This window comes from Saccostrea echinata, unplaced genomic scaffold, assembly GCF_033153115.1.
Source record: "Saccostrea echinata isolate AGI-Se365-2 ecotype Australia unplaced genomic scaffold, CSIRO_AGI_Sech_v1 ptg000029l, whole genome shotgun sequence".
Classification (NCBI taxonomy): domain Eukaryota; kingdom Metazoa; phylum Mollusca; class Bivalvia; order Ostreida; family Ostreidae; genus Saccostrea; species Saccostrea echinata.
Genome location: NW_026889778.1, coordinates 9,066,753 through 9,138,841, shown reverse-complemented (window position 1 = coordinate 9,138,841; position 72,089 = coordinate 9,066,753). Strand labels below are relative to the sequence as shown.

General features: G+C 35.0%; 5 protein-coding genes, 1 long non-coding RNA gene and 1 pseudogene across 6 annotated transcripts in view; 3 read left to right on the top strand and 4 right to left on the bottom strand.

Moving 5' to 3' along the window:
- The window catches only part of LOC133195550 (uncharacterized), an 18,353-nt gene extending 6,806 nt beyond the window's left edge, over positions 1–11,547 (top strand). Inside the window, exons 2-8 of the long non-coding RNA XR_009722218.1 lie at positions 1,234–1,342; positions 2,818–2,883; positions 3,274–3,365; positions 4,311–4,364; positions 6,135–6,236; positions 7,418–7,590; positions 11,445–11,547. This is a non-coding gene — a long non-coding RNA (uncharacterized LOC133195550). The remainder of the gene's footprint in view (positions 1–1,233; positions 1,343–2,817; positions 2,884–3,273; positions 3,366–4,310; positions 4,365–6,134; positions 6,237–7,417; positions 7,591–11,444) is intronic.
- Positions 11,548–31,133: 19,586 nt separating this feature from the next.
- Positions 31,134–33,753, top strand: LOC133194937 (putative nuclease HARBI1; annotated as a pseudogene).
- Positions 33,754–34,160: 407 nt separating this feature from the next.
- Positions 34,161–35,984, bottom strand: LOC133194936 (uncharacterized). Its single transcript, XM_061330834.1, has 5 exons — positions 35,731–35,984; positions 35,406–35,470; positions 35,060–35,206; positions 34,501–34,632; positions 34,161–34,408 (listed from the first exon to the last, which is right to left on the bottom strand). Exons 1-5 carry the CDS (start codon positions 35,982–35,984, stop codon positions 34,161–34,163), a joined length of 846 nt encoding a protein of 281 aa, XP_061186818.1.
- A 433-nt stretch (positions 35,985–36,417) lies between these two features.
- On the top strand, positions 36,418–38,404 carry LOC133194935 (putative nuclease HARBI1). The gene is made up of 6 exons (XM_061330833.1): positions 36,418–36,784; positions 37,008–37,047; positions 37,551–37,567; positions 37,807–37,904; positions 38,089–38,200; positions 38,343–38,404. The coding sequence occupies exons 1-6, from the start codon at positions 36,418–36,420 to the stop codon at positions 38,402–38,404; spliced, it is 696 nt and encodes a 231-aa protein (XP_061186817.1).
- A 9,865-nt stretch (positions 38,405–48,269) lies between these two features.
- Positions 48,270–51,721, bottom strand: LOC133194458 (uncharacterized). The gene is made up of 4 exons (XM_061330414.1): positions 51,520–51,721; positions 51,239–51,340; positions 50,997–51,105; positions 48,270–48,472 (listed from the first exon to the last, which is right to left on the bottom strand). The coding sequence occupies exons 1-4, from the start codon at positions 51,719–51,721 to the stop codon at positions 48,400–48,402; spliced, it is 486 nt and encodes a 161-aa protein (XP_061186398.1). The 3' UTR covers positions 48,270–48,399.
- Positions 51,722–57,813: 6,092 nt separating this feature from the next.
- Positions 57,814–59,058, bottom strand: LOC133194934 (uncharacterized). Its single transcript, XM_061330832.1, has one exon. It carries the CDS (start codon positions 59,056–59,058, stop codon positions 57,814–57,816), a length of 1,245 nt encoding a protein of 414 aa, XP_061186816.1.
- A 216-nt stretch (positions 59,059–59,274) lies between these two features.
- Positions 59,275–59,805, bottom strand: LOC133194933 (baculoviral IAP repeat-containing protein 3-like). Its single transcript, XM_061330831.1, has one exon. It carries the CDS (start codon positions 59,803–59,805, stop codon positions 59,275–59,277), a length of 531 nt encoding a protein of 176 aa, XP_061186815.1.
- Between the last annotated feature and the right edge of the window lie 12,284 nt (positions 59,806–72,089).

Here is a 72,089-nt window from a genome sequence, read left to right as displayed (position 1 = left end):
TTTTGTCTGAAAGTGCAGTTGTTTTATTGAAGCTGTGAGTGGATTATTACATTTTCAACAGTGAAATACTGTGATTTATTTACTGAATAAAAGTTATATTCTCTCACACTGTGAATGGATACCAAAGTGATATTCTGTCACAGTGTGAAAGGATATCAAAGTAAGTAAAAAATAATTTCTGGCCTGTCATAAGATAGAGATATCAACTAAACCGTCTTGACTACAACTGCCAATTTCTCCCCAAATATATTGCTAATATCCGTTGTACAATGTTTTCAATCTCACTAAGCTATGACGTCTCAACCGCTCAACTATGATGTCAAAGCCTATGACACTGTGACACTGTGTTAACAAAAGACAGAGGAACAGGGAAAATCATAGAAAATCTAATAAACAGAAAATTCAATGTTGCGTAGTTGGATATGTAATTTATTTCACTCATGAGACAGGATTTTTTATATTTTCACTAGTGCTTCGCACTCGTGAAAATATCAAGAAATCCTGTCCCACTCGTGAAATAGATTACATATCCAACTACAAAACATTAAATATTCTTTATGTATACTATAATTACTAACAATTGGAAGTAAGAATAAATGATTTTGTGGCATGTAAATCATATATATTGTCAACTTTGCACTTTGGTTCTATTTTTAGATCGTACATTCGATTTCACACATAATTTGTATCTGTCATAAAATGCACAGAAGCATATGATGCAATCGACCAAGTTTTGAAGCAGATTATACTGAAATAATATAAAATAATAACTTTCATTTTATAAATTAAATGCGTCCATTGGGATGCACATTTATTGAAATAATGCGTCCTGAGGAAAATTCATGCGTAATTTATGCAGGACGCACACCAAAATTAGACACTGGGTAATGTAGAATCAAATTTGTTCAAATCATGACCCCTCCCCCCCCCCCAGGAGTACAGAGGGGCCATAAAAGGGGATGATAGTTATATAAAGGAATGGATATAAAGGATATGTGAATAAAAATTTCTTCTTAAGAACAGCAGAGCCAATGTAAGTCATATTAATTCAAAAGCATCCTTAGGTGGTGTAGATTCAAGTTCGTTCAAATTAACCCCCCCCCCCCCCCCCAGCCATAGTGCTCAGGTGAGCGATATGGCCCATGGGCCTCTTGTTTAAGAACTGTCAAAAATAATATATTCCCCAGTGATCTAGAAGATTCTCCACTAATTTTTTTCTCTCATTCATTTCAGGATTCTCCTTCATTTCCCTCTGCAATTTGCCGATGGCAATCTGAACCCGAGCTAGTGAAGTTTCATAGCTTCCTCTAAAGTCTTTATCATGGGGATTGCCTTTATGCAGGTTTCTATATTTTTGATATTCTGTGACTAGTTCACTATTACCAAGCAGGGCTCTCAAAATGTCTGTGGTTGATCTCTTTTGATCTAAATTTAAAAAGAATAAATTGTTGCATGAAAATCATTTTTTTAAATCTTTCATTTAGTGACAAAACTTGTGCTGTATGCATATTAAAAAGTTATACATACTGTTTTAATTATATATAAAAATCATATTTTAAAAAAATCTATTTTTTAGAGAGAAAATTTTTGTGATGCATGTGTATTGTAACTGACTTGATAAATTTTCACTTTTGATTTCAGCAAACAATCTTTTTTTGCAGCCTTTAGGATACACTTCTGAAAAAAGGAAAGTTACACAATTGATTCTAATTTTGTAACTTGTTTATTGTTGCCCTTTTTTACTCCGCAAAGTTATATTGATTATTGTATGCAGGGATATTTTTGCCCCCATTTTATTTTTGCCCCTTTTGCCCTAGTCATAAGTAGGTAAATTTAAGATTGGATGAATTCCAAGAAAAAAAACATAATTTCTTAAACAAAACTGTGACTGCCTTGGCAAAATTAAAATGGGACAAAATTGTTTGCAAGTGTGAAAGGGCAAAAATAACACGGGGTGAAAATAACATTGTATACAGTATTTATATTACCTGGGTTATTTATTTGTAATCTTTTCCTTTGAAAACTTCCCACCTCTGATGTAAATTTGGGTACATTCTGTAATGGTAAAGGTTAAAGGTCTGTACAAGTTTAGCTTTTTTCAAAAGCTTGCCTTCTTGAGCAACAACCTTAAACAGTAAACTGACATTCTTCTATCAGGCCATATTATTTTTGAGTAGTAAATCATGAAAAAACACTTAACACTTTTTAATACTTGCTATAAAGAATTAAAGTGTTTCATTTATTGCAATTTTCTTTTGTTTGTTTTGTCCATTTTTTAAGATTGAAAATCTAAAAAAAATGTTGATTCATATGCAAATTCAATCACCAGAAAATTATCTCCATTGCCTTGACGGGTTTTCTTACCATTTGTAAACTGGGTCCGGGTCCGTAGAATTGGGAAAATTGACACAAAATAAGTTCAAATTAGGAAAATTTTAAAAAGGATCAATTTCGTTTTTTCCCGAATAAATAAAAATGAAAGGGGCAAAAAGTGTCTGTATTACAATAGAGCGAACAACTATAAACAGATTATAAAGACACTAAAAAATTATTGGATGATAAGAAATTGCACAAAAAATTTTTAAAGTTTATTCCTATAATTTCATGACTGATGTTAAAAAAAAAATGAGTGGACATAATATTTTTAATTGGATAATGAAATATTTAGGATTTATATAATACTTCCGGTTAGCATAATTGTCAATACCAGTATTGAAAAAAAATATTGCAATATATTATCGTAGGGATTAATTTTGCAATATACTGATATATTGTTGATATCGCTCACCCCTAATTTTTAAACCTTGGCTTTTTCAGAGAGAAACTTTAAACTTCATGCAGTCATACTCAAGATTCAATAATGGGATGATTTAGTAACTGTAGGTAAGCATATAAGATTAGGACCTGCTAACGCAGGGTCTGATTCTGGTTGGTCGCTGAAACTCTGCAGAATTGTATTCTTGGGCAAGTTATTTGGTTCATCCTCCATCCAAGGGGTTAAATGGGTACATGACACATAAGACAAGCTGGCTATATGTGGTTAAATGGGTACATGACACATAAGACAAGCTGGCTATATGTGGATGTAAAAGCATTAGTGCCATATATGTAGGCAGCTCTGATTGTAAACCCCAGATGTGAGAATAAACCCTACCTTTACCTTTTGTACACTCAATTATATATTGAAAATTGTAACCAATATGGCTATATTTTTTTTTTTTAGAAATATATGGCTCAAAGCAGCAGTACATAATTTTACCATTGATTTTGCAGGTGACAGATTTGGTATTGCAAGATTTGGATTGTTGGCAACATCCATGTTCTCCTCATCTTGTCTGACTTCAGCTGATTCACTTCTTGTGCAGGTTTCCTGATTCTTTGAAAGTTGAAGCTTTAATTTTGAGAGAAAGCATATTTGAAAACAAAGTTTTATTATCATTGTTTTTATTATTATCATGATAATTGTTAAATCCTTGATTTCAAGATTTCAACAATATTCTGAAATGTTATGTTTGAAATTTAGTTGTATTTTCTAGAGCATACCTATTATTACTCCAGTTTTCTAAGTATCCCTATGTCTGTCTGTCTGTTATGGGATTTTTACCCGATTCATAATGTGACAGTGAGCAGCAGATGCAAATAAACTTTGCAAATGACACATATTTTATGTCATTTGTTTTATGGCCTTAAACTTATATCAAAATTTGGTTTTAGTCCAATCATGAAAAAGGCAAATTCATTTTTTTTTAGAATAAATAAATAAATGCCCAGGGGTATAGGGTGGGGGCAACAATAGGACATAACATTTTATGTTGGAAAATAAAGAGGGGAAAATAATTTTTAAAAATCCAATGAACTACCAAAAATCAATATTTTACAAGTATTTGCAAGTTTTGTACTTTCATTTTTTTAATTATGGGCCCTGGGTAAGGATTGGGCTGAAATCATTGATCAAATTTCAATTGCATGCATACAGGAAATAATACAGCAACATCATGTTGGTCATATTTATATTGTAGCACTCAATGTTTTGTGGATTCGGATTTGGTAAATTCATGAACCCCTTAAAGTATAGGACTCAAAATTATAAAATCAAAACTTTTTATGGAAATAGGGAGAAAGGGGGTAGGGGAATTGAAAAATTCTGCACAGCCAAGGTTTTTCAGGAGAGCATTGTGACCCATGGGTCTCTTGTCTGTATATATGTATATATTTAGTAGATACTTTATATTTATAAAGCTGTATAAATCTATGTTGTAATCCATGTAATTAATGTTACTGTGTTATTGAGGATATTTTTGTTTTGACAGCTTCTGCGTGCTGATATGTTCCTTCCTAGTTTCCAACTTCATCAAGGACCAATGGTACTAGTACATTGCAATTAAATCGGCATTCTTTTCTTGATAATTTTTAGCTCAACTTATTAGAGAACAGAATTGTGCATTGGTTAGGTGTCTGTATCCTGTCTTCTCACCTGTTATCTGTCTGTCTAGCGTAAACAATTTTCCTAGATGCTACACTTTCTACAGTTTTTGCCTGATATTAATTAAACTTGCTCCACATATACACTTTACTAAGATAATTAAATGGCATTATAGCAGATTTGATCTTATACCAACTGCATGTCATATCCAAATGAAACTTTAAAAATGATACCTTATTTCTTTATTTCGTTTTAGATTTGTGTTCATATATAATTAAAGTTTATCTTTAATTGACTTTAATACTGTAAATCACTTTTTATTCACAAGAACTTTATTTTCGTGTAATTACGTGAGATAATTTGATTCTCATGTATATTAGTATTCCTATTATTTTATAGGGCAAAAACCACAATTCGTGAAAATTTTGTATCACTAATAAAGAGTTAACTACTATCTCGGAAAAATAAGATGTCACGAAAATTAAGTTATCTCAGTAACAATCAGACAGAAATATAGATATATATGCAATTTGTTAGAATTTTAAATTGTTATCAGGTTGATAATTGAAAACAACATCTAAAACAATATGAGTTAAAATAAATCAATTTAGAAGGAATAAAAAAATAAAATGCTGAAAAAAACCTCTTTATTAATACACTGCTATGGAAATGCACCTAATATACAATGTCACAGTCTATAACTTCCATATTTTAGTCCCATGTTGTGCTTTGACAAATTTATTATAAAAATTTCTGTGTAGTTTTCAAATGCTGCCTAACCTAGTTCAATATGCCTATATCAAGGATGATTCACTACTAGGTATATGATAGAATCTGATCACATGACCTTCATGTCATCAAATATTGAATATCAATCTCCTTAGTATAGTCATATAAGGATACACATTGGCTTGCATAAATATCAAATCTTCCCATAAACTCTTTTATGTAAGTGTTACTTTTCCCTTTCTTTCAAGAACAAACCAGTAGAGTTGCTGTCACATCAAAGGATTTTGATAAAATAATAAAAAATTATGTGTGTCTCACTTTTAGACTTGTGATAATGAAATATGGAAAAGTGAGATGCATCTCTTAAATGAAATAATTATTTAAAATGAAAAAAATAAGGCGAAATAAAAAAATATGTTTGTTTACGGTTACCCAACTGACCCAATATTTAATCGCCGACCCAAATTTTTTTTTGTCGTAAAAATCCAGAAATCACTCGCCGGCCAGTTTAACTTTTACATGCATCTTAATCGGTCAAGCATTTGAAATCAAAATCCAAAGTAATAGAAACAAATTGGTGTGTTTATATTAACATGTCCGTGTCTATCGCCCATATGACAAGCCCAAACAAAAGTAAAGCACCAAGCAATGGTAAAACTCATGTGAATTCGTGTATAAAAAAAAATTCAATAAAATAAAAAAAGAAATCCTACCTACTGACCCAATTTTATTTCAGCATGTAGCCGTAAACAAACATTCATTTATTACTTCTAATATTGAGCATGAAGAATTGAAAGTCCAACATGTATGAGGCACTTTTGTATAATTATTTGGGCCGAGGATAGCAGCCTGGATAGCTCAGTTGGCAGAGCACCTGACAAGTGATGCAGGGGTCCCAGGTTTGATTCCCGGTCCAGCAGTATATTTTCCTCTGTCTATTACAAATGTTTATCTTTTCTTAGCAAGTAGAATTTTATTGTAGATATACCTGACTTCCATTGTCAAAAGCCATTGTACCAGGAGATGAATTGTGTCCTCTGCTACTCTTGTTCTGAACTACAAGAACCTGCTGTCATCAAAAATAGTAAACATTTATATATTTATACATGTATATTTTTGATAATGTAAATGGTGATGATGTTTTATCTCAACTGAGCTGAAAGCTCATAAGAGCTCAAGTGCCTTTTTATACCCCTGCTCCCAAGGAGAGGGGGGTAAACTATTTAACCTGTGTGTGTCTGTCTGTCCATAACAAATTTTTGGTTGCAGTTTTCTCAACAACTACTCATTGCAGATGCTTGAAATTTATAGCACACTCTTTATTGAAGCATGCCATATGGTGGGATTCATTTTTGTGTGAATCTGATGTCAACTTCCTATTTATCTGTGTGTGTGTCTGTAACTGAACTTGTGTATATTCACATAATAGTGTACATTCAAATCAGAGTGGGGGGTATTACTAGTGAGCATTGGCTCGCATACTTCTTGTTGGTCACATTTTGTCGGGCATCTGTCTGACTGTCAAACTTATTTTGACTTGTCCAGAACCACTGGGTCAGTTTCAAAAACATCCTTGGTTTAAGGGAAAATGAGGAGGAGATAATTAAGAGTTAGCGAAAACTTGGGGGGGGGGGGGGGTATTGCTACAATAGTTGATCAGAATGCTAACAAAGGAATAAGTCAGAATTTTCTTTAGAATAGCAGGGCCTAGTCATATTGATATTGAAGCACCTCAGTGTTGTGTGGATTCAGATATGATTGAATCATAACTCTTAAGGTTGGGGCTACAATATGGGATGAAAATTTTTGATGGGAATAATTTCAGAGGAAAAAATGTAAGTTGTCTAAAAAGCAACCATCTTAGGGTAATTATTCAAAAAAAGAATGCTTAAGTAAAGAGATACTTACTTCAATCTCATTTCAAGTTCATTGTATTAAAATTTAATCTTATGGTACCTGTTTGGCAGGCTGTGACTTGTTATTGATTTTTTGTTGACTCATATCGTCAGTGGCTGATTTGTTGGGGTCTGCAATTATTAAAATAATTAAAAATGAAGATTGTTCATTTTTAAAAAATGAATTAATATTAACAAAAAAAAAAATTATGTGCAGCATTGAATCCATACCCTTTGGTGGATAGATGAACTTTGACATTTCCTTGTTGTATAATTTGATTCTGCTGATTGGAAGTTTAAGACAACCTGCTGCAAAGCTACTTGTACATGTTTTCCATGCAGATATGATGTATGCTCTCTCTTTTTTCAGGTCAGAAGACCGAAAGTGGTGAATTTCCGGACCTTCCTGTCTTGTTTGGGGTTCATCAAGGCCATCAAAGAATTCAACGCCTTCATCTGTTCTTGTCCACCAAACATCTTCTCCAACCAGCATAAAGTCTGCTATCCTTTCCAAGTGGGCCTGAAATAGCAGTGGATTCTTCTGTATGAATTTGTCTGTAAATGAGGAGTTACTTTGTTTGTCCAAAAGTTTCGCTTGTTTACTGATTATAGAGTCTTGTTTCTTGATGGTGTCTGGCTTTGAGTTAAGTTTCTGTTGAACTGTGAATCGAAGTACTCCATTATCCACTACGTATTTAGCTTGCCTGTTTGTTGTCTGTAAAGAGATGCGCCGTAGATCACCAAAGCTTCTCTCTTCTTGTTCTGGGATGATTGACTTCAAACAAAATAGTCTGTACGTCTCTGGAAGATGAACAGATAAACTATGGAAGTGACTCCCAAAAAATTTCCTTGATGTAACTTTTGATGGTTTTGCAAAGATGTCTCGAGATAGAATGGCAAATGTAAAGCACTGGTTATATAGCCTTAGGATCTGTCTTGGGTTTCTGGTGTTGAAGTTTGAATAGCATATTTGAATTATTTCTACAAGGCTGTTGACAAGGGACAAAAACTTTTCCTCTATTTTGTTATCTTCATATTTTGTACTTATGAACTTTGCCAGCTTCACTGCGTATAACCTTGCATCAGATCCTTTGATCTGATTCTTATCTCCAATTGTCGTATTTGAAAATAATTCAAATTCTTTTTGCATGTCCTTGGGGACCTGAAAGGGCAGTTCTGTTATGATGTTTTGCACCACATTTGTAATATCATGCAATGGTTCACAGTGTAGTACCTCGTATGTTCCTATGTTGTGTTCTTCAGCACTTTTTAAAGGATCTCTACACATAAGTGCTGCTGGACGACAGATACCATGTAATTTTGTTGTTAATAGGTCAGACAGTACTGATTTATTTTCTGTGTCTGTCCAAATGTTATGATGCTCAAGCTCTAAGGCAAGCTCCTCTTTTCTTAATTTCTGGAATGGATTAGTTTCTCCTTGTTCTATTTTTTTCCAGAGCTCCCCCCTGGTGATTAACTCCCTTCTTTCTTCAAGCGACAGAGACTCATTTCTGTAACAGTGAACCAGGTTTTGATGTTCTTCCACTTTAACTCCACATATGCAGCTATAATGTCCACCCCTTTGCTGCCCTGCCTCAAACTGTCTTGCTGGATTGTCTCCTGTAAAAACTCTTAAATGCACTCGGGGGGTGTTGGATATTTGAATAGACTGCAAGTCTTGGAGTCTTGTATCTGTGTATACAAGTTGTTCCTTGTCTGAACTTCCTGAAGAATGAAGATAATGACTTGATAAATGATGAGTTGTTTGTACATCTTTTATAGTGTCTTTTCGACAGATTATCAAAAATAGTTCTTGATATATTCCTTTGCATTTGAAATTGATTTGCTTAAAGCAATATGAGCTGCATTTTTGAGAATTTTATTTTCCTGTTAAAATGTGCTGTTATGATAAATCTGTGTGCAATTTAAACCATTATTATCAATTAGACTAAAATAAAGTATTACATTTCCTCAGAAGAAAGGTTTTTGATCAATGTAATGTATTTTGTTAATTAAGAAATCAATATTGTACAGGATGACAATAATGTAATTTTGCTTTGATCAAAGCTACTAAATACATGTAGTTCATCCATCGCAAATATGAACAACAGAAGTTTATAAATGTTCTTTTTTTCTGTCATTGAAATTGTTAATTACAATTTTGCCATAAATATTCCAGTCATCAAAGTTGCAGCTCATATTGCTTTAAACATCTTTGAAATTAAGTTTGAAAAGTTTTCCTCAAAGTAAGGCAAAACAAATTTATTTTCAGTTTCTCACGACAGGTCAAAAAATTAAGAATAAGTCCAGAAGGATTTTCTCAGATCATATCCATTAATGTGTAAGTCACGCTTCTTTATATTGAAATGAATTTTGTATTGTTTGCTTTTAATTTATTTCACAAACTTTTTCTCCAAGATTTAGTAAAAAAAGATTTTAATTTATCAAAATTACCATTGTTCCTTGTAAATTTAAGCAAACATTGAAGGGAAAGTGAGTTTTCTCCCTTTGAAATGTTACCAAAATTTTAAATATGGTATATTATAGCAATATTTAGAAATGAGATTTTTTTTCCCACATGTGAGTTTAATTTCCTCATACCTGATTTTCCAAATATATACAGTTTTGGTTTCTCCACAAAACTTTGAACATCCAGGGGAGTTTTTTCTGGAAACTTTATCTTGTATTCTTCGTCTGAGAGGAAATTTGCTGTGTCGTACAGGAACGACATCATAAAGTTTACGTACGATGAGTTTAAAATGTCAGAATGGTCATGCCATAATTTCATGTTGTAAGTGTTTTGAATTTTTTTCAGTTGTTCTAGAGGCTCAGGGTTATAACAATCCTCCTGGATTTTAGTTAATGTAATTCTGGCTTCTTCCTCACTAGTAGGATTATCCCTTAAAACACCAGCATTACTGAACCGTTCCATTTCTTCATTGATGATCATTTTCATGGGAATCTTTCTTCCATAAATTAGGCATTTAGATGTAGTGAGTTTGCCATCTTTATCAATTTTGTTTGTAGTGTGTAGCTTGGGAGCAATGCTTTCTCCAAGATACAACTGCTTTTGTTGAAGCTTGCTTTTAACTATGTTTTTAATTTTCTTAGCAGATCTTATTGATGGAACAGATATTCGACTCTTTCCTAATTTCATTTTGGATCTTCTGACTCTTCTGGTGTAATCTCGTTCGCTGACTCTAAGGGATAGATTGAACTTGTTGGTATTAATACCATGAAGTTTGGCAAAGCTTATTAATATTTGACCCGAATTTTGGGGCTCTGTGCCATGATATGTCACGTTGTACTTACGAGCCAGTCTGGTCCAATTGATGGGCTTTCCTGCAGGGTATTGCTTAATTTCTGATAAAAAAGCATCCCTGTCAAATTCATAACTATCAAATTTCCCATGGTGGTCTTTAGGTTTTATTGTCTTGGATTTCTCTTTTTCAAGTTTAGTACTCAAACTTTTCTCTGCAGCTTCTTTTGTGATGTGTGTCTTATTCATTCTTTCTCTATCATACATGCTGTATGATAGCCCAGAAGCGAGGAAATTCATGACATCACTGTCATTATCTATCATGAGGTTCTCAATTGTTTTGTTAGATTTCTTCACTGTTTTTTCTGTTGATTTTCTGATTTGAGTAGGGGAGACAATTCCTTTGGATAGGTTGTCACTTAAGTTGGAATTGAATGTAATACCCATTTTGTTTTCAATGATGGGCTGTACAAAATCAACCACATTTTTAATGACTTTGATGCCTTTGCTTTGTGAATTTGGACTTTTTGATTTTTGAAATTGTGCAGATATAATTGTTGTAGCTAAATTTTCACATGCCTCAGTTATCTCTCTCTGCTGTTTAGTTGCCGAGGAATGGAGGGCAGAAAAGCCTGAATGAACAGTAGCACAGGGGTGACAGTTATTCAGCTCATGAGACTTCTTCTCATTTTCAGAAAGATTTTGCCATGTTGCAAAAGAAAAGTGCTTGTTGAAGGTTTCACGTTCTTTGTTTTTATTTTGATTTCTGAAGAATTTCTTGTTAGTTACCAAGTCCTGTACTCTGCGTAAATTCAATCTAAAAGTGCTGTATGGCATATGGAGCTTTGGAAATTTTGAAATTAATGATATATAATTATCAAATCTCTGCTGGTCAGACAAGTTGGTTACATATTTTGGGGTTGTAGGGCAATCTGTTTTACCATCATTTTTAAACCAGTCTAAAACATTTTTGTCCTTGGATGTTCTGGCTTGGAAAACTTTTGCGAAATTGCAGTAATTCATTCTCAATTTTATGGAATCCTCATTACTTTTTTGGCTTTGATTTCTATTTATGACAGGAGAGACTTAAAAATGTCTATTTTGGAATGTTTGTGAATGTTTCATAATTTCTTTGCAGCTCACCTTGAAATTGCCCCACAGGATGTTTTCCCTGCCTATGATAGTGCAGCAGCAAATATATCTACATTGTACACGTATGAAAATTTAACTTAAAATTAAAAAAAAAAAATCCACATTTTTTTTTTCAATTTTTTAATGTTTTTTTTTTTTTTTTTTTTTTTATACATTTTCCCACAATTTTTTTAAATAACATTCTGTTACCAATAACGAAGTGTATATAGATCTATCCTCTTGTATATGTACATGCAAACACATGCATTAATTGAAAATTTAAAGTGTAGAAAATTGGATTTAAATAAATATTGTTCTATCAGTGCTGTTTGTGCTTATTTCACTATTTGTTTTATCAACACAGACATACCCCCCCCCCCCCCCCTTGGACAAGGTGAAGTTATTTCAAAGAAGCAGCAATGATATGTAAAAAAAGTGTAGATTCTTCAATGATGATGATCATTGTTTAAGAGCACAGGATACAAAAATCTCAGACTAAAATAGTTTTTTAAAGAAATTTATTCAGTGTAATGGAGATGTCGCGGTGTACAGAGGAAACGCGGTAGACTTCTTTGCAAATTCTTGAATCTGGAATAGAAAAAAAGTAATCAACATTAAAACAGGTTCAGAATTTAATAATCATGTATTCTATATAAAAAACGCTGTATTTCCGTTAAAGGTTTAAAAAAAATGAAAAAAGGTTATATTTTCATCGGTATATACAAGTATCAAGAGTTGTCTTCCCGCAAATTGTGCCCCTTATGTGACTGCAGAGTTATTTCCCTTGTAAGAGTCCTCTGAGCGTTTGAAATTAGAGTTGTCCTTTGAGGAGAGAGTGGGGAGCGCAAAAAACTGAAAAGTGCAAGGGCAAAACGATGGTGAATTGAGTTAAACTTAACAGGTATTGCTTTATTTTCAAACAGTTTCTCGGAAAAGTGATGCTCATTTGTTGAGAATTTCGTATTTAATTTATAATCAAAAGGTAAAGGTGGAAATTATTGAATTTTGGGGGGCACTGCTCGTCTTTTCACTTGATTTATAAAAATATGCAGCATTTACACTGTATGAGCATTGATTTTCTTTAATTTCGAGACATTTCGTAAAAGATAATAAAAAAATCGGTAACTAGAATACTGGGCTTGCCCTTGCACTTTTCATTTGAAATTGAACCTATGTTTTTCAGGTAAGAATTGGTCACCTTGACCAGTGGAAGTCAGGTGTTTGACCTAGTTATATGCATGAGTAAGATGAATCCTTGTAGAATGTGTATGTAATAAAATATGTCAAATGGCATCAAAGTATGGGGTCAAAAATTCTTCTGTGCGTGCCCCCCTGTTTCTCGCTGTGTTAACAAGCCTTATGTTGCCTTAACTATACTGCGTAGTATTGTATTATAGTTATTCTCAAAGCTATAGAATTACATGTATATCTCTATGTAACTCACAAACATGAAAAAAATAAATTATGTCGTCAAGATATTCCATACAAAATTAATTTTATTCCAATACATGATACACAATACATAGAAAACCTGTATGAAGAATCATGTATTATCATGTATTGGGATAAAAATAGAATGTTGTATGGTATTGTGTATCATGTATTGGGATAAAAATAGAATTGTGTTTGGTATACCTTGACGACATAATTGTGTTAGCCCCCGACTTTTTTTTATTTTCTCATCATCATTAAATTCAATATTTGGCTCTACCAATGCCTCAACCCATTTAAGAATGGAATTTAATATTCTACCTTGAGCAATAAATTTTGAGTTGGGAGGCACTTTCAAGTTAATCTACATGTGCAATCTACCTCATCACTACTAGATCTAAAACAAGGGATTTCCTGACCCTTAACACGTAAGTACATATTCTGGACTTACATATCGCATGAATGTTCAGTCATGAAGTCTTAACCTAAGATACCATTGTACCTAATATCAGCTACTATCACTTTGTTGGTTATTGTATTTTTCCCCAATTTAAAATGAACCTTCACATTTCAAACTATTTAGTATTGGTCCCCTGTAGCAGAGACTAGTTTCACATCATAGGGCTCTAAGAAAGGTACTTCCCCATCAATGTGGATGTTAATAATGGCAACATCTGTCCCAGAATCTACCAACAATCTACATTTCTTCTCATTGATTTGTGTGGGAACAAAAAAAAAATGATTACCTGAGAAAGGGTCTCTTTCCGGACATTTTTTTTCTCCCTTATCTCTCTTTATAAACTTTGTTAATTGTTCATATATCTGCGATGGAAGAACTAACAGGTATAAGCTCTGATTGAAGCAAAATTACATTATTGACGTCCTGTACAACATTGATTTCTTGTATAATACTATATATTTCATTGTATATATTCCTTTATTCTGAAACAATTTGATACTTGATTTCTATCTAATAGATCAAAAAGGTTTAAATTTCATACTAATTTATCATAATAACACATTTTAACAGCAAAATTAAATTATCAAAAATGTAGCTCATATTGCTTTAATCTTTCTTATAATGTTGTCAATAAACGATGGGTGGTACTACTCCCACTATAATTTATGGCGTTTACAGAGTCTAATTGAGTTTCGGCTTCACTAATATCTCTAGGCCGGGCCATGCTCACTCCTCCAGGGCACCTGATCCCACCTCTGATGTTTTAGGAGGTCCGTGTTTGCTCTGTTCTCGATGTATATTGATTTAATGGACTTTGGGCTTGAATACTGCTAGTTATCTCCATAATTAATTTTATACCTGATCTATGTCTTTTATAGTGGTATTAATAAAGTGTGACTCCCATAGATCCTCCCATACGTTTTCCCGTAGATGGGTCTTTTAACTCCCACAGGGATACCTCAGGGCCTCTATTCAATATAACTTAATTAATATAATTACCCATCTGCTCTGCATTGGGTCTGCCATTCCTTAATAATGCATAACATGAGAGAAATTCCGAGGATGACTAAGAGGTTTCCGTTCTCCCTATTTCTTCTTCAGCAGACAAATTTTCCGCAGCTTATATACAGTGTACTCTTAGAATACCTACTGGTTACTTCAATTAACCAATCGCTGACCCGAAACGACCGTACGCCACTTCCGGAATAAACAAACCAAGGAAAGCGCACGCAGTGAAGTTTTCCAATTGAAAATCGTTAATATCCACGTAAAAATGGGACTTTAGCTTTAAAAATATAATTACAAGTAGCTATTAAACTATTAAGTTGATATAAACAATGACAATAAAATGTCAAAAGATGAAAAGGGTTTAATGACTTCTAACATGCTATCGAGATCGAGACGGGGTCGAAATGAAGTGAACCAGACCCCAAAACAATAATATACGACAGCATATATTCAATATCTTTTACAACTATTTACCGATTATTTAATAACAAACAAATCATGTGTTCTATTGTTACTGTACATATTAATCTAATGATAACAACGACTGGATAGTACAATATGCGCTGCGAGTGATCCACTGATTTTAATACGCAACGTGAAGAAGTACATGTAAGCTAAGACAAACAAATATAACGAAACGTTGAAGGTCATGAGAAGAGTTCCCGTTAAAGGGAGATTGATTTTATTTGAAAATTTTCTTTTTGGAAACAGGACCAGCGTTCAGGACCATGGAACAGCAAGGGATCTTTTTCGTGCCAGCACTTATTGCGACACGGGATCTCGGTTTATATGGTCTCATCCAAAGGACCGGTCCCCACGTCGCACAGTGGATTTGAACCCGCGACGTAAGATCAACTCCTTATTCTGCGACTCTAGAGCAAATGCCCCAAGCACTGCGCCACGCGGGCGACCATCTTTGTTAAATTAATCTATAAATTCTTTTTCTTTTTTTTTTTAAATATGATCAACTAATTCCTTAAAGATCCACATAGGATAAAATCCCACCACATTATTTAACTGAGCAAGTAATAAAATTCCTGATAATGTGATATGGCTTATCTGCTATTTTTTTTTTTTAATGAAAATGCTTACAATAATTTAAATGAAACGCTTGGGAGATGATTGAAACAAAACTTGTTTGCTAAATATATATATATTATATATATGAACATTACTAGAAGTGAAAAACAGTTTTCTTCCAATGTGTTTTCACATTTTCTGAAAAGACGAAAAAGTAGACAATTTTTTTTATATGGCCCATATATAACAACATTGGAGTCCCTCTTTCCTGAATTATTTGATGACGTTAAAAGTAGTTCTGACCATGTATGCCCTAGCTATTTGAGATTTTAAGTTTTAGTAAGCAAATAAATTGATTATTACATCAAAGTGCTTTATTCGATATTTTTAAATGCTGTATTCAAAGGCTATAAATACATGTCGAGGAATATCATGGTAGATTAGGTATATTTGCCATATTTGAGTGATTTTGACGAATTTCACATTATATTTTAGCATTAAGCATTACAGAAAGAGAGAGTCGAAAAAAAAATCAAAGTACAACAAGATGTGTTTTTGAAACACTGATGCCCCCGTACGGCAACTTATAACAAAGGTTAAACTTTCTCAAATGCAAATCAAATATGTTGATACCCAAAGTAAGGTCTTGTCTCGAGGAATAAACCTGTGAAATATGAAAGGCCTAGCAGCAACCATTGAATAGATATGGAAAAAGTTAAAGTTTTTTTTTTTTTCAAAAGCATGTCAAACATCAAGGTTAAGTCAAAATTAATGATGCCAAAGGAAAGGCCTTCTCCCAAGAAATACACAGGTGAAATATGAAAGCCGAAGCACCAATCTTTCAAAAGTTTTGACCAAGGTTAAAGTTTTCCAAAAGTAGGTCAAACTCCAAGCTTTTAAGGTCAAAGGGTTAAAGCTGTTGGTATCCAAAGAAAGGTCTTGTCACAAGGATTACATATGTGAAGTAAGAAAGCCCTAGCACCAACCGTTCAAAAGTTATGGCTAAGGTTAAAGTTTTCCAAAAGTTGGTCGAACTCCAAGGTCAAAGGGTCAAAATTGTTGGTATCCAAAGAAAGGTCTTGTCACAAGGATTAAACATGTGAAATATGAAAGCCCTAGCACCAACTGTTCAAAAGTTATGATCGAGGTTAAAGTTTTCCAAAAGTAGGTCAAACTCCCAGGTCAAAGCTGTTGGTATTTAAAGAAAGGTCTTGTCACAAGGATTACATATGTGAAGTATGAAAGCCCTAGCACCAACCGTTCAAAAGTTATGGCTAAGGTTAAAGTTGGTAAAATTCTACAAAACTGGGTCAAACTCCAAGGTCAAGGTCAAAAGGTCATATTTGGTGGTACCCAAGGAAAGGTCTTGTCATAATGAACACTCATGTCAAATATTAAAGCCTTACCCTTGAGAGCGCAATAGTTATGGGCTAGGTTAAAGTTGACAACACACAGACAGACAAACAGACAGGACAAAAACAATATACCCCCGGGATCTTTCGATCCGGGGGCATAAAAAGTGTATGATACAAGTTAATAACAAATTGTACACTTTCCTTTCTTTTCTCTTCATTTTATTTTTTTAAACCTTAATTTTCAGTGATCAATCTAGATAAATTCATGGAAATGAAAATCGGAACTGCTCCTGCGGCCGATAAAAAAATTCATCAAAGTAATCAGATGTTACAAAACAAGATGTAAAATCGTCATTTAGAGGAAGCAAAGTTTATAATTGTATTGTGCCTTTTATAAACGGTGTGTTCATTAACGTTTAAATCAGTGACACAATTAAGGAAGTTGAATGATGGACTGGATATTTTTTTTGTTTATAGGCAGTGATGTTTTAAAACGTGATTTAATTAATCCCGCTGAATGCAATTACACCCAAGTCATAAAAACTGTGTCACTTTAAACTCGTCAATGTGTCAACGGAGTCCAAATGTGCAGCAGTTAATGTCTAATATAATTGATGCAAATCTGTTTTATATTTTTTTTTCAATCTGAATTTGCAATAAATAAGTTGATTACGCACAACAATGATTATAAGGTACAAACCGGAATCTCTACCTCAACTGCAGCTCTACTGATCCCTGCTTATAGTTACGCTCTCTTTATTAAAATAACAGCAAACTGGAAAACTGAGTCGTTAAGTTGTAACAATGACCTTAGGGGATATTTTTTAAAGCTGACTTCTTCAGTGGTGGAAATCTTTAACTTTATATATATATATATATATATATAATGGATTCATATTGTATAAACTAGCTTGAGAGAAATGAGGCAGTTGGATTCGGATAGACTTTTCACATAAGGACATAATAAAATTATGCTGCTCTATAAATTTACGAAACATCAGACTTTTAGGTATTTAATGGCATGTTTGGTCTGTAAAATGCAGCAGTGTCAACGCCTACCTTGCCGACGATAAGAGAAGGAAGAATTTTACTTTAACCCCCCCCCCCCCCCCACTTTTTTAATGTATGTCTATATAAAAAAAAAAAGGGAAATGGCCGTTTACAATTAAGGCCATTCTGACAAGTTTACGTGTCAAAGGCAGAAAAGATTTAAACATAACATTGTAATATTAAAGAATCATTGAAAACTGATATTTGGTACAGAGATTATTTATCACCTTCAAGGTCTTTTTATAAGTTCAAAGTCACTGACAGAAAAATTATAAAATTCTTGTCCGAGCTATACGTTTGTAATGGAGAATTGGAAGCCCATACTTGGTACAAAAATTGTTTATGAATTGCAAGTGTGTCATGACCTTGACCGAAGGTTATTCTGGCAAGTCCAAGGTCGATGACATGGCCATCCTAGCGATACCTTGAAAGCCCTAGTTGCTACATGTGTGTAAGAATTTAACACCAACAATTCATTTACCATATATCAAGTGATGAAAGCTCGAGAAGACCTTATTTTTTCTCTTGTTGATTGGTGGGATTTGAAGTAATCCGGTCCACAAGCTGAATATTTTGAATGTTTTAAAAGAAAAGTTCTCTACAACATAATAAGATAAGAAATCGACAAAACTTATGAAGTTCAACTTATAGCTGCCGTTTTCTCGACAGCGAAGACTTGGCTGGACAGCTCTGTATCCAACACTGAAATTCATATAAATGATTGTCATCAAGAAAGATCGTAACCGACGTGGACTATGCGCTAAAACAAGGGAAGATATCTACTCCAGTGGTCCTAGACCGTGTATCAGACAGTGATAAAGTCCTTTTTATCGAACTTCTTTTACCCAAGACAAGGCATATATTGTCGTTGGTGTGTGCTACATACAGTCTTACCAATTAAGTTTTTGAAAGATTTTAAAGTTTCTTATTTACGATGAGACAAGACTGCGATTTAATTCTAATGGGCGATTTCAATATCTGTACATCAGATTCTAGTATCCAACTTGTTCAGCAATACTTTAACCTTGGTCTGAACCTGAATGTGATAAGACGTAGGCTTTCATATTTCACATGTACATTGCCTGTGACAAGAACTATCTAACTCTACTTTGATTTTGACCCCGTGACCTTGGCTTTGAAATTTGAATTTTAATAATGAAAACTTTTTAATTAGAAAAGATAGGGCGTTCTCATTTGGCATTCGCATAAACTGTAAGACAAAATCTTTGCAAATGAACTATGATTTTTGACCCAGAGACAGTGACCCTGAAGTTTGACATACTTTTATTTAAAAATTATAGGTAATAACTTTTGAATGAAGAAAAATAGGGTGTATATCTTTTCATATGCACTACCTGTGGGAAGACTTTTCAAAATATGATTTTTAACCCTGTGACCTCGAAATTTATTCTTATTTTTCAAAAAAAAAAATTAATTTGATAACTATTGAATGAACAGATAGGGCCTTCATATTTGACATGTACATTACATGTGACAAACCCTTTCCATATAAGGTACAAGTCTTTACCATTTAACTTTGACCGTGAAGTTAACCTTATTTTTTCAAACATTTTAAAATTGATAATTATCGGACAATAGAAGAAATGGCGTTCATATTTGACATGTGCATTGCTTCTAACAAGACCTTTCCAAATATACTATGGTTTTTGACGTTGTGACTTTGACCTTGAAGTTTGACCTACTTTTAAAAAAGAATGTAACATTCAATTTATGGTGTTCATATTTGACATATACACTGTATACATTACCCTGTAACAACACCCTCCAGAAAGAACTATTATTTTCGACTTCACTATCTTGACCTAGAAATTTGACTATCTAAAATCTTGAACTTGGTCGTAACGATAACTTAAGTAAAGACAGGGCTTACATATTTGGTTTTACATATGTATCACTTGTGACCTGACCTTTCTGATTGCATTATAACATTTGACCTCATGGCCTTGATCTTGAAAATTGATGCTACTTAGAAATTTTAAACTTGGTCTTAACTTTTATAATTATTATTTGAAAAATTTAATTTTTTTGTATGATGGACAGACAAGACAAGACATTTAAATATGCCATAAATAATTGGATCCCAACCTAAGACATTGAAAGCGGGGATCCGCAATTCTTTGAATTTCCTTGTTCAATATTGCAATACCAAGGTCATTCACAAAGAAGAAGGTACGGTTTTACCTTTATTGTGCCCTAAAAAAATTAATGCCTTTAGAAAGTCAGTGAAACTGGCTTAAATATTAGTTAAGAATAGAACTGTGATAAATAATAAAAGAACATGGCTTGGAGGAGTACCATTCTGGAAATACGACGTCATTAATTTGATGCATTTCTCTGCTTTAAACAGAAAAGCCTCAAAATGACCCATTTTTCAAGGGTTATTTTGCTTTAGAAAATAGTCTCCACAGCCGTCGCCCACTTTAATTTTCGGATATGTGTAAAATATTTTGAAAATCACATATCTCAAAATACGAGAAAATGCACAAGTTTATGACGTCACAATTAGCATTTAGATCATGTGAGAAAAATAATTTGTATGATCTCACTGCATGGAATTTCATGATTCAGAAAGCATGAGCTTAATTCTTTACATCACATTCATTTTTAAGAAAAACACAGGGCAAGATTTGTATTGAAACTTGTTCTTTATAGATGAAGTTGATAATTCTTAAAGGTGAGTGAAAAATTGACAAGTCCGTGTCATGATCCTGAAGTCAGGTGTAATTTGTGCTGGAATATGCGATTTTTTTTTACTTTTTGCACCAGAAAATGCAGCAAAATGTAATTTTGGAAAGCACAATACTGTTAAAATAATAAAAATGAAAAAAATTATGACAAAAATGAGTGTTTAGAGTTAGGGAACGACCATTTGATTCTGAGAGGGGCCGGGGACTGGCATATTTTGGAAATAGATAATCTGTTCTCGAAAATGTTTAAAATAAGTAATCTGTCCTCCACTGGCAAGAAAATTAATAATCTGTCCTTGATTAGTGCTACAAATGGTAGTGTGGAAAGTTTAAATCAAATAACTTAAGTGAAAAAATAAAGGAAATCCAAAGAAATTTTAGTCACATTTAAAAGATCTAGGTTTTCAAAATAAAACAAAATCAGATGTTAATACCATTTTACTTACTGATGGAGAAAAATGCTTAAACAACAAAATTGTAGACTTCAACAACAATTGTTATTAAACTTGTTGAGAAATTACCGTCTCTCAAGGATATATATATATATATATATATATATATATATATATATATATATATATATATATATATATACTTATAAATTAATAAATTTTGCAAATAAACTCCGTACCGGGTGCACCAGAGTTCTTACTTACTCCTCTAAGAATACACACGATACAAGATGATGTCCGTAAACTATATTTAGATTTCACTTGCATTGTTAGTATCGTACATTAAATTAAAAGTCTACTTTTATTTTCTATAAACAGCCATGAAATAGCAAAAACATGAGTACGGTGGCGTTTCTGGTTGGCGGATTAAAGTTACTGTCAATTTTTAATGAAACTGACAACAAGCAATCGTTTATTTATTTCCTTGAACGTCATTACTGAATTATTCAATCAAAACTTGATTTAAATGATATAAAAGAAATAAGTTGTGATAACTGATTAAAAAGGGAAATGTGCAAGTTATTTTCGTCATTCACCGATCGTAATATTGACGGAAGCTTCTAGAACATCATATAGCATCGAGCCCGATGTTAAAAAGAAAAAAAAAATAGCTTTTGTGTGAATGGTCATTGAAATAATGGTAAATCATTGATAACACTGTAAGTTGTGAATATATTTATATATCGAAAGACTATTACATATATGTAAAATTTGTATATATTCCTCACTGAAAGCATCGTGGCAACGAACCCGAAGTACAATTTGTACTTCGTAATAAACTTGCTTACATGAAAAGAGAATATCAATGAATAAGGCATTATTCAAGTACAATTATGTTGTATAATTTTGTGCTTTAATTTATACATTTCAGTTTTTTTTCTGAATACAGTCTTTTGTATCAAATACTCGGCCTATTCCAGTGGCGGATCCAGGAATCTTGAAAAGGGGGGCAACCAGTTTGGGGTTGGGGTAGGGGCCCACGGACACACCCAAAAAATGATTTATTAAATTTTATGTATATTTTGGACACAAAACGGGAGGGGGGTTGGGCCTCCCTCTAAATCCGCCAGTGTATTCATAGGGCGTTAAATAAAAGCTAATTTTTACACAGGTACTTTTAGGTCTTGGATTATAAATATGTATACATGTACCTTATTGATATGTAAAAAAAAAAGAGGCATAAGGTACAGTTTTTACATACCAATAAGGTACATACATATTTATAAACCAAGACCCAAGTAACTGTGAATTTTTACCAAAAAAATCTATTTCTCAGTAAAATGTGCATATTCACTGCTTTTATTCGTGACGGAAATGAAATAAGAGCATTTGAAGTACAATATCCATAACATAGTACATTGTATATAACAGGTTTCACAATAAACGTCAATTAATGATTTTGTTATTTAAGTTTTACGGGGGAGAGGGGGGGGGGGGGGGGTTGGAGACGTACTTCTACTTCATTGCGGGATTTTGAACAAAGTATTTCTTCCTGCTATAAGCCTGTAGGCTGTCAGTAGAAACTACAATATATATATTATTAGATTTTTTTCTGTCGGTAGTGGTATAAATTCAATTCCCCGCGCTTGCGCGGGATTTCATCTAGTTTATATATATATATATATATATATATATATATATATATATATATATATATATATATATATATATATAAACTATAACTATAACTACATCAGTTTCTTTTATTCAGGCAGTTTTTGATATTAGAAAGAAGACCAACGTTCCATTTATACCGAAATACGTGTCAGAAGATTTTATCTACAAAGAATAACATAACCTGATCACTTGCAAAACTAGCGGTCTTAACAGTATACCTGCAAAATTTGTAAGAGATGCAGCACCTATTATCAAACTTCCTGTTACTTTTTTGATATTTTTTTCTTACATAGTAAAGTATATCATATTTTGTGGCGTCGTGGACATTGCCGTTACAAATTTACATTCGTTAGGTTACACATGTCTCAATAGATGTCAAGTTATCCTCGTAAAAATGTCAAAACCAGGCATGTTTCTCGTTATTTATTTTCTTATATAAATTAGGATATTGCATGTCACGAAATCATCAATGATTATTTGTTTATGACTCATTTTCTGCAACTTTAATCAGCATAATAATTGTTTTAAAAGACAAAATAACCTTTTTGTATCAAGTTAATTAAGATTGATTAAACATCTTTCCTTCCTTTTTGCATCAGCTCTGTTCAGTGTAGTGTATGGAGCTCCATTACAGTAATATAAAATTTGTGTTAAATTGTAACAAAGAAAAACGATCCATGATTACTTATCGTAAAAAAAACAACCTATGAGTACTGATGAAATGAAGAATTTCATCCTATTTATGCTATTTTAGATTTTTTTTGCAACTTTTTTTTAAGGTATCCGACCCATATTAGGACCTAATTCTCTAACCTTAAATATCCATCCTGTATTAAATACTTTGATATTAATTCAAAGCATTTTAGAGTAGTAAAGGATTTACCAAAAGAAATTTTCAAAAATATAATTACCAAAGCAGTAATTAATTAATGAAGATTGCATTGATTTCTATGGGGACAAGCAAATTTTTGAAAATAAAAATTTAAATACTAAGAATATCAAAAAATGCTGTGGTGGAAAGATGTATTTAATTATAAGGAAAAGAAAAGCGATTGAAAACTAAATTTTTACCTGATAGATTTTTTTAGAATTGATTTTATCGATTAAAAGCAAAGGGGGATAACTCTTCAAGGACAGGACAAGGTCAAAAATTGGGACACATTTCGCTCTTACATATTGATACTAAAACATGAAGATTATGTCTACATATACTGAGTATTCAGCTAATATATATCTGTTATACATTCAGATTCACTGAATTTGAGGCTATTATGGGTCGGATATCTTAACAGAAATAGATCATCAAATCAATAATTTATAATTAATAACGGGAAAATATTCAAACAAAGAAAAAAGTGGTTCAATACATTTTAGCATATCAACTTGCAGTACTTTTTTTATTTATGCAGTAGAATTTTTGTAAATGTAATTATACTCTGGTGATCCTAAAGTCATGGACCTCTTATCTTCGATGCTGTGCATGGCATTTAGAGGTTTGAAAGCATCTTCGCTGAATAAATCCTACAATGAGGTATGTTTTTAAAACTTTTTTTTTGGTTGTTGCTCGCTTAGTGTTCGAAAGGTTGAAGTTCTTTTCCCGACGCCGAATTAAACCCAAGACATTAAAATGTGACTTTTTTCGCCAAATCCCTGGACTTTGATGTTTGTTTATTGTTTAACATCCCTCTCGAGAACTTTTCACTCATATGGAGAAGCCAACAGGTGACGTCTCTACAGGAGCAAAACAATTTGCGAAAGGAATGTTAAAATAAAGTGTTCCAAGGATCGCCTGCTTTATAGCATTATTAAAGATTGAAATAAATCTAAGGATGGTAAGTACATGTATTTGCTAGTAGCATTATAGCAAAGAAAAAACAAGAGATGTTTGTGACACACTTATGCCCCCCAATAATTGGAATTGTTCGAAGTCCAAGAGGCATAATTCTGTCAAAAATTGCTCAATCCTACCCAAAACAAAACTTGATCTAAATATTCTTTTGATAAATCTGTATATTAAATTTCATTTTAGTATGTGCAGCCTTTGCGAAGAAAATGAAAGGAAACTGTCGGTGGACCGATCGACAGACAGCAGCAAAGCAATATGCCCTCCCTTCTTCGTAGCGTGGCATAAAAATGATCAGAAGCGTAGCACGCGGGGGAGGGGGGGGGGCTTTTTTGACAATCAAATAGAAATATGATTCCCCACCCTCAAAACTAATCAAAATAATGAAATAGGGTGAAATTACTATAAATAATTATCTGTCATTTAACAAAAACTTTTCTCCAAAAGAGACATCAGTCTTTCTTTTCTACAATTGTCAGACTACAACGATCTTTTTGGTTTACCTTCTTTGAAGGGGGCATAATAACATAGAATTATCTCAAAGGCGACACAAAAAACAAAGAATGGATCAATTAAAATATTCTCTTTACAACCTTTTAAATTAAACTGCTTACTGTCATTATTGTCGATGACCTGTTTTCGCTTCCATACACTTACTATTTTTGATATAAATTAAAGAGTTTGCAATCTAAACCCATACTTTCTGGAAATAGGTAAGGTATATATTACAACATATTCTAAAAATGATCATCTGTCGTACCGAGAATGAAATTTTTTGGTAATGTTTTTAGGAACAGGAATATTTTCAAAAATCACATTTGCCTAATTTTACCGACAATGTTCCCGAGTGCAGAACATTAGCGGCTAGTTTGTCGAACTCACTTCTATGATATCTTTAGGAATATGAAAAGTGAGAAAACTAGCTAGGCAAATGAAATTGACGGTAAAAATGGATACCTCCGGTCATCCCCAATTAAATTTTAAAATCTTTTTTAGGTACTTTAGAATTGATCATCGCAAATGTACATTTAATTTATTTACTCTGTAAAACTCTCGATCTAAGCCTAAATCCAAATAATGGTAAAGGTGAAAAATATTTTCAATAGGTTCAGACCGAGTGTCCTCCGAAAAGGCTTCATTTCAGATTTATACAATCACAGGTTCTCTACCAAGTCTTCTTTTGCTGATCACTGTATGAGGAAAAACCAATAAAATTTTTCAACGCTTGTCAACATATTCATTAAATACATACACTTGCATATAACATCCGATCTTTATGATAAAGATTGACTTTAGACAAATTTAAAATTGTATAGTTTTAATAATTCATAATCTCATTATTTTGGACATTTTCAGGTTCACTTAGACAGGGGACGATGAAGACATTTCTTTCCTTAGTTGTGCTGTGTTGCATTCTTGACTCATATTTTACACAAGGATATTACAAAACAGAGGTTATTCGCCAAAGCTGTTTAGAAAATGAGCTACGAACAACCATCATATACTTTTCATCAGATTTTTTCTTTGGTTGCATACCTTCACCATTTAACGAAAAGTGTACTTTCATAGGTAAAAGAAAAATCCTTTCCCTTTCTACGTGTATTTTAGTCTAGTCTAATTATACCGATGGTTCCTTTTTAAAAAGTAACAAAGGACACATTAGTTGACAAATTTCTTGATTTCTTTCCTATGTGCTGTTAAATGTAAGTTTGTATGAAATTGAGTATATAACAGATGTAGTTGTAAAAATGTTATGGGAACAATAGCTCCTACACATTGTTCTGTGCTTATCAAATATTAATATTTTCTAGACAGAGAATGTTTTTAATTCAATTTAAATTTACAATTAAAATGTCAATGTAGTCTGTCCCAAATGAGCGCTTCCACAACAATTTAAAAAGTATCAGATAAATTACAAATTGTTTCAAAAGAGAACATACATAAACAAGAACGTTTTACAATTCCCTATCCAGTTAGCCATAAAGCTAGATTCCCGCCTAAATTTTACTTTTATTTAATTTTAACTCAACATTATAATGGCGATCTGGCCATCAACACTTTTGAATATAGAGAAAAGTCTATCAGTAATTGATACATAATCTAATTATCACTGCTAAAAAGCGTATTGCGCAGCCATATATCTTGCGGTAAAAATAAATGTTCTGTAACAAGTTTGAAACTTTCTTTGTTTTTTGTGGCCCCGAATGAGTTTACTTTTTCGAAACCAGAGAAACGGTTTGATTTTGTTTTTTTCGTGCCAGGGGAGTTGTAATCCTCATCATAAGTCACTGTCCCATCTGACGCTTGTAAATTCGTTTACACTTAAAGATCGTATTTGTTTCACGCTTTATGTATCCTGTCCTATTACATATTCTTCTAAAGGCGTTGCTTACCATTGGTTATCATGAATTTATGATAATTGATCTTATTTAAATGTGATTTTTACTTTTATTATTGTTTAGAGTTGCTAAGCTCCAGTAGGCGAAGCGAAATATCAAGAACGAAAATATACAGTTTCGGAAATAATGCCTATAAGAGTTATTTCATCTTATATCGTTATAATAAAAACAATTGAGTCCCTCGACCTGGCCCGGTCAAGACAAGTTACTTTGTGTGCCAGGTCTCGGTCTTTATTTCATCATGTTGATCTCCTTAGGGGTAGGTAATTATATAATAATAAAGTAGCCTAAAAATAACTTTGGACCCCTCCGAACCCTCCTATAATCTGCAAAAATCTGGTTTGTCAATCAACAGTGACCAACGTACCGCCTCCTTTCATATTCATCTGGCCTGTCTAAAAATTTATTTCTATACATTAGGATCTTTTATTGGGTACAGAATCCAACCCAACCCCCGAATTGTGAGATTCCGATTGGGTAATTAAAGACGAATACAGAGTCTTTGATCTTGGTTTATTTAAAGTTTATTATAATTTTGTTGACTACAAATATTTAAGTCCGAACGCTAAAGTTAGAGAGGGCAAAAAAGTGTATAGGCTTATTATAGCCTCATTATTGGGAGCATAAATATTAACATAAACCAAATCAATATTTTGATCAGATCTAAATGTGAGGAGTTGGAGATGCCCTGGTAACTCGCTCCCGGCTGGAGACTTCCCTGGTCCAGATGGTGGGAGAATTCTACGATGCTGTACGAAGGAAGGTGAGCAACGTTGTATTAAGGTTGAGAATACCTTAAATCCGGAATACATGCAAGTGGGGTGTTTTGTTACATGGTAAAATTAGTGTAAATTTACATGTAATTTGGATGATTTCAAATTTCCCTATATATTTGCATTGAATTTCAATTTTCAGATTTTAGGAAAATGAGAAACATAGGGCAGATTTGAAGGAAAAATTGCTTGATAAATATATAATTCAGCAATGGAAAAAAGCCTGTCCGAACTGTTTATCGGATTTCTGTATATAAACATATTTTTAGTACATGTTCTTGAGTATAATTAAGGCAGATTACACGTGACATGAGGATATTTTATACGAAATTTACTTAATTTAAATTGTGTTTTCAATTTAATATCTTGAGTGGCATTCATTTGAATATATTTTTAGGTTTAGAGATTAAGAGTTGCTTTTTGGACTCTACTATCTACACTTTTGAGACCAACTTTGTAGCCAGGCCTCCAAAAGGTTTCCATCTCAAGGGTCGATTTAGCGTGGGGTAAGATATATAATTATCTTTGATCTGAATGGCTGAAGCCCAAATCAAATTTTCGCTTTGGTCAGTCAATTAAAATAACAATTAATGTATTTATCTTCTGCGATTATTTTGTGTTTGTTTTTTATTTGTTTGTTTGCTTTTTTTTATGTTGTTGCAATTTTTGTAATACATGTAACAAAGTGAGAGAAACCATATATATTTCTTTTTTGGTGGTAGTATAAACAATTATTTATTTTAAATAAAATTGTCATTAATTTTATTTAATGTAAGACGAATATTAATATAAACAATGTTTCAAAAATCGAGAGAAAGTATGAACTCCCCCCCCCCCCCCCCTGAACATTCCTTCGCCTCAGAAAAAAAATCTGCACATTTAACTTTTTAACTGTACACAATTTTAGAAATAAACAACAAGCTAAATAATTACAAAAGACAAAGTTCATGATATTGTTAAATATGGGAAAAAACACAATTTGTTAAACCAATGAATTAACATACAAAGGAGTAATCTTAAATTTCCTGTATGCTTTATAGTAAATCAATTGTTAAAAAAACCACAGCCAATCACAAAATAGTTTTCCTACCTCTTTACATAATGATTAAGTAAATTGTTTGTTTGGTTGTTTTTTTTTAAGTCCCTTCGAGAACATTTAACTCATATTTAGACGCCACCACTCCCGGTGGAGGGCTGCAGTTTTAGACGTATACTCGGCACTTTACGGCCTTTGAGGAATGAGGGATCTTTTTCGTGTTAACACCTACTGCGACATGGGACCTCGTTTTAAACGGTCTCATCCGAAGAACCGATGTTCATGTCGCACAGTGGATTAAAGCAAACGCTCCAAGCACTGCGCTACGCGAGGGATGTATAGTAAATTGTAAATCGCCAGAAGCAATTTTTGAGTTAAATGCTAATTTTTTGTTCATGACATTGGTGCAGAAACAAGATATATAAATTCGCATTACTTAGATATACATTTTCTTAAAACATGCTATTAAACTATAATGTTAATAATTGTATTTTCACTTTCAGAGACCCGACCAATCCAAGGTCTTCCAGGTATCAATATTGTTCCCTCCAGCGCCGCCATTAAAACTAACATCATCCGTGTGTTTCATCCGACACCACCATCAATAAGGAAGGACAACCGATGCCATCTTTATTTAGTTTGGTCAACAGTGATTCAAGATTACATTGTATAAATAACATTAGTTTGGACAACAGTGATTCAAGATTACATTGTACAAACATTTATGTAATTATTTTGAATAAAGCTGATGATAAATCTTTTAACCAAAAGTCTCTGTCGAGACTGTAGCTCTACCGGTTTGTACTTACATGTATAACAAAGGAAGAGAAAAGTAGCACTTGGACTTGAAACTTTGCAACAGTAATAAATAAATACTAATCCTTGTTTTACTCTCTTTTTGTTGCAAGATAAATTGCAATCAGACTAAAACTGTAGAAAGAGTAGCCTTTTAAAAGAACTTTAGAGAAATTTTGATTCTAGTTACCATGGCAACATCGTTCATCAAAATAAAAAAGAATAAAGACTATTATGTATCTCAGTATAGTCTACTTGCATGCCGTGTTATCTTAAAATCAGACCAAACTGTAGGCCAAGTAATATTTTGTTTGTTGTTGTTTAACGTCCTTCTCAAGAATTTTTCACTCATATGGAGACGCCACCACTTGCCGGTGGAGAGCTGCAAATTTTGACCTATGGTCGGCACTCAGGGCCATTGAGCACTAAGAGATCTTTTTCGTGCCAGCACCTATTGCGACATGGGACCTTGGTTTATACAGTCTCATCCGAAGGATCGGTCTCCATGTTCCATAGTGGGATTCGAACCCGCGACGTAAGGATCCTTACTCTGCGACTCTAGAGCAAACGTTCTACCAATGCGCCACGCGGGTGACAAGTAATGTTTTGAAAGTATGTCAAAGCAATTTCAGCTTTTTTTAACCATGGCAACACTTCACCAAAATCAAAAAATGGATATACCTTATGTACCTCAGTGTAATCTACTTGTGTGCCAAGTTATATTGAAATCAGACCAAAACTGTAGGAAGAGTAGAGTTTCGAAAGTATTTCACAGAGATTTCTATTTTTAGTAACTATGGCAACACCGTTCATCGAAATCAAAAACCGATACACAGAATAATGTAATATTGAAATCAAACCAAAACTATAGGAGGAGTAGCATTTTGAATGTATTTCACAGAAATTTCTAATTTTAGAAACCATGGCAACACCATTCATCGAAATCAAAAACCGTATACAAAATTAAGTATCTTTGTGTAGTCTACTTATGTGCCAATTTATATTGAAATCAGACCAAAACTGTAGGAGAAGTAGCATTTTTAATCGAAATCAAAAACCGATATATAGAATTATGTATCATAGTGTAGTCTACTTGTGTGCCAAGTTATATTGAAATCAGACCAAAACTGTAGGAGGAGTAGCATTTTGAAGGTATTTCTCAGAAATTACTATTTTTAGTAACCATGGCAACATCGTTCACCGAAATCAAAAACCGATACACAGAATTATGAATCTTAGCGTAGTGTATTTGTGTGCTAAGTTATACTGAAATCAGACCAAAACTGTAGGAGGAGTAGCATTTTGAAAAATTGTTTACAGACAGACTGACGGACAACTTACTATCGCATAAGCTCTTCTGGTCTCTGACCAGTAGAGGTAAAAACGAGGGGTGATCAAATGTTTTGCGAATTAATTTAATAAATACTAATTGATTTACTTCCATAAAAGAAATCAAATTAAATTTCAGTGTGTATTATTTTTTTAAGTAGTCCTATCCAGTTTTAAGCTCGAGCCCCGCCGTCACCAACATCCCTCAACTCAATACTCAACCTGGCCCCGCCGTCACCAACATCCCTCAACTCAATACTCAGCCTCAACTCTGAGGTTTTCCCTCAAATTCATAACCTCACCCTCAAGTCACCGTCACCACAAAAAAATTGAGTTTTCCTCAACAGAATTTTGAGTAAATACTCAAATATTTAAGTATAACTCTATAGCAACCTTAAAAGCTTACTCAAGGAAATTAAAATGGCGGACAGGCGTAGAAGACGACGAAAATATAGAAGATTTTTGCTGAGGAGAGAAAGACCCGAACGTAGGGTAGTAAAAGATCGTCTAAATCCTATGGAAGTGTACACAGACGACGAACTTTACGAACGATTTCTATGGCCTACAATCGTCTACTTGATGACTCTGATTGAACACAAACTAATAAACACCACAAAAAATCAAGCCTTACCTCCACTGTTGCAGCTGTTGGTCTGTTTGCGTTTTCTGGCTACGGGTGCTTTTCATAAATTGATCGGGGACAGTGTAAATGTTTCTGAGTGCACAGTCGGTAGATGTTGCCGTTCTGTGACCCAGGCCATCAACGACATTCGGCAAGACTTTATCATGTTTCCGAGGGACCAAACAGCCAGACAAACAAAACAGGAATTTTTGAAGATCGCAGGTAACTAGTCACTCAGCGTCTGCTCTTTCTCACTTTCATTTTCAGAATATGTACAAGAGGAATAACTCTTGGACTATCCTATGCTTGGGCAATCGTACATTGAGAAGTCGACTTAAACGTTGAAATAGAACGTTTTTGGTAGAAAAAAATAAAACAAAACAAAATCATTCAAAAGAAATGCAATGTCAGTAACGTCTGCAAGCGAATGTATTTATTTATTATTATTTGTGAGAAATTCCTGATATTGTCATCCATGTAGTGACAAACGGATTTAACACCAAATACTTCAAAGTATTCAACTGTTCAAAGCTCAATAGTGGATTTAGATTGTTGATTATTTTGGGCATATACAGGTACTGTTTTGTTATCTGTTACCCTTAACCCCCCCCCCTTTTAAAAAAAATAAGGCGAAGAAGAACGCTTTGAGAAGGGCAGGGTTGGATCCTCCTTTTTATAACAATTTCTAAAAAAAAAATTGCTAGACATTAATGTTTTTATAAATCATTCTTCATACACTTAACGAAATTATTATTAATCAATTAATATTGCCATCAATATCAGAAAATTTTAATCGATTTCTGTGACCGACACACAATTGGTTACATGTAAGCAGATGTAACAAAGTACGCTGCTTTTATTTCATCATAACTTATTTTATTCTATAAAAAGACTAAAAATTCTATTTATTAATGCACTACATGTAGTAGATTGGGGTGTTATATTCTAAAAATCAAATGATATTTTTAACTTTCAAACTTCCTATACATGTACATGTAAAAGCACACCTTATGCTAAAACTGTAATTAAATAAAGTCTGTGTGCTTTCAAAATTAATATTGATCATGCTAAATAATTGATAAATACATCGATGATATTTACTTTTTTTTAAATCTGAAGTATCCAAATAAGCATGGTAAGAAATTTTCAATCTAGGGTTCCCAAATGTCTTGGGTGTGTGTAGATGGGACGTTTGTGAAGATACAAGGCCCTTCAGAAAACGAACCAGACTTTGTGAATCGGAAGGGATTTCATTCTTTGAATGTGCAGGTAATCGTATTAAATTTCGATTTCAAATTTGTATCCTTTATCCTCAATACTTTAAGTAACACGTGTAATGTTATTAAATAGATGGTGTGATGCAAAATTTCGTATTACCAGCGTTTGTGCCAATTGGCCGGGCAGTGTGCATGACAGTAGGATCTGGAGAGAATCAGCACTATGCAGACAATTTGAAAGGGGTATATTTCCAACTGTCACTTTTACAATCTTTATATAGCTCAGGAACGTAGCATCGTTTTTGGAAAGGGGGTGGGTGGGGGGGGGGGCAGCCAGAGAAAAATAATTCAACTTACCTGAAAAAAAAACTTGAGAAGCAGAAAAGGGGGTGGTGGTGGATTTTCCAAACTCGAAAATCTTATTTCGTGTGTGTGTGTGTGTGTGGGGGGGGGGGGGGGGTCCATCTTCTTTCAGTACCAACTTATTTCAGTGCAAAATTTTTCTCATACACTACTGCATTATTTCCCTTTTTTGACTTTACTGCAACAAAAAGGGGGGGGGGGCAACCGGTCTTTCAATGAACATTTTCAATAGTAAAAATTATGTTTGGAAAAAAGTAGGAGGGGGGGGGGGGCTGGCCCCCTTGGTGCTACATGTACGTGCTTGTAGCTATCTCAAGACAAAAGTTACATAACTATTCATGTACAATGTGTATATAATCATTCCCTTTTTTAACTTCAAGTGAGCACAAAGGCCTCCTTCTAGGAGACTCAGGGTATCCATGTCGCAGGTTTCTGATGACTCCATATCTCAGCCAAACTACAGAGGCCCAGCAGAGGTTCAATGCATCCCTATGTAGAACACGGGTGCTAGTCGAGCAGAGTTTCGGCATCCTTAAAAGGCGTTTTTCCTGTCTTCAGGGAACACTTAGGTAATGAATTTTGTTTAAACTGCGTCAAGAATTTTAACTTCTTATATCATGCTTTCACTTTGTTATATGTACACTTTCAGAACATGCCCAGACCAAGCAGCGGCCTACATTGTTGCGTGGTTTTGCACAATATCGGGATAGAGCGTGGGGATATTGCGATGGACAGACAGGACGTGATTCACTACAATCCCACGGACCACCACGTTGCGTGTAATGGGACAGAGGGCAGTCACATGCGTGACTATATTGCTCAGACATACTTTGGATAGACAAGGAAACAAGTAAACATCCGCAATATTATCAGATAATAATTTTTATTAATGTGCTCTTTAAAAATGACATGCAAAAATATCATACCCATTGACACTAATTGGTAATGAAAATTTATTTCATTTCAGAGTTAAAGGATACCAGCAAACCAGCAAAAGAAAAAGCATAAATAAAAACTAGTTTTCTTCCCGTAATCCGTCTCGTTTTATTTATTTTTTAAATTCATTATTTTTTTAATTTATTTTTTTATTACTATAACTAAAGTTATATTCAATGTATAACGAAAGAACAGTGAACAATTTGCTGTGATTGAAATATGTATAGGTTCCATAACTAGTGAGAGATAGTAACAGGTTTTGTAAGAAGGGCTACTGATTTTTTGATATTCTTTTCATTCTGAATCGGATTATGATGGTGATGGCTGTGAAAGTGTTATATTATGACCAGGAAATTCCTTGCTTATCTTCAGCAATAAATACTCCTTCTGCATATGCATATACTTAATTTCACTTTTCAACTTCTCTCTCTCTAACTTCAACTTTTTCGCCGTGGACTTTAACACCTGGTTTTCCAACTCCAGATTACATCTGTCTGCTTCCTCTATAATATCATGCCTGCTATTCTTCTTGTTCTTTCGTCCATTTGAACTTTTCACTAAAAATAAAAATTACTATAATTATACATGTATAACAATTTCTAACTATATTTGAGCAATCACAAGGAAACAAAATACTGGGAAAACATACATATGTTGTGTGAGCGGCTGCCGTCTCCACAAGGCTCTACAAGGCTACACGTAGCTGAAGGTCCAGTGAGGACTTCCATTATCGTATCAGCATGATCAGGCACTGGTAGAGAGGTACTGGAAGGTGAGGGCTCTGTAAGATTGGTGGAATTACGATATACATGTATTTCTGTCTGAATTGAGCAACGGTTTTAAAGATAGGCAACCTTCTAAAAATTGTGACAAGCAAATTAAAAAAGTAAACTGTCTAAACTCAAATTAAAATCCTATTTCGCTGGGGGGGGGGGGGGTCTAACTTTTTCGTACATTTTTATCAAATGTTGACATTTTCCAGTTCGACCTGACAGCAACAAAGAAGGGGCATCTATATGAAAATTTACATATTAAAACTGTAAAACAAAACAGACAATACTCAGAAAAAATGGGGCGGGACTGTGTTTCAAGGGCCTGGAGTAATAACTTCAACTGACCAGCTGTTGAAGAAAGAGAAAAAACAGAGCCTAGCTCTTGCACAGTCTATCAAAAGCGTGCTTACTTACGGTTCGTATACATGTACGTACCATCAGAATCAATGCCTCCGTTGAGTCTTACAATGTTAGGGCGACCGTCAAAAGCTTGAAGGAGACACTCCTCTGCGGCTGTAAGGGGTGCTTTAGCTGGGCCTCCTCCAGTTTTCGGGCGTTTAAGGGCATCTATTTTGTCTTTAGCTAGACATACACACAAAAGAAAACAATTCGTTTAAAAAAAAAGACTGTCCACTGACGAGTAAAATCTCTCTCTCTCATGGGGTGGGAATACGTACATATTAGTTCAAAGGAATGATGCACATGAATAAATTTATTGCAAAGTTTATGAATTTTGATTTTCATACATGCGTACATGTATATTTCTGAACGAAGTACATACCCCGCTGCTTGATGTTATCGTATTTCTTTGAAATCGTCTCTGCCGTTCTTTCATTTTTAAACTGCCTACATCGAATACAAACAGCAAGGCGTAAAATCAATGTAAAGTATTTTGTCAAATAGGCCTATCTTTTCACAAGTTGAAGAGAAATTACTCACATGCGTACTTTTTAAATATAATATTAAATTCTTAATTTATTAATATTTTTTTTAAAAGAACAAAGAATAATAATCGGATTGAAACAAACAAGGTACGAATTAACGTTACACCAATGGGGAGATAATGCGGAGTCGTCTGGTACGTAGGGTTGAAGGTATGTACTTACCCGCTAAGTGTGTCAGCAGTACCCCGCCAGGTTTCATCTTTAACCCGCCCATGTTTTCCTCTCACACCCGAACCCTTCATTTTTCCAAAAAGTTGATCTTCATATTTTAACACTTCCTCTATCAAATAAATTTCTTCTTCGGCCGACCAATTAGCTCCCCTTTTTTTCTTTTGTGCAGTTATAACCTCATCAGTACCTTTAACGAATTCTAACGTGTTTTTTGTCAGTAAGGCTGCAATGTCAATTTCTGCCATATTTTCTAAATCAGACGACAAATTTTACTGCGTAAACAATAGCGTTAAAAAAAATCCTCGAAAATGCACGAATAGTTTCATGTCTCGCCTCAACTGAGTTGAGTACATTTTTATACACCTCAACTGAGGAAACCCTCAGAGGGTTTGGTGACGGTGGTTTGAGGAATTTCCTCATTTGAGTGAACCTCAAGTATTGAGGTTGAGGTAGAGGAATTTTGGTGACGGCGGGGCCTGTACTCTGAGGTTTTCCCTCAAATATCTCATTTCACCCTCTAGTTACCTTCACCAAAAATAAAATAAATAAAAAAATAATAAAAATTGACGGATAATCTTGAGGAAATCCTATATATAAATATTTAAGGGGATATAGCTTCAGAGCAACCTTAAAGTCTTCCTCAAGCAATTTCAACATGACAGATAGACGTCGCAGACGATGCAAGTTTCAGATACCGAAATCGACCGTCAAAAAGGTGATTCGAGACCGACTGAACCCTTTAGAGGCCTATACAATGAGCTTTTCGAGTGTTTAAGATTTCGGCAGGCATCAGTCATACCGGTATTTTTACTGGACTTGATAGCCGGGAATTTGATAGAAAGCACAAGAAACAATACCATACCCCCGCTATTGCAGCTTTTTGTGGGTCTCAGGTTCTCTGCGACAGGCGCTTACCACAAACTTACAGGTGATAGCATGAATGTGTCAAAGTCCACCGTCGGCAAATGCTGTAGATCGGTCACCAATGCCATCCTTAGAGTTCGACAACAATTTAGTTTTCCTAGAGACGAACTAGCAATGAAATGTATGGATATAACGAACAGTATTCAAGCTCAAAAGTCCATTAAACAGATTTTGGAGCAGAGCAAACACGGACCTCTAAAACAACAGAGGTGGGATCAAGTGCCAAGGAGGAGTGAGCATCCCCTGCCAACCGGTCACACCAGCCGTGTGCTCCTTGTCATGATCGGATAATAACCAAAAAATGCGTCGACAATTCGGTGTGTAAATAATGGCCTAACAATTAGCAAGAAAAACTAAGCAAGAGTTCATCAAAATAGCCGGTATGTTGTCAGTCGTTTTGTTTTCTTCAGGAAGGATAACTCGTGCTTCCATTTGGGCTCGGTTTGGGGAAGTTGTTAATATTGGATTGCAAATGAAATCAATCAGTGAATATTCCAGCACTTTAAGAAAAAAAAACATATATAACTTATTACGTTAATATTTGTCAGTTATTTTTTTATTTGGAGGAGAAAGCTATACTGTTTACTAAATATAAATCAAAATCATACAGATTCACTTTAATCCTAATCCATTAATTTTTTTTTCTGTTCTATGTAATAAATTAATCATATGTAACTTTTCTACAGCTGGCATCATACTGTTTACTGGAATTAATCTTTATTTAAAATTTATTTATTTTCTAAAAAAAAACAAAACAAAAGAAATTGGTGAGTAGTCATGAATAATGAAATAACTGTGCTAATTATTCAGTAAATTTGTTAACTTAAGCCCCCCCCCCCCCCAGTTTGCGCGTTAAGATTTAACATCCCCTCACCCTCCTCCCCCAGCCCAAACACTTTTTTGGGTGTCATTTTTAATTTTGTACTTTGTGTTTTCAATACACTGAAAACTTATCATGAACGGAAATCTCTAGTTTGCGGAATACTTTACATGTACCGTTTTTCTTCAAAGCCCATGTAGATTTTTTATTCTAAATATACTTTTTGAATTTCAAAGCCGTGTTTTTATTTTCTACATACATTGTAGGACACTTCATTTACAAATGTAACTTTAAATATTACATTGCATAATTAATTCACACAGGCTGCGTCGATGATACGTTTATAAGAAGCATGGCTCCAACTGAAAACGAACCGGAATTTGTAAATAGAAAGGGGTTTCATTCTTTGAATGTGCAGGGAGTATTTTATTACCCTTTTCTTTATCATTTCATCTCATATAAAATGCTTCAAATCTTGAAGTTAAGAACTGAAAAATATTTAATATCCTTTTCAATATATATATTTTTTTTTTTACATATTTTTTTCAATTTGCAGCATTATATGCAACTTAAAAAGTAAGGGGTTCATTTTAATTTTAAAATAGATGGTTTGTGAAACAAACTTCAGATTCACAAGTGCGTGTGCCAGCTGGCCCGGTAATGTCCATGATAGCAGGATTTGGCGGGAATCCTTCATTTGTCGACAATTCGAACGAGGTAAACAACTTTATTTTTCGTAAGAATTGGATCCAGTTGTAATTCTATAGAGGAAGGGAAATAAATTAAAAGCATTAAAATTATAACGTTGGAGGTTATAAGTTTATAAATTCGATTATGTAACACTTGTACGTTTATGAAGAACATAACGACATTTTGTTGGGCGATTCTGGATACATGTGCCCCTGCCGGCGTTTTCAGTGACGCCATACCTCAACCCACAGACAAACGCTCACCAGTGAATTAATGCACCTCTGAGTCGAACCAGAGTTCTTATCGAGCAAACAATGTTGGGTCGAGTATCCATCGCCTGGTATAATGCCTCCTCTGCCTGAGTAAGGGGCGCCGTTGGTGGACCTCCCCCTGTCTTGGGCCGCCATCAATTTTCTCTTTAGCTACAATTTATGGCGATTTCAAACAGTGTTTTGCTTATTTATGAATATCTCCTGAAGTGGTTGACTCAACAGTAAGAATTATTAATGTTAATTTTTACCTCTCCGATGCTATCATACTTTTTGTAGATTGAGTCAGATGTTCTGTCATTTTTAAATTGTCCATATGAAATTTAAAAAAAGAATTATTTTGCGTTTTACAAACATCTGGCATCTCGTTTTACTAGTATTTATTTTTTTTAATTAATAACGTATTTCTTTAAAATATTATATCAGATAATTATCAAATATACGACAAAGATTATACTAATATTTTGTGTAAATATCATTTCACTTATTTATATACATGTATGCTTCTGTTAATTTTCTTGCATTTGAATATAAAAAAATGGAAGTCGGTCAAATCATTCTTTTCTCTCTTCTTTCCTTATTTGGGACTTGATTTTTTTATTTTATCATGTAAAACAGGTTTAATACCCATTGTCTGAAGCCACGGTCTGGAGTGGTTTCCGCCTATGTTAGAGCCCCCCCCCCTTTCGTGGTTTGTGACCACGTAACTGATTTATAATATATATGCCAGAGCAATGTAATCAATGTTTATGGTGATTTAAAATGAGTACTTACTACTAAATAAAGTAAGGAATTTTGTTAAACTGTAGGCATTTACAGTTAAAAATAGAGGACGTGGCCATGACTGGAATATACCTAGATAAAATTTGTATATACACCTACTTAGGGAGGTTACAACGAGAATCGTCTGGTCAAAACAACGACAAATAAGTGAAATACAGATTGATATAAAAATACTTACAAATTTATTGTGTCAGTGATGGACTTCCGGGTATCCAGAATCGCCCAACAAAATGTCGTTATGTTCACCATTAACGTACATTCCCATGCTTTCCTTTTACCCCGCCCCCTTCATCTTTCCAAATAGTTGTTCTTCAAATTTCAAAACCTCTTCGATTAGAGTTATCTCCTCCATACTAGTGGAATTAGCCCCCATCCCTTTTCTTTTCTCTACTGATATTAACCCATTAACATCAACAAATAACACACGCGACAAATATTATATTGCGTGCAATCATAACGTGAAAAGTCTACGAAATTGCGCGACATTACTGATGTAACAACTCAACTGAGTTGAAGGAAAAAATTCGCCTCAGCTGAGGTGATCCTCAGTCCGTTTGGTGACGGTAAATTGAGGAAGTCCTCAGTTAAGGAAACCTCAAGGGGTTTGAGGTGAGTATTGAGGTTGAGGTAGAGGAATTTTGGTAACGGCTTTATCATCAAAGGAGAAATGTGGAGAACACGAACACTATTCAAGTTCAAAGTCCATTAAAACAATACAAATCGTGTGAAGAGCAAACACGGACCTCCAAAAACATCAGAGGTGGTATCACGTGCCATGGAGGAGTGAGCATCCCCTGAGTGAAAAATTCTCGAAAGGGACGTTAAACAACAACAGCAACCGAAAGCTCCATGCACAAGACAAAATTTCTGGGACCTACATCAAGTGACGTCATTTATGCATGAAATGAAAAAAAAAAATGAAAATTCTTCAATGGGAAGAAAACGAAATTTAATTCATTCAACTTAGTATCGGTCATTTTGTGAACATACCGGATGAAAAGCCTAGAAAAATCAAATTATGTCACTTATTGAAGTATTTGTATGTAGATGAATATGCACATATTTATAAATATTTGTGAATTACATTCACAGGCACTTGTGTCGTATACGGGGCACCCCCTACTTATTTTTGCCACAAGACTTCCGAGTATTCCATTCCGAGGTCTCTGGTTTTATCCTACATTTATAACCCCAACCGGAAGCTTTGTATCCCATCTAAAGTCTTATTTTGTATCGAGGTAATATTCGAGGAATAAATGAGTGGTTTACAATATGTGGCTTGACCAGAGACGTCTGAAACGATTTAATTGTAACGATATTGAAACGATATAATAATAAAATACGAGCTTGATGCGGGTATACCTGAAATTCAGTTAGGTACCTTGTGGTAAAAATAAGTAGGGGGTGCCCCGTATATACGAAACAAGTGCCTGTGATTACACTGATGAGTTTATTGAATGATATATTCAAAACGTTCTTGAAACACGTAAGCAGAGCGTGGGGAAGGGAACAATAACCGGGTACTGACCTCAGAAAGTCAGATCTTGCAGACATGAGGTCCATTTTTCCAAAGAGGTATCCACCTTTACCAAAAAACCTCAACTTTTATGTGTATTTATACCCCCCCCTTTTTTCTTCATTTAGGGGATGTAATTCTAAGAATCATCTTGTCTAGTGTCCATGCAAATGGATCTTGGTCATGACTACGTAATGTTGTTACAACTCGTACTTAATACAAAGATCATTGTTTATGAATGGATTATATACCAAAACGTTGATCAAAGGATCATTCTAACTAAGCCAAGGTCACCGGCAAAAAAAGTTTAGAATTCTTGCAAGGTCTATCCACTTCTAAATGGAGAAATATCGGAAATTCATATAAACACAGGAATTAAATTTCCAAGTTGTTCAAGTTCCAGGCAGTTAGGGTAAATTAAACATCCATGTCCAAACCTCTAAATGAGAAAAGTACAGTTACTTAATCATATTTCTTTTCTTTGGTAGAAACTCTATCTTTGTCTATACCCAAGATGGTTGCAAAAGTTTATAGAATGAATATTTGTGTATTGTTACGTGTTTGTTTTATCAAAGTTTACAGCTGATACGCTCTGCGGCAAAAATTGAATCGATACACTGTTTTGTTTTTATGCTTGATGCCTTGCTTTTCAAAAACAATTATGTGGAATACAATTTCATGTACATCTACAGATATCAGTTCATAAGAATATTTAAAGTATCAACAACTACGACACACTTAACAGCAACGTAGGATCTCAACAATTCTAAATTTGGATAGGGAAACTTCCGTTGCGTCTAGCCGACCCCCCCCCCCCCCCCTCCCAGGTGTCAATGGCATATGCTGTAAAAAAAACTGAATTTACACATGTTCACTGAAATGATAAAAATTTGTTCAGTATTTTTTGGGCCAATACAAGGTGGAACTTTTATAGTAAATATTAATACACGCAATGAAAGCACACTAAAGCTTGCATGTCATTGATATATTAATTTCAACGGTGAAAACAAGTTCTTTTTTAATAGGCAGAACTTATCAAAAAATTCACATTTATTTATCTACTTATTTTTCTCCTTATATTGTTAAATTTACTAAAATACTAATAAAATATTATTCAATGTTCCATGTATGTCTTTTCTGTAACAGTGGTTGATTACTACACTCGGTAAAGAACTGCATGTTCGGCAGAGGGTCGAGAAGCTTTTTTGTAATATAAAGAGAGAAACAAGTTCATCATGTGCTTAGTAATTTTTTTCTTACTCTTTCCATTATTTTTTTTAAATTGTCTTTTTCTCAAATAATGATCCCTCGGGCATTGGGCGGGGCCACAATAGGCGATCAAATTTTATATTGGACTATATAGAAATCTTTATGAATCCTCTTCCCCAAAACAGCAAAGGCATGATTAGACATTGATAATGAAGGACCCTCGCGTAGTGTACATTCGAGTCTTTTATTCAGATTATGACTCCGGGAGAAGGGTAGGGCCACAATAGGTGAAAAAAAAAATATAACATGGAAATAGATGAGAAAATCTTTAAAATTCTTCTGTTGAAGAACGGCACTGTATTTTTACGCCCTCCAACTTGAAAAAAAGAATATGTAATCAATATATTTAGAGCCCTTTGCTTGACAGACTTCATTTTATTTAAGCAATATTTTTTTCATCAATCAGTCTTTTTGGTATTATTATTTAAATTAATCATTTCCCCTTTGAGGATGTGGCCTCTCATTTTAGAAATTTGAATCCTCTTTATTGATAGTTTGCTATGACGGATTTGGTTGAATAGGCCAAATGGTTCTAGACAAGAGTCTAGTGTTAACAGACAGACAGAAAAGCTAGACCGATGTACATCGGACGATGTTGATAATAAGAAAAGCACTTGAACCTTCAATTTAATCGAGATGAAAACTGAAATGAAATGTATCATTGCATCCTTTGGTTATTAAAGTTTCTTTCTTTCTTTTATTAACCGTTCACGTAGCTTAATCGGTAGAGCGCTCGCTCCGTGATTAGGAGGTCGTGAGTTCGAATCTCGGCCGAGACTGACCTAAGTCGATAAAAATGGGTAGAAACTGTTCCTTCGCCGTGCGCTCGGCACTTTGAAGTGAAAGTTGCGGGTCCTTCGGATGAGACCTTAAAAACCGAGGCACCTTGTCATGGCAGGCGTTGGAACGACAAAGATCCCCCACTGCTCAATGGCCCTGAGTGCCGAGTAAAGGTCAAAATTTGAAGCCCTTCACCGGTATATGCTGACGTCTCTATATGAGTGAAAAATTCTCGAATGGGACGTAAAACAACATACAATCAATCAATCAATCTTTCTTTATTGCACCAATTCAATCTCTGCATTATTTTGTTTCCAGGTAAACTGGACCCTAAGAAAAGAAGAGTTATGTTTGACATTGAAACAACTGGTTTGAATCGCAATTGACCTTGTGCAGCTCTCTGTATTTGATGACAACAGTAAACTCAATGTCTATATACAGTCAAATCAGCTAATTAGCAAAAATGCCATAATATATTCATTTGAGAACAATGTTTATTACAATGGAAAAGAAGTGGAATCAGACAATTTGAGATCAAGTTTAATATTCAAATTCATAAAATATCTGTAAAGGCATAATAATCCTATATTAGTTAGGCAGAACATTATGTCATAAGACATGTTTTAGCAACAAATAGCATGAAAGCAACATGCTTTCTGAATTTATTTTACATGTTTATGCATGTGTGGATACTCTCAAAATTGTAGGGAATCACTGAATTCTTCTTTAACAGGTTCCTCTTCCACATTCACAGCCTTCAGAAGTCATTCAAATCCTTAGTGGAACAGAGGGTCATGTCATCTCTGACATCCAAGAAGATTGCAGGAGCCAAGGTATTTATACATTTTGAGATAGGAGGCGAAAAGTGAGGTACTTGGTTCCGTGGGACAGACTATAAGAATGAAACATATTTGCTTATAAAGTTAAAGGGACAAACTCTGAGGTGTGAAAACTCTATTAGGATAAAATAATATCCAAAGTTTTGAAATTTCTAAAAGCACGAAGAGTGTCTTCAAACCAAGTTTACCTCACGATTCTAGCAGCGCTTTCCAAGTATTATAGAACGCAAGCTTTCGATATGTACAAATAATATGTTTTGAAGTATCCAGCTTAGTGTTGTTCTTTTGCATTATTGTTGTCACGAGTGACAGAGGAAAGACCGACCGGGATGCGTAAATAGCTGACTTTTTACATACTGTCTTAGCCAAATTCTCGTTACACAACATGATCAATTCTCAACTTGTTGAACAGATACACTGTATGACGTCATCGGTCGGAGTTTTTAATTTAAGTGACAGATACAGCATAACAAAATAAAAACATTTTATTTTTGTTAATATTTTCAAGTTTCAATTCATTTTCAGGAGTTAAATTATATCTCTAAATAACGATATTTAGAAAACTTGTGTTCTAAAATTGACGTCATCTAGCCTTCTATTACGTCATATTGTATCACTGATTTAGTCAAGTCGGATCATCTTAGTGCTTCCTAACACACCTGCGGGCTAATTGCATTGGGCGCGCCAGCGCGTTCATCTCATCCCAATATCACAAAAGTATTTTCTCCCTGCATTAAAACACTCAAATGACATCGATTTTCTTTATAATTAAGCATTATCGTTATATTCAAGTCGACAGCCCGAGCCGGATTGTAAATTTTGTTGGGTGGATCCAGAAATTTTTCCCTAGAAGGTGTTGGCTCAAATCGCAAGGGGAAGAGGTCCAAGGCATAGCTTTAGTAATTTTACTATGTCAGTTTAAATAAATTTGAATTTTCCAGGGATCCGGATCCCCTTTGATCCACGCATGCCTTACCACAATTTGTGCTAGAGTAAACCGAAATTTACCCCAATTTTTTGAGTTGGCCTACTTTCGATTTATCTCTCTATATATATATCTCTCCAAACATTAACTAATAGCATTTAAAAATATTTAGTGCTTTGGTTTTAATAAATTTTCTTTATGTATAACAAAAATTTACCGTTATTACGTAATGACCCTAGACTCTAGAGTTTAACCTCCTTTTTAGAGACTTGATTATCATGGCAAAAAGCTGCCATACATTGGTATCAGTGTTTGACAGATATTCCTTGTTACGTATTAAAATAATACTACTACTACTAAATATTAACTTGTCTTTATTTGATGAGGGGGGGGGGAGTAACTTTAGTTACAGAAATGACTGGCCTGTGAACCTAAACAGTTCATTTGCACCACAGATCATGTGCCAGTATACATAAAGTCCTGCCTCCCCATATTGTAGTCTTCTCAACCACTTATCTCATTAAAAATCCAATCATATGAAATACATATAATGTACAATGGTTCCATCAACATTCCTTAAACATTAATTTTTGTGATGGTCATTAAAGTAAGAAGCATATCAAAAAGTTTTATGATAACCTGTGTTCACGAAATACTGAGTCGTTCGCTGATTGCACAAAAATTGATGCCAATATCGAATGAAATATCGAGCCCGATGCTAACAAAATTGTATAAGCGATAATTTATTTTGTAAACAAAATCTGTTGCGCGAACGCGCCGACGCGCTGAATACAATTAGCCCACCTGCGCGGTTAAAAGTTTTTTTTTACTCTTTCTTTGCACTTGATCCGACCTGTTCTTTTCCCAAACGTTCTGTTATTATTATTTTTTCTATGTTGCTTTTGTCTTGCCCTTTATTCACAATTAGTGTTCTTGACAGAATGTATGGGTTTGACAACCTTTCACCATCATCACCATTTTCATTTACTAGCATTACTGTTATAATGATTTTAATACAGACAAGAGGCCCAAGGGCCTTAACGGTCACCTGAGTATAATACAACAATTGAGAGGATCATAGAGTATAAAATCAACTGATAGATGAAGCTTTGTTGCCTAAAATCAAGAGAAGTAGGAAGATCAGGATCAACAAAATAATTGGTCTAATATTCAGTAACAACTCATAAATTAAGTTCTAATCTGTCCCCCTCTCATCACTATCACCGTGTAGACTTTTAACAAACAATTAGTGCTTCTGTACCATCTTTAACGCCATAATATAACATCACATTGACCTTTTTGGTCTTTGAAGAACATTTAATAAGATATTTTTGTCTCATTTTTATTTATCTATTATTTACAGGTCTACCTGATCATCAAAACTAAGAAAGTACTTTTTGTATTATAAAATAAAAATTCTAGCATAATTCTCTTATTTTATTAACTTTTCAAGTACATTATTTACAGTGATTAATTATCAAAGGTGAATGGAAAAAAGAATAACTTCTCTCAGTAGAATAAAAATTAATAGAACCCTGCCCAGGACCTGATTGCTTGACCAAATCAAAATCTGGTAAAAATACCCTTGTTTATTAAAACTTTTACTCAGTTTGCCTCTGATATGCCCAGAAGCAGAGAAGATTTTCACATGTATAATGCATTTTCACTACAGATTCAACACAGCCCTACCCTAACACAAGAACCCATGACCCAGGGTCAAGAAATTTACAAATTTGGAAGAGTTACCCCCAGCATCATAACTATGCACTTCAAAGAATTAACACATTTCCACTATATCATCAATACCCCCCCCCCCTTTCCGTTATTGCCAGAACCCCTGATCCTGGGATGGGACCACAAGTTTTAAAATTTCTGTTAGAAGCACCTTTATTCATCATAACTATGCAATTTGTTTATTTGCTCAACACTAAGGAGCAGACAGGATTAATTAATAGAATTAATGCATTTTCATTATATTATCAATAGAGCCCCACCCTTACACCAGAACATCTGACACAGGGTAATGAAACTCAAAATTCTGAATGAAGCACCCTTGTTTATCATAACTATACACTTAGTTTCTTTGCTTTATAACCAGACGCAACAGAAAAGAACATTTTCCAAGATATTATGCTTTTCCACTATATAATCGATAGAGCCCCCCACCCTTTCCACCAGAACCCCTGACCCTGGGGCAATATATTTCACAATTTTGGAAGAGGCATCCTTGCCTATCATAATCATGCACTTAGTTTGTTAAAATAATCTCAAGGGGCAGAGAAGAAGATTTTCAAAGTATTAATGCATTTTCACTATATAATCAATAGAGCCCCACCCTAACACCAGAACCCCTGACCCAGGGGCCATGAAATTCATAAATTTGGAAGAGGCACCCTTACTCATCATAACTATGTACTCAGTTAGCTTGTTTAATACCCAGGAGCAGAGAAGAAGATTTTAAGAGTATTAATGCATTTTCACTTTATAATCAATAGAGCCCCACCCTAACACCAGAACCCCTGACCCAGGGGCCATGAAATTCATAAATTTGGAAGAGGCACCCTTACTCATCATAACTATGTACTCAGGTAGCTTGTTTAATACCCAGGAGCAGAGAAGAAGATTTTCAGACTATTAATGCATTTTCACTATATAATCAATAGAGCCCCACCCTTATACCAGAACCCCTGACCCAGGGGCCATAAAATTCATAATTTTGGAAGAGGCATCCTTGCTCATCATAACTATGAACTCGGTTAGTTTGTTTAATACCCAGAAGCAGAGAAGGTTTTCAGAGTACTAATGCTTTTTCTCTATATAACCAAATAACACCAGAACCCCTGACCCAGGGGCCATGAAATTCACAATTTGGAAGAGGCATCCTAGCTTATCATAACTATGTACTCAGTTTGTTTGTTTAATACCCAAGAGCAGAGAAAAAGATTTTCAAAGAATTAATGCATTTTCACTATATATTCAAAAGAGCCCCATCGTAACTACAGAACCCCTGAGCCAGGGGCCATGAAATTCACAATACTTTCTCATTAAAACTATGCATTAAGTTTGTTTCCTGAATATCCAGGAGCAGAGGAGAAGATTTTTTCAGGAATAATGCATTTTCACTATATATTCAACAGAGCCCTGCCCTAGCACCAGAACCCCTGACCCTGGGGCCATGAATTTCACAATTTAAGTAGAGGGTTCAATGCTTATTACAATCATGCCAACAGTTTGACTGCTTGATGTCCATTAGTAAAGATAAAGATTTTTAAAGATTGCATTAATTTTGATGGTTTTCACAATTTTTATTCCCCTTAACCCATAGATGCTACATGTATATGCCAAAATTGGTTGAAATTGGTTCACTGGTTCCAGAGAAGAAGCTGAAAATGTTCAAAAGTTTACGACCGACGCACGACAACGGACGAAAAGAGATAGCAATAGGTCACCTGAGTGACTCAGGTGACCTATTAAAAGTTTCATCTGTCTAAGAATAGAGTTCAAGAGGAAAAAAATATTGAGTTTCAGCAATAAAAGGACCAAGATTCCGACCAAAGATTGACATAGATGAGAATCAAACACAATTTGAAGTACATGCTACAGTACCAAACAATAATCGATTAACAAAAGTTTAATCCCGAAAAATGGAAATGGGTTCTATCTTCTCAAATTTAACCGGTAATAGCAATGGACCTCTAAAAAACGAACAAAAGTATTAAGGTAAACCATCATTTTTATTGATACAATGAACTATGTGATCATTGCTGTCTAAGTATTAAAAACACGAAGATCGAGTCTGTTGTCTTCCCTTACTGATGGTGTAGGTACGCAGGGATGAGTTCACGTCATCCATATTGATGAGATCGTGGCTGCAGGGAACAGAATTCATACCTAGATGCCATTGGGTTGGTCGGGTCTCTGAAGATGACAAAAATAGATATTAACTAACAGTTTAACAACATAAAAGAACCTCAGACATGTTTGTTTTCTGTTCTCTTTTGAGAAATGTAAAGACATAGCTAATATATAATTCGCTTTGCAAGCTTCCTTTTTGTCCCCCGCTTTCACTGAAAGTGGGGGATATTAATTTGGGTCTGTCCGTCCGTCTGTATTTCTGTCTGTCTGTAACACTTTCGTTTCCGCGCGATATCTCGAGAACCCTTTGCGTTAAACAACAAACAATCAATCAATCGAGAACCCTTTGAGCTTTCGCAATGAAATTTTGCATAGCAACTCCCTTTGGACTAACCCTTTTAACTTTGAGATGAATAGGTCAAAGGTCAAGGTCATAAATTCTGTTTGCTTTAACTCTTTTGTTTCCGCGCGTTATCTCGCGAATTCTTCAAGCTTTTGCAATGAAATTTTACATAACTCCATGTGGCCTAAAGACGACCTCTATTGATTTTGAGGTCAAAAGGTCAAAGTTCAAGGTCGTAAATTCACAAATTCCGTCTTTGTGTAACACTTTCGTTTCCGGGCGATATCTCAAAAAGCTTTTGAGCTTTTGCAAAGAAATTTTATACCTAACTCCCTATTGCATCTCTCGCCCCTCTCAAAGTGTCCCGCCCCGTTTTTTTTATTTATTGTATATTTAAAAGTCGCTTGGCACTATTGTTAGCACAGGGGCATGTGGAGAGTTATTACGTATAATACAGGTTGTCGGCCTACTTTATATTATTATACATCTATTAGGACTGTTTAGTAAAGGCTAAATTAGACAATATGTAATGTGTAAAATTTTGACAATATCGAACGTGAATATAAACATTTTGTGACCTAATGTTTGCATTTAATCAGACTTAACTCAATATGAGTCGTATTATGAGTAGATCAACTTCTTGTTACATAGTCAAAGAAGCATAACTCTTGCGACATTATCATTATTGACGTTTGTGTGTGACCTAGTGTTTGCCTTTAATTTGCTGTATAATCAAGTGCCTCCGTGGTGTAGGGGTATGTTGCTCGCTTAGCAAGCGAGAGGCACGGGTTCAATCCCCGATCGATTCGATTTTTCTTTTTTTAATGTTTTTTTTTTTATTTACTAAAGGATACTATTCAACATGTGAAATGAAAAAGTTATGATGTCTGGCGTGTTCAAACTCATAAAATCATTATTACAGTGTGGTAAATATTCTGTACATTAAAAAGAATTTTCTATACTCATATGAAAGAATAAGTAATCAAATCTTTATATTCATATGGGCATTGTTTTTAATTTGCTTCAATATACATGTATAAATTTAAGAATTCTACAAATACAGGGGGGCAGTGTGACCCCCCCCCCCCCCCGAACTGCACATGCTCTTCTTTTTTCCCTGAGCGGGGGACAAAAATTCTCTGAATTAGCTTGTTATTTTAGAAAGGATGGACGAGAGAATAGCTCATTTCAATGACAAAGCCATGTTCACATCTACTGTCATTGAAGTAAGGCTAAGGTGATTATTTTTTTCGCTGTACAGTTCACTTGCGGATATACATGGAGTTTTGCGTGATCAGCTTAGCCCTATAACAATTGCATCCGACAGTAAATACATACACATTAACCATCTCTATTCATTTATTTTGTGGTATACTAGTACTTGTTATGCATTGTGTATTTCTTTAAAGAAAAGATTGTTAATGTCCACATTAAGTTTCTTCACGTATGATTCCTATGTAATAAATGCATATTACGAAAATAATTATCTCTTTCTTTGGTTTTGTGACTACTGTGTCTATCTTGAATCTTCTAAAATAAATGAGTGGTCATTTCAGTATTTTCTTAAAAGTGTATTGCACTTCCATACACTTTCGTTTTACTTCCACTAGATGGCATATTTTTAGGAAACAAACGACATATGTAATAATAATAATCACTCAAATAATAATTGAGTGACAATTAGTAAGTAAAAACTTCATTGTAAACCTTCGTAACCACGGTAGCTGGGTCTGTAGATTGCTCGTTCTGTCATCGAAATATTCAGGCGGCGACAAACCTAAGTTGATAAAAACAGGTAGCAATAAAATAAAAAAAGTATTGTTCTTACGCCAGGCGTTAGGTTAGAGTTGTGGGTCTTTCGGGTTAGACCCTTTAAAAAAAATCTCTCCCTGCTCAGTGGCACTGAATGCTGAGTATATTCTACCATGGTTTGTGTTGGATTTTTTATCCAACGAGTTGTGTGTTTTTATCCCCAAGCCTTTGCAAATTGTATGAAAATCATTCAACGGTTAAATTACTGATTTCGCAAAGTTGAAGATGTCTTTTTTTTAAGTACAAAGTTATACCCTATATATAATATTTTCCCCCTAAAATAGGATGTTGCGTTTCAGTAAATATGTATAGTTTACTTGGTCAAATTCACACAAGAACGATTGTGACGTCAAAACCGTGGGCATGAAGACAATGTTTTGAGCTTATCCACTGTATAAAGAAGTATATAATATATATACTTGTATATCTTACCCCACGCTTGATCGACCCTTGAGATGAAAACCCTTTGGAGGCCTTGTTGCAAAGTTGTTTTTAAAGGTGAAGATAGTAGAGTCCAAAATACAGCTCTTTATTTTTAAACCTAATAAATATTCAATTAATAAAAAACGACTTGAATTTATTATATTCTTCTAAATTTAAAATAAATAAATGTCAGTGTTAAGATATATCACTGAAGAGATTTATCAATGAGGACGTGTTTTGTACATGTTCACCTTTCTTCGTACAGCATCGTAGTATTGTCCCGCCATTTGGACCTGGGAAATCTGCAGCTAGGAGAGTGTCGCCAGGGCATCTCCAACCCCTGACATTGAAATCTGATCAAAAAGTTCATCGATGTTTCAAATTAAATCTACTCCGATTCAGAAATAGACTTCATTTTATTTTCCTAAATATCAAAGCTAAACAAAAGGACTTGGATGAAAAACTCTTTTTATCTTACCTTGCATTTAAGATAGATTTTGTCATACATTTATTAAACTGATAAAGAACCTACCTATTAAAACACACTTTTCATTACGTGGTGAAGGTATACAACCAACGAAAAATTCTGGTGCAATGTATATGATGGTTGTTCGTAGCTCATCTTCTAAACAACTGTCCCGAACAAGATCCGTGTTGCATGATTTGTCATAACCCTGTATTAGGTGTAACTCAAGAATGCAACACAGTGCAAATAAGGGAAATATTCCTTTCATTGTCTCCTGTCGGAAGTAAAATTTCAAAAATTACAATCAGAATGCACACATTTGTGATGAACAATTGATCGAGTATTTTGCTGAAAATAACTAAAGAAAGATGGATATTTTCTAAAGATTTCTACAATTATCTATTCTCTTTGATTCTTAAAAACATATTCTTTCATAGATAAGTAAAGGGTATTGCGGAACGGAAACTGAATATCTTGTAAAAACAGATATAAATCAGGCTGGATATAGTATTTATATATATTATGCTGACTATTATTATTATGTTGACTGTTGTATAAAACCAACATTTTTTCCCATTTTCTATGTTTAATCACCTCTGACAAACATGTTAGTACACCCTATCATGACGCCACATTGTGCTACAAGTTCGTCATAATTTTGTTTCATGCAGTTAGGTATTATAAATGTACAGATATATAGTTTCAAAGAATTTCAGTCAAGTCAAGAAGATACGAGATCGTCTTAAAAGAAGACTGGCGTACGGAGTACAAAGAGACTGTGTTAGGATACTCTCACTGGGACATTGTGTGTAGTGACGGACACTCTGTTGTATGTATGTTTGGATACTTGCTGTAAGTTCGTACTTTTTTTGTATATATTACTGTAAATAAATTGTTGTTAAATTTAAACTGTGATTGATTTCTGCTGGCATTTCGGGTTATTCTGACCCATTACGATATATATATATATATATATATATATATATATATATATATACAGGTAAACTTCGGTATCTCGACATCGGATATGTCGACAACCTGGGATATGTCGACATCCTCCCGCGGTCCCGGCAGTATTTACTATATAAATGATTTGCAAAATCTCTGATATGTCGACCTCGGTAATGTCGACAACCCGGGTTATCTCGACGTATATTCACAGTCCCAAGAGCGAAATTTACCTGGCATATGTCGACATCGGCAATTTTCTGCTCTACTGAACCTAACTATTTGTCAGAAAGGGTCGCTCGTCACGCACGGACGACTCCGGGTATCTCGACGTCGTCAAAGTTTCACACCTTTCACACCAATGTTTTGACTGCACGCTGCTTAATTAATTTTATAGACTGTGTTTGTAGGTGAATCCCAAGCCCCTTCGGCGTCTTTGAGAAGTTAATTGAGCTTGGGTAATATCATCGCTAAATCTACACGATTCTGCGTAGATGTACAGAATGTTATTTATATCGAAACGTAACATAACTTTTAAATTTGAAAAAGATAACTAAATTACAATGAATAACAAAATCTCACTGAAAAATTCATACTAAGGAATTAAAAAAAAAGTTTTCATGATATTTTGTAGTTAAAATGTATTCAACAGGAAACAATCCAATTAACGACACGATTGACAGAATCAGTCGTAATTCGTGCATCCGTAACATCACTACGTTAGTTTAGATACACAAATCTCTTTAAAAAATTAATTTTATTGTACATTCTTTCTGAATGAAATAAGAAAAAAATAATCCGCATTTATTATTTTTTTTACCGTATATCGGATGTCGACTTTATACGGTTCGAAGTTTATAGAGCGCATTTCGTATCCTGTTCTGACGAAAAGGCAAGTTACAGTCGAATGCAGCTCAATGCTGTAACTTGGTGCTGAAACTTTGTGAATTTAGAAAGATTTCGATAAGGAACACGTTTTATAAACAAGATTTTTAAAATAACTTCTTAGATTTTTAATAAAAATAGAGGGAATTCTGAAATATGTTGAGCTTCAGTCTATATTAAAGTCATGTACATGTACATATAATAAGCTTGTCTGTTTTGCTATGCAATGAAATCTTGGACGTCAAGTCTCAACTCTGATATCTCGACACCTCGGATATCTCGACATTTTCCGATGGTCCCGTCGATGTCGTGATAACGAAGTTTACCTGTATATATAAATGTAAGGGGTGAAGATAATGAACAGTTTTCAATCTCATAAATCCAGTAAACAAAATCAGTCATGGATAGGACAAAAACGGATCTCATAGAAACACTGGAGGTGAGAACATGCGATATCCAATAAGATACGGTTTTAAAAAGCTTGTATTTTCTTCTTTAATCAAAGAGATAGTCAAAACATCATTTTGACGTCACTGAAATTGACACCAAAAGCGTGCACGACGTCATACTTTTCCAGAACGAAGGAATATCCACCTTCCGAAACTAAGCGTTTCTGAACAGGAAGTTAACAAATTTAAAATTGTACATCTACTTCTTGAGTAGCAAGACTGCTGATAGTGCGCAAGCTTCTGCAATCTTACAACGTGTAAGATTCACAACACAAGTATCTATCAGAACGCCTCATAATGCGTCCAAATCTGAGAAGGAAAAAAGAATACCTTATGTATCAAAGTCAAAAATCGTTATGGATTATTTATGAAACAGTATGTTTTCAAACAGGCACAGAGATAGAGAGAAATAAGATTAAAACAGGCGTGGAAAGGTAGTGTACAATGTACATATATATACATATCAAGACAACAATCAATTGCATGGGCGGATCTAGAAATACACTGGAATCCCCTCCTCCCACAGGAAAACACGGACCCTTCGTAATATACAGCAATGATAGCAGTTTAACTAATGAAAATTGACTAAAGAAATGACTTGTCCTAACACCCCCCCCCCCCGAAAAAAACCTACAGACACACAATATAGGGTTTTCTTCCAGGGCAAGTTTAGATTTTGTTGTTGTATTTTCCTTGAGTATAACTCATTGTGTCACTGAATTTGCGTAATGTCGGCTTTAAACGAAACTTGACATCCTTGCATCATCAACTTATTTGTCAATAGCCTGTCTTGTTTTAGAAACTGTTCGTACGTAGAACAAGCTCTTGCGTATCGAATCAACTGGGAGACATAAACTCCATGGACAGGAGGTAATTTTTTTGTTTGTTTAAGGTCCCTCTCGTGAATTTTTCTACTCACGCCAACACGTGCCATTGGAAAGAAGACCAGTCTCCACGTCCCGCAGTGGGATTCAAACCCGCGACGTAAGGATAAACCCCTCACTCCGAGACTCTAGACCAAACACTCTAACCACTGCGCCACGCGGGTGAAAATAATATTGGTATATTGCTACATAAATAAGAGTCGCCCGCGTGACGCAGTGGTTAGGGCGTCTGCTCTAGAGTCGCAAAGTAAGGAGTTGATCCTTACGTCGCGGGTTCGAATCCCACTGTGGGACGTGGAGACCGGTCCTTCGGATGAGACCGTATAAACCGAGGTCCCGTGTCGCAGTAGGTGCTGGCACGAAAAAGACCCCTCACTGCTCAATGGCCGTAAGTGCCGAGTATTAGACAAAATTTGCAGCTCTCCACCGGCAAGTGGTGGCGTCTTCATATGAGTGAAAAATTCTCGAGAGGGACGTTAAACATACAAACAAGCAAACATAAATAAGAAAAGTTGACGAAAGAAAAGTTGAAGTCAACATGTTTATCATAAACGTTTATTGTTTGTTTGCCAGAATGTTTTTTTGCTAGTTAAATATCCTTATATGAAACAGATGTGTCAGACTCTGTGGTGTCTTATTTTGAGTTTAAAGTGATATTGATGAGTAGTAATTTTGATAAACTCTGGAAGCATTGTCGGATACTAATGGTAAGTCAGAGTGTTATTATACGTATAAAAGCGTACTTGTCTCATTTCTAAATTCCTGGAAAGTTAAACACAGTTATACCTTTATTTAATATTTTTGTTTAACGATTTTGCAAGCATGAATAACAGTAGTAATTACGTGATAAAACTCATAATTCGAGGTCCTTACAGTAATTACTGATAGCGGGTTAGGCTGTACTGTCAGTTGTAAATTTTCGATAGATAAAAAAAACTTTTACACTGAAAAATTAACTTTTCGGGGTGGACGAAGGAAACTTTGAATTCGACGATGTTCCTTTAGTAATGGACGTTCATATTTTTTTCTGGTTTGAACCTTCAACTGCATGACAGAAATAACAGAGATATTTTGTCGACAAGCATTGAGGAAATTGAAGCCAATGACTACCCGGAACATCGAATGATTAGAATATTTTTCAGTCTTAATCTTCGTAATTACTTACAGTTCAACTAAACTTCATTTTTTTAATAATCAATATTCGAATAAATTTTATCTTTTATCTGTTCAGCAAATACCGTATATACTCGCCTATAAGTCGGTATTTTGGGAGTTAAATTTTGGTCCAAAACTCTATGTCCGACTTATAGGCGAGTCATAAAAAGATTAGTATTTTTCTGGACGGCGAAATGTAGTATTTTATAAACACTTCCTATGATTATCGTTGAACTATATCCTATCATTTACGTTTTCTATTATTATACGTAAAGTACAAGTATTTACATATTTTGATAACTTAATGATTTAAAATTAAATATCGGCGTCATTTCTTAAAAATATTAATCAAAATCGGGTTAAAACATTAGAGCATTGATTTGAAATTGTCAACTGATTCTGGCAAAAAGTTATACCGACTTATATAAATAACCTCAGAAAATACAACCGACTTATAGGCAGACCGACTTATAGGTGAGTATATACGGTATTTTGTCCTAGCTAGAAATCTTACTTCCTCCATTTCGCTGTGCGCCATAACAAATGTACTATTTAATTCTTTGCGACTTCAAAGGACATTTTAAAAATAAGAATAAAATACCATATCTTTCAGAATATTTCATAAGCACTGAAAATTACTGGTCGGATCACAAACAATCGTTCTAATGTAAAAGAGACCTTGCAATTGCAAAAGATTGTCGATCTCCCAGCCGAGTTCTTTCGAATGCGAGAAAAATTCTTCCCATATCTTTTATGCTTCATAACACCATACTGTCAGTAATCCAACTATCATCAGTATGTTTAGTAATGGATTTAATGGTCATTATAATTTATTCCCTTTGTAAAGCGCTGCTTTGTATTCTCGGGTTGATGATCCCGGTCTTTTCTGAACCGGCCAGGGCCGTGCCGTCGGGTTTGGTGATCTTGGCTTTTAAGTAAAGTCGACTTCTTCTCAGATCGAGATACTCGTTTCCGCTTCCGGGGATGGCAAATTCGAGCGGAGCGTCGTCGGCGTCGAAGGACGATATGGGACGAGTTTCCGAAAAGTATATCTTTTGAAGAGCCACTTGATTGGGAGGATCGGTGAAAAGAGAGAGTTCGCATGGTTCTGCCGTGCTCGTATTGATGTCGCTCAGAAAAGACATGAATGCTAAAAAATGGGTTTTCCGTCGGGATGCGAGTTAGGCTTGCCTTTTCCTTTTGGCTTCTTCTTGAGATTCCTTTTCTTTGGAGGCTTCTGTCTCTTCGTCGGGACACGTCTTTTCCCTTTGAGCGTCGAGGAACGACTGATACCTTTTTTTCGGGGTTTCTTTTTTATAGATTTTTGTAAGGGCATGTGCGGCTCGTCGTTACGCATGGTTTCTTTCAGATCTGACAGGGCTCTTTCTCGCTCGGCTGCAACGGGTGTGACTTGAGGGATTTCCGACTTGGGGGTAGCGACATGTTTCACGGGAATCATGTAGGCTCTTCTTCGATTTAATATGCCACCCCCTCTCTGGCTTTTCTTTCTAATCGTCGGAATGAAGTTTTCTCCCCTCTCGGTGTGTCTAAATTGTTCCCACAACGAAGGATGCGAAACGTACGTCGGCCCAGACATGATGTCAGAGACGATGAAATACTAACGTCACCGTGGACTCTCCAGTCAAGAATGAAACGTCTGTGTCTTGCTTGTCCTTTATATACACGTGGATGTCTCTGAGGTCATTGGAGCGTAAAGGGATCTTATAAGGGCGAAGAAAAATCACGTTGTTGTTGTCCTTCAGGACGATGCGTCTCAGTAGAGGTTTTTGACTGCCTCCCACGATGCTGTCATCGCAGACCGAACAGTAGACGAAAATTTCCTTGTCGGTCGTTTTCCCGAGTTTGGTGTTTCTAAACTCGGTCAGTTCCACCGTCCAATCACCCGTCAAAGGTAAGGGTCTGGGTAAACGCACTCGGAAGTTTCCCGGTCGATTGTCGGGATGATCGGTGGCACTGTCCGTCGACTTGAGAACCATACGCATAGACATCTCGAAGGAAAGTGATACGAGGAATAGAGATTACGTCTCTTTTATATCGCTTTTCGGAATCCAACTGTCGAATTTCTTGGGCCATCCCAACCATCTCACCAGCACTTCTTCTTTACCCCGAACCTTGCGTTTACGTAGAATCCTATCGATTCTCCAGATCGTCTGCTCGTCTTTGATCACTTTCTGTAGTTCGCTGGCATAAAAAGTACCTTGGATCGGATCGTCTGTCAAATCCTTCAGTTTGTAGATGGGGATGCCTTGAGACACGAAACGATCTCGAATCACAAAGATTTCCTCGGTGTACGTTTGGTCGTAATCCCGCTGAAAGAGACGTCGCAAGTGCGTGATTCGTACTTGGTCTCCCACTTTAAATGTGTAAGGTAAACGTTTTTTCGTCTTGGACGATTTCTTCACTTTAGGAATCCGAGTGTCCCTTCGATGACGAACCTGATAGGCATCTAGTCTCACTTCGTCTTCGTTTTCCTTGGTCACAGAAGCCGGCGTGCGACCTTTCAGCGATCGGTTAGGGGTGTGGTTGATGGACTGAACCACGTCCTGTAAGATGTCCAGGTACTTGTATTTTTGCAAGTGCGTAAAATATCGATACAGACGTTTTTTCAACGTTTGAATGTATCTCTCGGCAAAATTGGCTTTGGTCTCGTTCAAGGCATAAAAAATCTTGATTCCTTGGTCTCTTAGATACTGTTGAAGAAATCGGTTATAAAATTCAGATCCCTTATCGGTTCTTATGGCTCGGGGGCGTCTCGATCCAGTAAACACGTCCTTAAACGCCTCAATAACTGATTTGGCTTTTCGGTCTTTTAAGGGCCGGACCCATAGAAACCGAGAAAAGACGTCGACAATCACGAGGAGGAAATGAACGCCATCGTTGTATTCGGACAAGTTCTGAACGTCTGCCAGGTCGGCTTCCCACTGGTAGTCTATACCTTGAACCACGACTCTCCTCCTCTTAAACCCCTTTCTACGCACTTTCTTTTGTAGCGAATAAGCGTCCTGGTTCTGTAGAAATTTTTTTATTTTAGTCATACCAATATTGAATTTACCCTCTTGTTTCACCACCTGATAAAGTTTAGAGGGTCCGGCAAAAGAACCGGGATGTCGAGGATCGTACCATATTTTTTTCCAAATATTCTTCCATGTCCATACGTCCTGACGTTCGACGTTGGAATGACGATATGTCATGTACACCTCTACTCTTATATCCTCAGTTATACACAAATACAACAAAAGACAAGTATCAGGTTTGGATATCATTTTTATTCATACAATTCTAATATTAAAAGAAAATTACAAAAATATCAGTGTGTTGCCCGTCTCACTACTATGGTCGATCTCCGCCAATACGGCTCGGAGCACTTTAAGTGTCCTTGATCAGTTTATTCGGATTCTTGACGAGCAACTTGAACCAAAAAAAAATCCCAGAACCAATAAGATACATTTTAGAGTTTAAGACCAATGTTAGTTTTTCTTTCACCGAAAATTATTTCTGGGATGAATTCCTTTCCTGTAATTCTCGTTCTTTCCATCAGACACCATCTGAGCGAATTGACAATTCTTGGACCAACGAAGGTGTTCTTGGTAGGCATCGTCGATGGGTTCCCAATTTTTCAGTGTCATTCCACAGCAGAAACAGGTCACTTTATCTCCGATCTGTGTGTAGATAAATCCAGCTCGAGCCAAGTCTTTTTTGTTGGGTCCTTTCAAGTATCTTGGCCAGTCCCAAAACGTTGCAAACCGCGAGGCAAAAGTGACGTATTCTGGATACTGCCAGAGTTGATGTTGAGGAGGAGGCGGTGGTGGAATGTTCTTGATCTGTCTGGTCACGACATTTCGAGAACCGTTTGACCCCTCTTCATTCTCTTGATAACGCCAGGCAAAGTTGGCACTGGAATCCCAAGATGTGGAAGGGTTTACCTCTAGTGAGGAATAATCGTTCCAAGAATGTTCGGCACTGGAATCCGTCTCCACGAAATTTGCTGCACAATCTAGGGAAGAAGACATCTTGCTACCTCAAACCTTGTACGTGGAAATGATGACGAGGTGGGAAACAACCTCATTTATACTTTCACCTGTCACACATCATTCATTTCCATAGTGAGACTTCATTGTTTATCGATGAATAAGAGCTCACAGAATGACGTCAGAAGACTACCCTTTGTTCACGACAACAAAGAAAATGTTATGTCTTTGACGTCATTGTTCGTTTTTTTAGGATTCGTGACCTTTAGTCTTGTTAAATTATATCATTAGATATAAATACCCTGTTTCTATATTGACGTCATCTCTATTCAGTAGACGTGAACTTATTTTTTATGGAGGGTGGGCGAGAACAATACATTTCATTGTTCGTGTTTTCACGGTTCCGACTTTGACGTCATGGAATTACCCAGGTATCCTCTGTTTCTCTATAAATGAAGGCGATACAGACATCGAACTTCATTCTTCAGTCAGCTTCTACTCAGATCATGTCAGACTTACGTTTATCCGTCGCTCTTGAAAATGGACGTTATGCCAAAGTCTCCATTTGGCAAAACGAAGTTCGATTGGACATGCGAGAGTACATGGTTGGAGAGAAAAAAATCATACCCACTAAAAAGGGAATATCTTTGAAACTACATCAAATTAAATCACTGTCGAATTATCTGGAGTCTGTACAGGAAGCCCTGAAACAAAACCAAGAGAGGAAGTGGCACTTGGGATACAATGTTTTCGTATCCGTGAGGGAAAACAACCCCTGTGTCGACATACGTCAATACTGGAAACCCCCTCAAACAGACGAGTCTGTTCCAACAAAGAAGGGTTTATGTCTTCGACCCCAGGAATACGAACACTTTATGGATCAATGGAAAAACATCCTTAATGCCATTCCGGAATTGGAAACATTCGTACCCTGTTACGATCAGAATGATCATCTGAATCAAATTGGGATGCTGAAGTGCCCTGCCTGTAATCCAGACGGATGGGAAAATTGGTGAATTCCGTTTCTTTGAGAGACATTGATTTGACTGTTACGTGATATACTTTGATCATTTATCTGTATGATATACCATTAATGATTGTTGTGTATTCAGAAAACTGATTTTTTAATAAAATTTCATTGACATGTGATGAGTTTTTTCTCTCTCGTTTTTTATAAAGGTGTAGAAAACGTTAAGAGGAAAAGGGTTTTATATATGAGTTATACCTTTAAAAAAAATCAGATGATAGTCTTCGTTTGAAGAGTACGGACTTATAATGAGCATTCGTCAAGTGTATGGGGACATCTTGACCCTAACCGATGTTGATGCCATTTGTCATCAAGTGAATTGTTTGACCGTCAAACCGCATGGTCTTTCACATCAAATTGCTAAAAAATATCCATGGGCCGATATTTACAATCTGAGAGAATCCGTAGGAAAACGCAACTTAGCTACCACAGAGACCCGAGGAATTCCGGGCACACTTTGCATTTTTCGGCAATCAGAATGTCCTGCTGTGGTCTGTTTTCTCTCCCAGTGGGATTTCGGTCGCTGTCATAACGTTCGAAAACGTTCCATTCCACCTTTTGCTGATACAAAAGAAAACAGGATATTTTGGTTTCAACAATGTCTGCACGAGCTCGGACAGACTTCTTTTCAAAAGATAGCCTTTCCCTATAAGATAGGATGTGGACTTGCTGGTGGAGACTGGAACGTTTATTTGACAGCTATCGAAGAATTTGCTCAAATGTATGATAAACATGTTCTCGTCATTCATCCAACGAAATAAAAACAGTCAAAATGAAAAGTTTTTTCTCGCATCCCCTTTTTGACACCAGTCTCGTTTAAGATCGTATAGGAGACTGGATCGTTTCATTGAAGAATATCCCTCCATCAAAGATGAACACAATACAATAGACGTTTTCTCATCATTTATTAAACTTTCATACATTCAATATAATTCAAACAATTTTTACCTCTCCAATGTTTAAAGATATGACACAAACAAAATAAAAACATGATTATATTTAACTTGTCTTTTTTTAATGATCATTTGGGTTGTAATCACATGGATCTTCTTTACTCCGTCTGGCCACAGTTAAATCACATGGATCTTCTTTACGCCACACTCCGTCTGGCCACAGATATTCTAGTCTCCGGTAGTAGTAATCTTCCCAAATTGATTCGTAATAAGCACCCTCCATGACATCGTAGGGAATACGTTCGGCCATGATTATTTCTAAGACTTCGTTGTTGTCGATCTCCTTCCAGGTCTCGCATTCGATGTCCTGTGCCCGAAGACAAAATGTAGACATCTTCATAACATCCAGTGTGGCTTCCATGGCCAATCTTACAAGACAATGTTTTTCGTGCACCAGTTTACTTCTCAGTGCGTAATGTTTTGTGCAGTAGTCGCAAGAGTTGGAGTTCATATTGTTGGCAATGTAGTTGTCGATGAGATTTTTGACAGCTGCACTCTTTCTCAAGAAATGTTCAAGACCCTTGTTTTCTCCTTCCAGTGCCTTTTCGTATTTAATCTTTGACATTTTTCCCCTCTTCGCTTAGCTCCTTTCTCCTCAACGGAATGATCCTCCTTTTGGATTTCATCTCCTTTTATCGAAACTTAAGGTCACGGTCACTCAAAAGTCAGTCATTGGTTTAAAAAAATCCTTTTGTATTTTCTCTTTCATGTTCATCAATGACGTCACTCTCAACTCTTTTTTTTTGTATTGCCTTTCTCAAAAAATCCTCCTGTCTTTTTTTTTTTTATTAAATATCTCTTTTTATGTCAACCCTTGTGTTGACGTCATTCCATTTTCCCCTTCCATTGTGTCTGTTCCCCATGAGTAGACTGTAGCGTGACATCTGTCCGTGACGTAGAGAGTCGTTCTCCCCCCATTCCTATTACTGTTGCAGCGCATCGGTCATGGTCTATGAATAACAAAAGACCCATTGTTTACCCCCGGTGTATATCTGAGAGTCTAATTGTATTAAGTCAGTCAAGGTCATTGTTTACTACCTATGCACTGAAAATCGGTCAAGGTCATTCTAACAATAGATCCATTGTTCGTTCTAACAAAAGACCCATTGTTTACCCCCGGTGTATAGCCGCTAATACTACTCCCTGCACTGTACAGCAATTTACCATGGCAATAGGAGCAGCGTGCCCCCACTCCCCCCATATTAAAAAAAATCATATTATATAATGTCACAGGTGGTGAAAAATCAAGTCTCAACTGGGACTCGAATCCAGGGCCTCTGGTGTACCGTGCCAGCGCTCAAACCACTGAGCTATTGAGACCCGATATATTGACTGACTTTCACGCACCTGTGAACCCGGTGACATAATAAAGTTCATATAAAGTGTAATTATTTTTAATTATTAATTTTTTTTAGCAGAACAGTCATCTTAATCAGTGAGGGACATGCAGTCAGTGTCCTTTAATTTAATTATCAATAGCAATTTGTGCCTTAACATTTCTTAGAGCTTCATCCTAAAGGTTCGTGATCTGGAGGTCATGGTTCGATTCTCGTTCGCGGTGCCGCGTCTGGCGTCAAACTTAAGAGGTATATCTTATGTAATGACTGTTCCTTCGCCAAGCTCCTGGCACTAGGAGTGAAAGTCAAGGATCTTTCGGATATGACTCACGGTAGGTGTTGGCACGGTAAAGAACGGTCACTGCTCAATGGCCTAGGGTGACTAGATAATGTCTAAATTTAAAGCTTTTTAACTGGTTTTGGTGACATCATATACGAGTGAAAAATTCTCGCAAGGGACATCAATCAAAAGGTTTCTTATATGTGTGACCTTGACTTTCAAGTCCAATAATTAACCGTAATCAATGCATTAGATAGCTTGTTCAGAGGAACTTCGTAATAATACAAAAATAAGTGTAGCCAACTGCCCTTATACAGTTCTTCTTTTGTATATTTCTAGCCTAAGAAAGTCTTTTTGTAAAGCTAAAATGATTAATTGCTGATTTTTTTTATTATCACAGTTTTTTATTGAAGTAAAGGTAAACCCGACTTTCTATCAGTCACGTTTCACACACCAGTGACGTAGATACGGTCAGTAGCTTGTAAACTTAAAGGCTATTTAGGTCCCTTTCATGTCTGGTCCAAGACACTATCATATGAACTTATGATCTACCTTACGCACAGTTCGATTATATCTAATAGTGTTTGACCAGAAAGAAGAAAAAAGTCATTTTTGGAAAAAGTTCACGAAGAGGCAAGGTATGCAGGAAAGAAGGGGTCGGGAGCACTAATTTTTTTAGACTCAAAGGGCAAAGTTTTAAGAATTATCCCGTTTAAACAAACATACCTGATATCCAAAATTTGAATATATTCAAAAAAGTTGTGTCATTCTGAGCTTGATTCAGATATATAGTGATTGGAATTGTTTATTCAGAACTCTTGTCTTTTTTGTGGTTGGAGTTGGCATTCTGCAAACTCTATGGTCGTTATAATGACCTTGTAAGCAAATATAATCTATCACTGGGTCGTATTTTGGCTGACTTGTTTCCTACCAATTGTTAGACCTTTGCTTTTATACTGAATTTGACTACGGAATATTCCGTCTACTTGATCAATACATAGGGCTCACAGCGGGTGTGACCGATCGACATGGGATGCTTACTCCTCCTAGGCACCTGATCCCACCGCTGGAATTTCAAGGGGTCCATGTTTATGCCCTGTTCAAAGATTTGTATTGTGTGGATTTTATGAGATCGATCACTGTGCGTTTTCATTACCCTTTTTCATTCATACGAGAAATTTTTTATGCAATTATCCTTTATTAATGATTTTGTCGATATCATTTCTTTGTCGCAAATTACTTTCGGTGGTCTCCACCCCACCTACCAAAGTAAAATTGCTTCCTACGGGCCTGTTTACTCGAGAAGCTTTATGATGAAATTAAAACGTATTGAAGTTTATTAGAAGAATGATCAATACTTTGTTCTTTTAATGTAAAGAAAAAGTATTTTATTGGTTACTGTAAACGTAATTATTTTGACGAGTTGAAAAATTGACGATTTTTTGTTTACGGAAATTGACGAGTGTTAATTTTGACGAAATATTGAATCAAGAGTTATGTATATCTTTGATTTCACAAGATTAAAACAAAAATGATTACAAAGAACTCCTAAAACAACGAGTTTCTAAACTAGTACCCTGAGTAAGTTCGCCAGAAGGTAGAGGACCAAAAACTTGATGGAAACATTGGCTTAATTAGTTGACTTGAGAACAACTACGATTAAGCCGCTCTGTTCGAGTTCACGATGTTGTAAGCAAGGACCGCGATTTCCTCGGGAACGCATTTACAAGCGTTCTCAATAAAATTTAATTTTGCTTGTAAAAACCATCTACAGTGTATAAGCTTTGATTGAATTAATGGCTCTTTTGTATTTTGTTTTCATTGTACGAGACCGATTGCCTGAGGTGACAAAGTAGGTCAAACACGGCGTGATAATTACACAAAGTAAGAATGTTATAACCATGGGTAATAATAGTATATGACATACTCAATGTTTTTTAAAAAAACTGTGATTATATGTTTTCATAACTTTTTACAAAAAATTAAACAGTAACTTTGATGTAATGGGGGAAACCGAGAAAATTAAGCGGTAAAGTTGTACAACTGTCAATATCTGTTGTGACGCTATAATGATGTGAAGTTTGACGAGTGGAAATTTTGACGAGAAAAAAAAAACGTTAATATAGTCAAAATTAGCACGTCTTCAAAATTTCCATGTTTACAGTAATTCAAGGTACATAGTATCCATTTTTCAAACACAGGTAAATGTGGAAGTGCGTAGTTGGAATGAATTAAGGAATCACTGTCCCGTTATGCATAAATTATCCCACGTTTCCAACTATCGTTGATGTCCCTGGCATACTCTACTAACTAGACAGTGATTCCTTATATTTCCATTTCATTTTGAAATAAAATTGTAAATTTAGATTTTAAAAATGTAGACTAATAGATTTAAATTACACGAGGCCTCACATGTCAATTTCAATAGTCCCCGCCCACTGACGTCAAACACAAAGACAGCCGCACGAGAATTACATGCATATTATGCCTTCTTAGCTACTGACCTTTCGCTTGGCAAAATTTGCATTCCGTTAGAATGATCAAGAAATCAACTCTCCTAACTTTCAAAGAGTTATCACAGAGAAAACAAATAGAAATGGAAATATGGCATCTTTAACACATTCCACCCATGATCCAATACAGTCGTAACATCCGTACAGATCTGTTATTGGTTCATAGATTTGACTGCGACCCCTCTCAACAACTTTTTTTTCTGTTGCGGAAATTGGTAACTTTGGAAACAGTTGAGTCCAGTTTTGGAGTCTGTTTTTTTCCTGTCTTGTTTTGAAAAAAAATAACCATTGTATTGAAAACATTCAAAAATATATGATATAAGCTGATGTCAATTTAATAAAATTTCAAAGATGTTTGTTAATCTGATGTTTATCCTGTTGACACGAAGTAATGATACACTAAGATGCATGAGCGCCAGGGAAATAATACAGGGTTTAATAATCAATATTTAGCATAGGAAATTAAACTTATACAGAAATGAAGTGGTGAACACAATATTAAGAGCATCAGTTTATGTATGCATGTTGTTTTATACAGCTTTGGAGCTTGCGTGCTGGTAAGGAAGGAAACCTTTTTATTCCTTTGTCAAAAATGAAATGTCGGGGACAGTGACTAGTAACCGCAATATGTGCAACAGATGTGATGACACTGTAATTTCATTCTTGCTGATTTACTTTTTAGTTCACCTGAACCGAAGGCTCGGATGAGCTTTTATGAAAAATCATTGTATGTAGTCGTTGTTGTTGTAGGAGTAAACTTTTCTCAATTTTCATGTTCTGGGCCAGTTTCACCAAGCTTGATACAAAGTATTGTTGGACGAAGGGGATTAAATGAAGGGAAAATCAATTCTTGAAATCAAGAACATAAAAAATATAGGTTTCATAAAAAGTCTGCAAACTGGGTAAAATACGTAAAAGATGAAACCTAAGTCAAAACTTCACGACAAAGTGTAGATCCACGTTTGTTCACATATTGGCCCTCTGGGTAGGATAGAGACATGAAATATGGAGATAACGAACAGTAATCAAGTTCAAAGTCCATGAAAATAATACAAATCGAGAGCAGAGCAAACATGGACCTCTAAAAAACATAAGAGGTGGTATCAGGTGCCATGGAGGAGTAAACATCCCATGTCGACCGGTCACACCCGTCGTATGCTCATTGTCATGATCTGGCAAACGGAAAATCCGTAGACAATTCAATGCTTAGATAATGACTTAAGTTAGTATGAAAAAGAAAAGTCAGCATTTTACTTAATGATATATTTTATTTACTGACAAGGTCATTGTATAAACCATAGAACTTGCAAAATAATGACTTGTTGATATCATTCCTTTATCAATTTGTCGATAGCTTGTCTCGTTTTAGAAATTGTTCACACGTGGAACATGCTCTTGCATATCGAATCAACTGGGAGATAAAAACCCGATATGCAGGTGATAAGGAGATATTGCTACAAAAATAAGAGAAGCTGACAAAAGAAAAGTTGAAGTCATCAAATTATCATAAAGCTGTGTTGTTAGGTTACCATTAAAGCCATTTTTCTAGTAAAATATCCAAATATGAAACATGTGTTCCAGACTCTGTGGTATCTTTTATTTAAAGTTCACTGGGATATATCGAGTCGACACATGAATAGAAGTAACTCTTGCTAACTGGAAATACGCCGTCGATATATCTAATTTTCAAGGCCACAGCAAGTGTCTTCTTTTCCTCATGTATACGTTTTTGAAAAAATTCTGCTTTATAACCTACAAAAATAGGTTTGCTTATAACGGGGCGCAATTGGTACCGATGGGAATTCCGACAGATTGTTGGAACACCCGATCTCCAAAAACTAGATATTATCGATCGGAAACTCAAGCATCATTTAAATATCTACTTAAGACTTCTTGTGTGTACAATCAGAATGTTTTTAAGGGATCAAAGTTTACATGGGTATATAGGAAATTTCTTTCAAAATCTTTTTAAAAAGAAAGACCATGGTTATTGACATTGATGTGCAAGCTTCCCCAGGTAGTGCAGATTCAAGTTTGTTCAAATCATGGCCCCATAAAGTAGGATGGGGTTCCAAGCGGGAATCAAAGTTTTACAAAAGTATGTTGAAAAATTTTCTTCTAAAGTTTCAGTGGTATTACACATCCCCAGGTAATGCAGATTTAAGGTTTTACCAAACGTCAACATGCCCAAAAATTTATTTTTACAACAGCTCCAAAACTATGTGAGGTATAAAGTTAAAACTTTTACAGTTTATAAAAATATCATTGATTAACAGATAGAAAGTATCACTTGATAACAAATACTTAAAGAAAGTATTTAACGAGAAAAATTCTTTTTAAAAAATGCATATATTTTTTTAAAAAATACACCTAATTAATTCCGTACTTTTAGTGAAAGCCATCATTGCAGAAACAATATATGTTTATCAATGAAAGGCAAGTTGGACTTCGATAGTCTCTGGAAAGTTGTTTTCCCTGTTTATTTTGTCCAAATATTAAGATTTGAAACCGAAAGTACATTGCAAATGGCGGATTTTATAGGGTACTTGTCTTTATACATGTCATGCTTTCAATAATAGCCTTTCAGAGACCATTCACGTCCAACTTGCCCTTCATTGATAAACATATATTATATCTTCAATGATGGTTTTCACTAAATGTACAGAATTAAGCAGGTGCATTTTTTTAAAATATGCAAATTTTTTGAAATAGTTCTTTCTCAAAAAATATATTTTTTTAAATATTTGTTTTTAAGTGATACTTTGTATCTGTTAATCAATGATATATTTATAAACTGTAAAAGTTTTAACTTCATACCTCACATAGTTTTGGAGCTGTTGTAAAAATAAATTTTTGGGCATGTTGACCTTTGGTAAAACCTTAAGTTGTTTCTAATCATGCCCCCACTCCGAGGGTAGGTTTTGGCCCAAATAGTAGATCAGTTCTACATGGAAATACAAATGAAAATATGTTTTGAAATCTTCTTTTCGGGTATAGCAGGACTATAATTATTAATATAAATATGCAAGAATCTTCAGGTAGTGTAGAGTCTTTAAAAAAAAGAAGGGGGTCTTATCCTGAGGATATGGTAGACCACAATTAATGTAAAAGTTTACGTGGAAATATAAGAAATTTCCTTTGACAAACAATAGGGCCATGATTAGTGATATTAATAAGGAAACATTCGTCAGGTCATATAGAATTTAGTGGGACCAAAGACGAAGAAAAAAGATGGAATCTTCCTCAGGAACCTGGAAATTATCGGTTGCCTCATCCTCCAGAGTTTTAAGTTCTTATGTAACAAAAAAATTCTTTGTGAAAATCATCACTAATCAAAAAAAAGAAATGTCAAGTGCATTGAAAAAAAATACGCTACGGGTATCGATTATATAGAGACAAAACTGACAGGAAGCATGATAATAGAGAATATGTGATCCCTTGTCTTAAGTCCTACTACAATCAACTCATTGTCATTCAAGTTGGAATGCTGCATCATCAAAAGGTACCTGAGATCTTTTCCTGCACCTGTTATTGCCTTCACCATCACAAATTTCCGTCGCAGCAATCTCTTCATCTGTGCGTAGAGGTGAGATATCATTGAAACAGTAAATAGATTACATGTATTATACATTACCATGAAAATGTATTTGAATTATTAAAATAATTAGCACAACAACCGACAATTTGGTGATAAATTTATTCAATATGGGTAAGAAATCCAGGAAAGACAAACCATGTGCATCTTATGGAATGATTACCAGTCTTTGAATCTTTGCACATGTCCAGCTTTCTCACATTCATTATTACTGCAGTATAGTAGCTTAATTTTAAGTGCTGTCCATAGATGACGAATTCTTCCAATGCACGTTTCAAGGCTCAACCACCGTTCTCCTACAATGCTTCAACAATTTTAAGAGGTTTAACATCTGCAAATTCTAGTAACTCTCAGAAAATTTCTTTGCGTTTGGCACCAAGATGGAAATGGTAATAAATATCTTATAGTAGATCTTGAATTGACAAAGGGAAAGTCTCCTGCGTGGACACTGAAATTTGCGAGGTGACTTACACATTCTAAGTCATATGCATATGAATTTTGCTCTCGAATACGTGGGAGAACACCACCTGGACATGGTAAAAGGGGACAATCGCATACAGAAAATGTAATTTATGAGTTTGCAGTTATAAGCATGCAAATATATGTTATGCTAAGTTTGTTACAGTACCAGCTACATTTAACAAGTATCAGATCCGGTGACCCTATCGGCAGCCACCCCTCCGCTCACCATTTTCATCGTAAAACCCGGTCAATAATTCTTGCATTCTGCAATTAAAATGTTGGGTTAAAAAAAAAAAAACACGTGATAATAAAACCGTAGAATTGATGTCTATTTTACGTTATTATGTTTGTAAAAAATACTCATATTCCAATTAGCAACATGGTTAATGTTTAATCCACGTGTGTGTGCATACGTAGCGAATGGTTTAATCCATGTGTGTGTGCATACGTAGCGAATGGTTTAATCCATGTGTGTGTGCATACGTAGCGAATGGAGACCTAAGAGAAAATCTCCGAGAAATTATGAGCAAAGAATTCTCTAGAAAACTTGATATTTTTACTACGTAATTTTAAGGTGGTATGGGATACCAGATGATCTTTCTCCTACATATTTATTTACATAAATTACTAGGATTCGAAATACTCCAACCACCTTTCAATGTGTTCATATGTAATTTTAATAATTTTTTTATTACTTTTAATGAAAAACACAAAAATAATATTTTATAATATAATTCTTTTTTTTTCCAAAGCCTGATATTATAGGTAAGAGTTAACTCATATAGTGTTGATATAAAAAAACAAAAAAATGATTTAAAATTACATTTTACATTCATATCTATTCACATCCAAAATCAATGGCATCAAATTGTACGACTTTTCAACACTTTATCCAACCATTCTCCACGATAAATTGAAGTCCAAGCTTTTTGACATCATAAACATCTGCTTTTTTAATAAAAAATGGAACTCGTAAATATACTTACCTTGTCATTGGTCATTTACCAAATTATTTTGTTAAAAAGCACTCTGATTGTACACACAAGTACTCTGAAGTTGATTTTAAAAAGATGCTTGAGTTTCTGATTGACAATGTCTATGTAGTTTTGTGAGATCAGGTCTTCCAACAATCTTTTGGAAGTCCCATGGGTGCCAATTGCGCCCCCTTATTAGCAGACCTATTTTTGTATTCATATGAAACAGAATTTATTCAAAGACTTCTACATGAGAAGAAGAAAACAGTTGTTGTGGCCTTCAGCTCGACATTTCGATATATCGACGACGTATTATCAATTAACAATAGTTACTTTCATTCATATTTCGACTCGATATATCCCAGTGAGCTTGAAATAAAAGATACCACTGATTCTGACACATCTGTTTCATATTTAGATATTTTACTAGAAAGAGGCATTAATGGTAACTTAACAACAAAGCGTTATGATAAAGGTGATGAATTCAACTTTTCAAAGTTTCAACTTACTGAAGTAGTAATATACCCTTATCACCTGCATATGGGGTTTATGTCTCTCAGTTGATTCGATACGCCAGAGCATGCTCTATGAACAATTTCTAAAACGAGGCAAGCTATTGACAAACAAATTGATGAAACAAAGGATATCAACAAAGTCGCTTTAAGTCATCTTTTTGCAAGTTTTTCGGTCGATACAATGACCCTGTCAGCACATACAACCTATCATTGTGTCAAATGCTGACTGACGTTTTTCATACTAATTGTTAAATAATCTTATAATGTTAATGATGGTATTCGGAACTAGTACAATGACAGCATGATTTTCCCCCCGATATCTTCCGGTGTTCAAATTATTGAATTTCGGAAAACTTTTGGTGTTTTTTTTTAAATACATATCATGCTTACTTTTGAGAGCTGACATGTTGATATATGTGAAAAATTGAGGTGATTACAGACGATTTTCTGCAGATAAGCGCGTCGGATTTGTTGCATTGTAAAAGTAGGTCGAATGTTTCAAATACGATATCGAACACAAACAAAAGCTGACCACAGAACAGAATTCAAACATGCATAAATAAACCTTTTTACCATACATGTAAGTATCAATTTATGAATGCACTATTTAAATTCATTAATTATCAGCTCTTAAATTATTAATTATTTGAAGCTGATCAAAATTAGGAAC

Bases quoted from the DNA above. Each gene is read 5' to 3' on its own strand.
- LOC133194936 (XM_061330834.1), bottom strand. From the start codon at position 35,984: ATGGCAGAAATTGACATTGCAGCCTTACTGACAAAAAACACGTTAGAA. The intron at 35,471-35,730 runs GTAAGTACATAC...TATTCGATGTAG, and splicing joins ACTGCTGACACACTTAGCGG to GCAGTTTAAAAATGAAAGAA. The intron at 34,409-34,500 runs GTATGTTTTCCC...TTTTATTTTTAG, and splicing joins CAGCCGCTCACACAACATAT to TGAAAAGTTCAAATGGACGA.
- LOC133194935 (XM_061330833.1), top strand. From the start codon at position 36,418: ATGCAAGTTTCAGATACCGAAATCGACCGTCAAAAAGGTGATTCGAGA. The intron at 36,785-37,007 runs GTATGGATATAA...CCTAACAATTAG, and splicing joins AGACGAACTAGCAATGAAAT to CAAGAAAAACTAAGCAAGAG. The intron at 37,905-38,088 runs GTATTTTATTAC...ATTTTAAAATAG, and splicing joins ATTCTTTGAATGTGCAGGGA to ATGGTTTGTGAAACAAACTT.
- LOC133194458 (XM_061330414.1), bottom strand. From the start codon at position 51,721: ATGAAAGGAATATTTCCCTTATTTGCACTGTGTTGCATTCTTGAGTTA. The intron at 51,341-51,519 runs GTAGGTTCTTTA...CTTTTTGATCAG, and splicing joins TGAAAAGTGTGTTTTAATAG to ATTTCAATGTCAGGGGTTGG. The intron at 51,106-51,238 runs GTGAACATGTAC...AATATTTATTAG, and splicing joins ACGATGCTGTACGAAGAAAG to GTTTAAAAATAAAGAGCTGT.
- LOC133194934 (XM_061330832.1), bottom strand. From the start codon at position 59,058: ATGATATCCAAACCTGATACTTGTCTTTTGTTGTATTTGTGTATAACT.
- LOC133194933 (XM_061330831.1), bottom strand. From the start codon at position 59,805: ATGTCTTCTTCCCTAGATTGTGCAGCAAATTTCGTGGAGACGGATTCC.